Source organism: Micrasema longulum, unplaced genomic scaffold (assembly GCF_059751315.1).
Source record: "Micrasema longulum isolate JH-2025_06_02 unplaced genomic scaffold, ASM5975131v1 h1tg000963l, whole genome shotgun sequence".
Lineage (NCBI taxonomy): Eukaryota > Metazoa > Arthropoda > Insecta > Trichoptera > Brachycentridae > Micrasema > Micrasema longulum.
In genome coordinates, this window is record NW_028278154.1 from 96745 (window position 1) to 168833 (window position 72089).

General features: G+C 35.7%; 1 protein-coding gene and 1 long non-coding RNA gene across 3 annotated transcripts in view; one reads left to right on the forward strand and one right to left on the reverse strand.

The window, feature by feature from the left end:
• Nucleotides 1-1460: 1460 nt before the first annotated feature.
• Nucleotides 1461-35520, reverse strand: LOC148277876 (uncharacterized). 2 transcript variants are annotated; one of them, XR_015823344.1, is made up of 3 exons: nt 35407-35520; nt 3084-3372; nt 1461-1547 (listed from the first exon to the last, which is right to left on the reverse strand). It is a non-coding gene; the product is annotated as an uncharacterized LOC148277876 (long non-coding RNA). The 2 variants fall into 2 exon arrangements; XR_015823345.1 differs by lacking the exon at nt 35407-35520 and adding an exon at nt 3716-3819.
• A 13394-nt stretch (nt 35521-48914) lies between these two features.
• LOC148277877 (cell adhesion molecule Dscam2-like) overlaps nt 48915-72089 on the forward strand; it is a 67022-nt gene continuing 43847 nt past the window's right edge. Inside the window, exon 1 of the mRNA XM_088232258.1 lies at nt 48915-49116. Coding sequence (XP_088088384.1) covers nt 48915-49116 — 202 coding nt within the window. The remainder of the gene's footprint in view (nt 49117-72089) is intronic.

Sequence of the window (72089 nt, forward strand, 5' to 3'; positions counted from 1 at the left end):
GTGCGGCCCCGCGTGGAGGGGGCGGCGGTGCTGGAGGGCAACCTGGCCGTGCTGCGCTGCTCCGCCCCCGGGGGGCGCGCGGCCGGCTGGCTGCCCGAGCCGGGCGGGGGGCGCGCGCGGCCGGCGGCCGGCGGCTGGGAGCTGCACGTGGCGGCGGCGCGCCCCTCGGACTCCGCCACCCCGTACAGCTGCGCCGTCTGGGAGACCCTCACGGGCCAGCGCCGGCGCAGCCTCCCCGCGCGCATCACCATACTCGGTAAGCCATACGACGCGCCGTTCTGCGCGCTCCCCGAATACGCGCCTTCGGATAAACATCTTCTGATTGATTACCTCAGACCTCCGTCCGAGCCCGCCGCCGCCGCCGCCGCCGCCGCCCGACTTGTCTCGGTTGCCAACCCGACCGACCGAAAATCCGGATCAAATCGAATATTAGTTTTATTTTTTTTTATGCTCTGAATATCTCTGTATCTGGGTGGGTTACGGACTCTCCCCGGACCTGTAACTATTTGATTTTATTTATCAAAAAACAAAAAATCTTATAAGAAAAACACCGTCATAACCGCTGAATATTAATATATTTATTTTTATTTTTTTTTTTTTTTTTATTTATTTCGAATACAAACAGATGTACAGGTTAAATTAATATTTTTTTAAAAAAAAATTATATAAAATGTATACATAGTAGGGCCTGCCATCCAATTATATGTATTCACTAAATACTACTGTAATAAAGCGACGACGTGGTCGTGATTATGGTCATAACTCATAACTGCGCACAGAATCGGAACGACTTATAGACAAAAGTAAATTTACTGCGCTAAGGCTGCTGCAAGTATTTGCGATTGAAATTGATAAGTAAATGTAAATATTTTTTATTTCCATCCCACATTCACATATTTGTTATTTTATGCATTTTTTTAAAATTAGGGAACAAAAAGAGATAACTGGACATAGATAACATATAAGATATATAATATTTCTAGATCCGTCACCCTATACTCATAGTATGCAATGTGTTACAAATTATACATTAATAATAAAGTATGAAAGCTAAAGAAACATATGTTTAAGAAAATAAAATTAAAAACAGTTAAAAAAAACACTTTGAAAGAAGAAAATTTAAGTTATAGTAGATAACTCTTCATAAAAAACTAGCAAAATAAATAAAAAATACATAAAAGCAATTTCGTTTGTCATTGAAGCACGAGTTTACCTAACATTTCTCACATTCGGTAAGGAAACGGCCGGTCGAGCAATTATGTTCGAATTTTCGTCTCGCTGGAGTTTTTCTTGAATTTTTATTAGGAATTGACGAATCAGGCAAGCTGGATGGAGTGGCATCTCGACCTGATGAACTGTAACTCGGTTCGATGTCGGCGTTCCATATTCCAATACAAAAGCCGGACGACAAGGTTTATCGAATGCAACTTTTCCCGATATTCGCAAATGCTCTGAAATTGCAAGTTTGAAATCATACAGAGCCACATATTTATTTTTACTATTACGGCGTCATAGAAACCAGGCATTTACTGCCCATCGATCCATTTCTGAAAAAAAAAGAAAATAAGTTAAATGCATACGAAGCCACATCTGTTCGACAGTGTTTTAGATCGCAATGCGTACGAAGCCAAATATGGCGGATGCAAAAAATAGCTCAAAAACAAGATAAAAATAGAAAATTTCGTATATACGAAACATATTCCGTATTCTCGAGGATTCATTAAATACGTATTAAAAAAAATTATAGTCGTCGCTTATCTATAGCTATTTATTTTTCCCTGATAAATGTAACACTTTTATTTAGAACTCGTCAAGCCGGGCGCGTTGCACACACTGTTCAATTATTACTGTTACATTGGACTCGCCATAAACAAAATATTCCGTTTTAAAAAGAATCGCTTATACTGATTCAAGTTTTTTTTTAATTTGATTATTACGTTGTAAAAAAAAATTAAAACTTCAGAAGCTATATATGTATTGGTACTCGGTAAATATTTGAGTACGAAAATGTGAATATTTAAATAAAAATTTAAAGTATCTACTTCGGGTACCTGTAATTGTTCACGCATAGGAAAATAAATGTAGGTTCACCTACATATTCTGTTGTTTATACAGAAAACTTAAGTTTACTCGGTAGATAAAATTGAAGACAAATGTCAACTTCCCATTGTAATACGGGCCCGGGTATTGTGAACAACGGCGCTCCACTCTGAAGTGTGTCTCCTTATCGGCGGCCGACCGGCAGCCACTCCGCGGGGACTCGTCCTATCCCCACTCATCTTTGCGACAAAAGTTTCGGTGGAAATTTGATATATCGGATTTTTACATCCCATCGAGGGGCCCTTTTGTTTTTGTCAGGAAGTACCGGCAATATTTTATATTTATTGAATAATAATTTTACAATACCGTCTTAATCGAAAAATTGTTTTACTGTATTAATTATCCCGGGTATGAGTTCAATTTAATGCGCATCGGAGAGATTGAAAGTTTAAAAATAACAATTTGGTACGTCCGGAAACTGAAACACGCCCTAATATCTTTCTACGGAGTTTCTGATACCTAACTTCATTTCTGGAACGAGTCCGGTGGTCCGCGTGATCACCGAGAACACTCCGTTCAACCGCGGACAGAAGCGAGAGGAATTGGTCGAATAATTTTGGCCTTATCTGACAATATAAGTTTAGTTTATCCCACCCTTAACCGGCGTCGGGTCAGCTCTCGGGCGGGAAGTCCGGGGGAGGGAAGAGATTAATTACTAATTTGGGTTTAAGCGATACGCAGATCGTTACGGGATCATAATTTGCGGGTGCGGAAGGCGCCGTGTCTACATCGGATCGGCGTAGGCCGAACGCCGAATACACAAATAGCGCCATCGCCCGATCCGGTGCTTCGAGCGGAGATCTTGTCGGTTGTCGCCGCTAATGTGCTGATGAGGCGATGGCGAGTCTCAGTGCTCTGGGTAATCTCCTTAATCCTGCCCGGCCTGTCAAAAATGCCGTATTACATCTCGGAGTATTATTACAGCCCTGGTTATGTTTTAGAACTATTTATTCAATATTTTAAAGAAACAAATAATTACTTACAGTAGTGACTTCTTTTCTGCTGAATTTCTTTATTTGCTCGATGAAAGTTAGTATTCAATTTCGTACATTTCAAACACGAGCGAGCATCACAAACATCATCACACAATAATTTTCTTTACATTGTTTTAAAATCATTCAACTTCCAGAATGAGGTTTTTCTTAAAATTATGCAGGTCGCAACTCCGAGTCATCATTTGGCATTCATTGGAATCCATTTAATTTCAAAGTAGCCCGGACTAATATATCCGGATATTTTATTAATTGTTTCTTATACCCGGCTTACCGCCTTCTATAAAGTAGAAATAACATAATTAAATATACCTTCATACATACTGTTTTCTTAAAATTACGAAACGCGCTAGTACAATCATTGCCTTCTTCGGCTATTCAGTTGCGGTAAATATTATCTAATGGGGGATGATGTTTATCGACAGTCGCGAGACTATCTATTCTGGGGATTCAGTTACTCGCGACAAATTTAAGAACAAGATCGGGAGTTGCCCGATTACAATTTTTCCTGAAATTAAATTGTTTTACCGTTTTAATATATACTACGCATAATATTCGCAATTGCATTTGCGCGATATTTTGTTTGTTCTAGGGATCTTAATTAATTTAATATTTTACCGAACTTTATCTTTATGTGCATCCTCCGAATACATTTTTAAAAACGATGCGTGTCACCCAAATATCTCGGCGTGTCTCGGCGTGACACGAGCTACCTCACGAGTCTCTGTCCTGTCGTAAACTGGGGCCGTGCTGAGCTCGTTATCCTCCTGTAGGTACCGACAGTAAGACCGATAGGAAGATCCGCGAGTATGTGGAGGGAGTGCTTTCGACGCAGGTACCGACTGTCGGCTGTCGACCTGACGTCGCGCGTCGGGTAGCCGCGCCGCGTACCATTCCGGCGGAGGGATTCCGTCACTCCAGCACCGGCGTCCGAGTCTAGATTTATATGCCTGAACAAAGATTATACAAAGTAATGACTCCGTGCACAGAAAATACATATACATATTTAGAATACGAGTATCACTGAATTCAGTTTTGTATTTATTTCTTAAAGTATAATAAAATGTGACGCGCTTCGTCTTCTTGGGATATTTTCAAAGAAGAAGACGAAACTCTTGTATATAATATATTGAGTTTTTCTACTGACTTTTCTTGGTGGAACTGCATTTTAATTATAATAATAAAAACACTGTATAGTTTTATTCCACTTTTAATGATATTATTTTTTTTATTTTTTTTTACCAGTGGGTTTCGTCGTGACCGACATCGTCACACTGGTGGGAGACTAAACAAATTTCTATGCTATTTATATACAAGTGCAAGCAGGGGTTGTCAATCATGATTTTATATAATTATGTAAATAAAAGAATTTAAATTAAAATCATTTAAGGATAAGGTAATAACAATTATATGAACATAAGTTTTGTTTGAATGTATAATAATTGTATATAAATAAACACGTGTAGAATTAAATCGAGTGAATTGTTATTTTGGATACCTTACCGACTAACTGCATTCACTACAAACAAAATATTATTGCAAATTTAGATATCAGGAAATTTAACAAAATTAACTGGTTTTTATTTTTTTAAAAAGACAACTCAATATTTATAAAATACAGAGCAAGCGACTGGCACTAGCTCTCGGGCACCTCCACACCCCGCCGACCGACTTCCGACAGCCCGATTTTACAACGTCGGCCATAAGTCCTGTAATTCCCTTCTCTAAAATGTTATCCACGAGTATCTCTTTCGTGATATTACGTTCGTATTTTAGATAACAAATAATGGTTCAATAATTATTGTGTTAGGAATAAACCCAATAAATGTAGACGAATAGCTATTAGGGTATGTAATGAACCGCGGTAGGCCATTAATATGCACCTATATGTAGGTTAAAGATTTTGTCGTGAAGCGATAAAGGTGGCAGAATTTAAACCCAATTATTTCTAATCGGAGATTCGATAAATTCTCTCGAGTCGGAAGCTTTAATAAACTGATAAAGGTTCGGTCCATCGGCAATGGGCGGGGGGTGAGCGGCTTCCCGCTTCTCCCGCCACGCCGTATCGGATGGAGATTTGAAGAGAATAATAAATTATCGAGTCGGCGCGACACTCTCCTCGGGGAGTGGATTCTTCCGCCGACCTGCCGCTACCGCGAGAGACTACAAAATATCTCCCCCTCCCTTTCCCGGAATGGTCCGATTCTGGTACATACACGTGTTAGCAGATACCGACGCTTATTTTAAAAGGTTGGAATATTTATTTTTGATCCTCGAATGATTTATTTGAAATTGGGATCCGGAGAATTACGTTCCATAAATTTGGTATTACGTCCGGAGGCGAGGAGTGTAAACACGCGAGTAATTGTATAAAGCGTGTCGGGATTGCCTTCCCGTGTCGGGGCGCGGGGGTGTGATCGGAAGCGCACCAGTATGAGACTTCGGTAAACGACCCCTCCGGCTCTGGTCTCCGGTGCAGAGGTAGGAGAGGTTAGAGAAGAATATGTAACAAAACGACCCATCTAAAATTAGACGACGAGTAACACGACTGTCTCCCCACCGCGCTCTACCGGCTCGACACGAAGCGGTTACTTTTCCTAAAATAGGAAGTGAAATGTGTTAACTGTTGTCGGAAGCTCAGGACACGTCCACTTCTTACTTTGTCTCTACATTTGAACCCATACGAGTGTTCACGCTTTGCAGCCACAGTGTACACGATACCGTACGGTGTTGCCCACAACTGGGCACCTCGGTTTACATTTCTACGTAAAATGTATTAATGCTCACAACGAATGTACAATAATATGTATTAGACTAACAACATATGTAATAATACCATTAGATATGTTGTCAGGCTAGGGATTTCTTATCTTTCTTCACGTGCCATATCGAGTCCCTCTCTGACATTGACGACCACTCGGGAGAAAGTTCTCCGTGGTGATATCTTCGAGAATTTTGACCAAAGTGGTTGGCCGTTGCTTTCTTCGGTGTAATTTTCTGCCAGGGTTACCTACTCTCAGCCGGAGCGGTCCCGTCTTACGACGCCGGAGACTCTCCCTATATGCTATGGCGCCAGCGGCCACATTACCCGGGGCTCGCGGGCTCCGGGAGGCCGCTTTTCGTTTCCGATGGAATGCGACTGCGGCGTTACGCGCCATTTTATCGGTACATATTTTCCAGCAAGGTGTGCACTACGTCCAAATATTTTTAAATGTTACTAGAACACGTTATCTCTTAGGCATTGAAAAGTAAAGCATTATTCCATCTCGGGACCCGAATAACCAATATTTTACATACATTGGCAATTAAGACTACTAAATAAAAATAACCATTATTGATATTAAAAGCATTAACTTTGTGGTCAAACATTTTTACTAAATTTTATAAAATATTTGTATTTAACCATTAATCGACTTTTCTATGTCAACCGTTTTAAGAGGTACCGGTCTCTTCGTCAGGACACCAATTAAACTAACATGCAAAACCCACCCCACACTTTCACCATAGTTGTTGCACAAAAATACAAAACCGACGGCGACGTGTCGATTTGAAACCACATGCTTTAAGTAGGCAACCTTTACATGCACTGAATAGGTTATAAAAATATTTGATGTTATGGGAGAAATGGTTGAAAAAAAGGGAGGGGAAGAAGGGAGGGCCGTGAGTTTAGTAGGTATAGGGTGACCATTACAATGGAACATAATAGTAGTTTTTGCATGTTAGCCAAATCGGCCTCCTAACAAAGAGAGAGGTACGTCTCGAAACCGGTAGACATAGAAAAGTCGGTAAGTGATTGTATCCGAATATTAAATAACATTAAGTACAAATAACCATATTTATATTGCTTGCGTCGATACAAATGAACATTTTTCGGCTAAAAAGAACCCGACGTACTTGCCGATGGAATAAAACTAAGTAAAAGAATTAGGACGATTCTGGCTGTTAATGTAGAAACATTATGGAGATGGCGCTATCTAAAATGATAGTAAATACGTACCCACCCCATTACCGGCTTTGCCGGGAGTACCCCCCGCAGCACTCCACCCTCTCCCGCGCTGTACCCTTTCTTGTCGCGTGATTCTCCGACTCACAAAAGACGTTTATTTTCCGTATGAATGGCACATTTAGAGCGAAGCTATCATTTCATAAAAGAGATTTTAAACTAGGGAGGCCTCTCCCCCTCCCTATACCTTATACCCTATACGCGGTGGTACATGGTATTCCTTGGGTGTGGTGCCAACTTTAATTTTCACTTTTCATTTCGATTCGCCATCTATGATATGACCAATGCGTAATCTGAGACGGGCGTAGTTCAGTGGCAGTGCCACAAAAGAATCATTTTATCAAATATGATGATTTCGTTTAGAATAACTTGTTTTATCTGGCTTTTTTTACGAAACCAATTTTTTGTTTTGTCGAAAACGTAGTTTAACTTTTTTTGACTTCATTTTTGTCGGCGCAACACGCCCTCATGAGGTCCAAGGTTTAACCCCGCTCTACAACCTATTTTTCTTTTTCTATCGTGGTTATTCGTCCATATAACTATACATATAGGTCTAAAAAAGTAATTTCGCCTGAGTTCGATAGGGATCATGTTAGGATCTGTGTTAGGATTTTGCCGGTAGTGCCTTAATAATTTGATGTTCTTCTGTGATTTGCTATAGATACGTATTGTTTTTCTTCTGTTGATTGAGTGCATGTTGTATAGGGCAATTATTCTAATGTTTCCTATATGTATTTGGGTTTCGTGTCGTTGATTGATTTGTTTGTATTACTACGTTCTTTTTCCTTTCCGATGCGGTATCTGGAGCGTGCGGCCGCGGTCTCAATTTGGAACTAACACTGTATTCCTCCACTGTTATACTGGGAAATTAGAAAAAGGTGATTGTGCTGACCATGTGTATTTGATTGATCGCAAACTGACAATACTGCAGTGAGGGGTACAATCAAAGTTTTTAAAGTTTATTTATTTTGTTATTTTCGTGGTTTGGTTGTAAAGAAATATTAAATTTTCGCTTAATTAGTTTTGAAAAAAAAATGATATTGATATGCAAAACTGAAGAAAGACTCAAGTTTTTATGAACAGTTTCGGGAAAGGGGTGGATGCTTTCATTGTATACATATAGGTCAAACACCGTCCCATATTCTGTGGGACTGCCCACTCCTGGACACGGAGAGGAACATGATGGTTTGTAGTCTGAGCAATGTGCCGAGACTTGTTTGGTGTACTGATCTAGTGGCAAATAGGAGCAACTTGAGGGCATTTTCTGCGTTTGTGGAGGGGTAGGTTCAAAGGTGGGACCTGTTGGGGACCCCTCGATCTCGACCGAGATAACCCCCGGGCCTACTGCACCTGTAGATAACACATATATTGGAGGAATGGATCCGTGCTGGTCGAGGTGCGAAACTCATGTCTGTGCCGTCTTTGTCCCGATCTAAGGGAAGGTGAGAGTAATTAACTTTTACTAAACAGGAGTCACCGTATGTGTCTAAGGCCTGAGGTTTTTGATTGCGGGTGCCCCTGTCAGTGGACATCTTTTGCTGAGGACTTCCCTGATCACGGAATTAACGCCTCCTTTATTGCTTTCGCTTGATGAGGTAAAATTCGCTTGAGTGATGGCAAAAGTTGGTTTGCAACCAGCAGTCTTTTGATAAGTCTGCCGCTTTTGAGTGCGATGCCGGTGGCTAGCCTCGAGTGTCACCTGTGGGCGTTCTGGTATTCCAGAGTGTAGTAACTAACGTTTCCTATCACTGTCGACATAAAAGGGTTTGAAATGGGTGAAGGGTTTATTTATTTATTTTATTTATACTTTTCCTTGTCTCTACCTTGTAGACGATGAAGGGGGGTTTTAGAGCGACTGTGAAAGGAACATCGAAAGTTGTAGATATAAATATTTTTTCGCTCTTTTCCTTACCGAATTCGTACGGTAATGGATTCGGGTATGTGATGGATGCTTTCAATATACATATAGGTGACAATAAATGGTCTCAAAATTAAAATTTTATCGTCTCCTCGGTTTCCTGTATCCCATAATGATGAAAGTTTCTAGGTTTGCGATTGTTTGCGTTATCTTCCTATCTCTTATCGAAACCCATTTCTTGGTTTTAATAGATAAATTAATTATGTTATTGCGTTACATATTTAATCGGAAATTATTAATATTTATTTACATTAACTGTCGATCCTAAATATTTTACAAGAACTAGTTTGATTAGTTTTTCTCCGTAATTATAATTTCCTCTTCGTATTTCGACAACAATACAATGTGTCAGCGCATCTCGTACGCGGCACACGGTACGATATACCATATTAATATACTCGTATCACCCATCAAAAGGCCTGAATAATAGATAGCGACTGCTTTTATAACATACTTCCACCGCGTTTTACCTCCCTGCGGCATTTTATTTTGAAGTTCCATCTTCCATTATTAAAATGTCTAAAAATCGTCTCATTTACAAACGGTTTTCACTTTGACTAAAAAATTAGCCGACGCGCGACGTTTGATGAAAATTGTTTTTTTTTTAATGTGATGAATGTATGGGATTAAATAATAAGAACTCGTACATTTCTTTTTTTAAAAAAACGGGCCATTTCTATCTCGTGGTCTGGCCGCGCTTAGAAAATTGAAAAAGTTAGTAGACTGTGCCACTGATATACATAATTGTATAATACGGAGAGTCTCCACTAGAAATCTGGCGGACCCAAAATGTACTACATAAGATTTTCGGTAATTGTGTATCCGCGCTTGAAATGCGTCACTCTAATATTTCCCGTCATCGGACTTTACTAATTCGCGTGTTGAATCTCACCCGCGCTCGTCCGGTGTCCGGTGTTCGGTGTCCGGTGTCCGGCACTGTCCGGCGGCCGGCGCACTATGGAAAATATTGGATGGTTTCGGAATAAAAGTCAACAGCAGTTTTATTTTTAGAGGTATTTAAAAAAAAATTACGAAGTAAAATATTTAAAATAACATTAAAAACGTAAAAAATGGCGTTCATTTGATTATAATTTGTACACAAACTAATTATTATAATGACGATGGGTTATTATTATTATTATAAAATGATAAATACCAACCAATAAATTATTCAATTATGAATAACAAACTATTTCGAAAATATTTTTCATAAATAGTCTTCATTTGAAACCGCCATAGATAGCGGTTTTTTGTTTTCTGACTTTTATCACATTTTTTCCCAATAACTTCGTAATTGGCTAATTTTGCCTATTACGAAGTGTTTTTTTATGAATGCCTAGACTACAAAACAACATTGAATGCAAAGCATGGAAAGACGTAAGTAACTTGCAAAAGTCTCGACTAATTTATTATTATAGTATTACTATTTTTCTAGTTTGACTCCTTAACTATTTGAAAAATATATCGAAATGTATCGGTAGCAACATTGATAAAAATCACTTATGATATGCCGTTGTTCGACCATTCTCCATAGTGCGGCGCGGCGACCAGCGACCGGCGAGCGCTCCAGCCGCCGTCCTCCTCCCGGGGAGAGGGGGTATTTCTTTGGAAAGGAAGGAAGATCGGACCGGATTAGAGGATGGCGCAAGACAGAATACCTTCAGTCGAGGACTGATTGGTTTCGGGCTTACAGCTTGTGACGGATAATCGGAAATACAAAGAGGCTCGGGTGGGCTTCCGGAGATGAGCTCGTGTAAATACCCGCTTGTGAACATGTACATGTTCTTCCTACTACAAATACGTATGGTTTACCTATACGAGTTCATTTTCAATACAAAACCTTTTCCTCGTGCTTCATTTCAACCCCTTTCTCTCCCTCGTCAGATTCTAACGGCGCATAGAGCACTGAATGAATTTAGGTAAAAATCCCAGAAGCGCAGATATACGTCCGAAACACTCGATGTTTTTTTTTTATACCATCGCGTTATGGAGTAGGTACTTTAAGTATTTAAATTAACTTAGTTAAAAACGAAAATGAAAATTGCATTAGTTTAATATTTTCGTGGTAGTTGACGCTGCCGCTGCCGTCCCGATCGTCATTAAATATTAATTCATCATCCGAAAATCCGGAATCAATCTGAATCGCACTTTTAGTATAGAAGGGGACTTACAGCTCGTAATTTACTACACGAGGGTACGGCGGTCAGTCTCTCGCTTCGGGGGCAGTCTGTGATCTAGATCAATAGCGGTGGCTCGAAACCCATTCGTGGGAAAGTGGCATTTAGCAGTTCGGGGTGAGTCCCCCCTCCCTCTCCGCCCGGGATGCGCTTGCGGTTGCAGCTCCGAGCGCGTGGTACTCAAACTTTAGCCGAACTAAATCTACACTGATGTTCTGTGCATTTACAAATCGATTAATTTAAAACAGACACAATTATTATTAAAATGAGATGGGGTTGAATATTAAATTGTGCGCTTTTGCCAAAGTCGAGTTAAATTATTTTATTGCCGAATTGATTCGCAGTACCTAACTAGACCCGGTCTCTCTGTTAAAAAACCCGAAAAAAGAAATTGAGCGATGAAAAGTCCGCCTCGCAGTGTTCGCCTACCATATTTGTTCGTGTTATTTCCATGTTAGTTTCATTTGCTAGGCCGTGGGTGCGATTCTTGGGAAGTCTCACATGAAGAGTTTTATTTGTGATTTTTGCAATATTTAACTAAGCATCTTGCGCCTAAAACGTAAGGCTGATCATTTTACCTTTCCATGACATATGATCGAGAAACGCATTATGTTTTTGGATATTTCATGCTACTGCAAAATGTTTTTTTTTTTTACTCTTTTCTGTAAATCTAAATGAAGCATTTAAGGTTGTTGACCAAAAGACCAAGTTTATTATTGTTTATTTACATTAAGTTTTGGGTAAACACAGGTTTGTTTAAATTAATATTAATTACTTACATTTAATATGATCCGATAATCTCTTATTCCGCGCATATTTTTCGATTGCGCGAAGGGGCCTCAAATGTTGAAATAAGTATTCAAATATGTTAAAGTGAAAATATAACACACATTTCCATTACGCGTAGTGCAGTAACCGGCGCTCGAGCATATTCGCAGTTGTAGAACTTTCGCTGTATGAACAGGAACTAATTTCCCTAAAAGGTTCGCGAGGGAGACGACCCTATTAACTAATTAAAAATTCTTCAAACAGAAGTGAATCCCAGTTTTACTTTGTCCCGATGGCAGTGCGCGGTTCGAGTATAGACACGGACTGCGTGTACTGTGTAGCGTACTCTGTTCCAGTGATGGGTAACCTGAGACCCGCCCGTCAGAGGTGACGCGTCGTTTTCAAAAAAGAATTTCGAGTTGCTTACAAAATAAAATGGAGCCGACGAATGTAAAGTACCGATACATTGTGAACTCGTTACATAACCAGTTCGGTAAAAGATTCGATCAAATTAGATCCCTAGAAGGAACAATTGACAATATTATATATCCTGATGAAGTAGTCAATTGCACTTTGAAATTTAATATTAATTGTCATAATTTGAAGTTGCGATTCGCAGAATTTTAAGACAGCATCCGGGCTCGAAAGTTTGTCGACTCGAACTCGCGAATATACAAATAAATTGTTCGGAGAATGGATCAACCGCTATGAGCAATTAGATGTTCGGAACTGATTACCGAACACTTTTGTCTTTTTGAAAAACCTAGCGATGGTAGCTACTTTACTCGCAATATTTCCCTCGGCTTAGTTGCACTTTTGCGAGACCTTATTTATAGCTTTTAATAATATAATAAATATAAGGAAACCGACTGGCTGACGAAGTTTTTATACCTTACTTGTGTTTTAACTGTACGAAATACCAATCTTCAATGAAAGATTCAACAAATGTTCGGCGAAAAAGGGTCTGATGCGTAAATAATGATTTATTTTGCTTTTTTAATGATAATAAATAAATAGTTTAATAAACAATACTGCTTCATTTACTAGGGCTACAAAAATGATGTGACACGGCACTGTGGATGTAAAATTACGTAATATTAAATTACGTAATATTAATATTAAATAATTTTACCAAAAGGCGCGGAAAAATACCTTAATTTACGGTATTTTACGGTAATTTTTGGTATAAAACGAATATGACGTACAAAGAAAAAAAAATGGCGATTTTTAAGTTAATTTTATTTTCCGAGACTAAAAGAAATCTACAGGGCGGTAATTCACAAACAGGGTGGTCGTTCAAGGTCACAAACTCAAGATTTTACTAAGGGCCCTATGTCGATCGATCCTGATAAATTTCAATTTTGAATTATATTTATAATAACCTTTTTTATGAAAAAAGTGAAAAAGTACACACCGAATGACCTTGAACGTCCCAAATCTCGACAACCACCCGATGGATCTAACCCTGGTTATCACTGTCATGTAACGCGTCGTAAAACAAAGATATTTTTATTTGTTGTATCTTCGGAAAATGAAAATTAGTACGTCATATTCGTTTTTTACCAAAAAATAACTGTAAAATACCGTATTTTTTTTATTATTATAACTAACGGCCGTAGCCAATTAGTACCAAATAAAATTTAAATACAAATTCATATAATATAACGAAAACATAGTTAATTGTTATGGTTAAACTCGGTAAAAGTAATGTATAGCAAAAAAAAGAATAAAAGATTTACAATAAAAGAGTGCAGTTTAGAAGAAAAGTAGAAAAAAAGACATACATTTTATGTTTGTAAATCTTACATAGGCACACATTGTTAGGCACTAAAATTCAGCAAAAATAAAAATAAATAAACATTTATATGAGTTTATTATACAAACAGACTGAATCTCCGGCTCGTCGGTTATTGTTGCAAAGTCGGCAGTACTTACTTCCTAGGTACAACCGAATGAGCATGAACCCATCTAGGTAGCAAATATGACTACTTGTATATATAATGTTTCAGTGGTCTCAAATTAATCATTTTATTTATTCTATCTTAAAATTCAAGAAAATACATATTAAAAATTAACTAAAAATGTTGCATGGAAAAACTAAAAACAAATATAAATATTATATATATATATATATATATACACATACATACATAAATACATATGTATATATACATTTATGTATATATATATATATATATATATACATACATTCATACATGTACACATATACACGCATATTTTCACATATATACACACACACACATGCAAACATACATACACGCATTATACCTAATATATCAAACTAAGGGTGTACAAGATATAAAATATTATGCAGAAATATTGCAACCATCGTCTCCTTATACTCGGGAAGCGACATGTTCCAGATTTCGAGATGTTCTGCAAATTCATTGCCGAGATTTTGCATTCGATTTAGAGGAGTGTTGAATCTGGACTCTGGACACTGTCCGGCTGGTAGTGCAATCAAACATTTGATGGTTTCTTGTGTTTCGGGTTGGGGCATAAAGATTGATAATTTGTTACAACGAGGTACAATCTAAAATATTATTTGGGATTTTGTATAAATTGATTAGATCAAACAGTATTTTACCAAAATCTGGTAAAATTCCCGTAAAATACCGTGGTAATTTTACCGCCTTGCATCTCTACACGGCGCGGCACCCGGTTCTAGTCGGGTTTTTGTAGAATTTAGATACGTCGAGTAAAGAACGTTACCCATCACTGCTCAGCGTGCTCAGCTCCATACCGACGCTGGCGCTGTGCGACGCGACGCGACGCGACGTACGACGTACGACCAACGAAGCATTATAATAATTATCCGCTAGTTGTTTCAACACATCCACCTCGTTATTATTTCTTAAACCACTCAGCTAATTGTGTTTTTCTTGCGACGGTTACATCATGTTTCATTTATTTATTATGTGGTTTTCGTTTGCAATATTTTACCTCAAATCAAAAAATTCTAAAATCTTACTTAAAACTTTTTTGACATTCAAATAATAAATAATTCGTTTACATTACGCATTACTCGGCTTATGGGAAGTATACTCTATAATACTGTTTTTAGTTAGTAACCGAGTTGAAAAATCGTTTACTAAAAAAGAAAATAAAAATATCACCAAATCCAATACCCTCTCCTTATGTATATATATTGTAAACGGTAAGCGCTCAGTGTAGGTTGAAATAAATTATTTGGTCCCAGGTGGGCGACATTATAGAGATAGATTATCAAAAATCAATAAGCAAATTTTTAAGATTAAAAAGAATAATGCAGATAACCAAAGAAAGTACCTACAAACACTTACCTTTTCACCAGTTCCAGTTTACAATGGAATTACAAACGAACGACTCTCTTCCATTCTTGGATGTAGAAGTAAAAAGAAAACCAAACGGCAGTCTTGGGCATACGGTATATAGAAAACCAACACATACGAATCGATACTTACACGCTGATTCACATCATCATCCAGCCCAAAAACGAGGATTAATAAATACACTTCTAACAAGAGCGACTCGAATATGCGAAGATTCCGAAAAGGGCGAAGAGTTCAACAAAATTTCACATGCATTGGAGCATAATGGATATAAGAAGAAACAAATTGACAACATTATTGAATCGCAAGGGACAAAGAAGAACAAGGAAGAAGATATTACCAGAGGGACTGCATACCTGCCATATGTACAGAATGTAACTGACAGGATAGCCAAAGTGCTGAAGAAACAAAATATTGCAACAACGTTTGGGACTGTGGGAAAAATAAAAGACCATTTAGTAAACCCAAAAGATAAAAATCCTCTAGAAACTGAAGCCGTGTACAAACTAATTGCCAAGGATGTGATAAAGTGTATATTGGACAAACAGGGCGCACAGCAAAGAAGAGAATTGACGAACACAAAAGAGCGTGTAAACCAGACAAATCCGCAATAGCGGAACACTTTATAGACACAGGACATTTTTTCGCCTTTGAACCAAAAATTCTACATAAACCTAGTAATTATAGTGCACGAATAATAAAAGAGGCAATTGAAATACACAGACATCCAGATAATATAAACAATGACGACGGGCTTAAATTAAATTCAACATGGTTCCCAGCACTACATATGACAAAAACGAATAGATATGTGCCTACTGCCGGCTGCAATACAGTACAAATTACTAGTACATAAACATAATTATTCTTTCCTACAAAACTAGAAATGTGCCTACTGCTGACTGTGACACGGTACAAATTACTAGTACATAAACACATACATTTCTTTATAAAACACACAGTTTTCCCTGAAGATGGCTCCTGCAATGGTAGCCGAAACGTCGGATCAAATCCAACATACACGGTATCACCCAAAAAAGATACATAATATTGATCGTCTGCTTCTTTGCATTTGTAAATTTGTGTCTCATGATCTTGAAGAAAACTTTAAAATGCTGACATCGACTTTTCTTGGTATTTACGAATAAACTTCGTAATAATTAGTGATCCATTCAAATCATGGAGTAAATATACTACATTGTAAAATCTTTATCATCGGACAAGGTAGATTAAAGATGGAGTAAATAAAATAGAATAAGGTGAAAAAATTGAAAAAGATAGAAAAAGGTAAAAAAAGGTAGAGAAAAAGGGAACCTGTATAAAATACAATCTCATTAGAATATGATATCTCTCTATACAAGAATTTTGGTAATAAATTTAAAACAAATAGGCTTACGTTACGTTGAACGTTCCCTTTCTTGAAGGACTACATTTTTGAAATGTGCGATCGCCTCTCTTTGAGTCTTTGCGCGATAACTGGACTCTTCGTCTCGAGTTTTCAAATGGAAAGGAATCTACTTCTAATGCACGGATATCGTATGGATGAGTTACTACCGCGGCCGTCAGATGGCGCTAAATCAGGCAATTTAGAATATAATCCAGTACTAAAATGCTTTCAAAACGGGCTACGTTGGACTTGTTTTTTACAACGTTACAATATATATATATAGTTGGATAATTTATACAGCGCCATTTTTGTGAAAATAACCTCAAAGGCGCTGTACAATTAATAAATATCCCAGTACGTCTTGCAGCTACAGAGCGCATGGACGGTTGGGATTCTAGTTCCTCGTTTTCAATTAAGATCAATCAAAAATTATAACAGATAGGAGCTAGATTACAGGACGTCTTGCAGCTACTAAGCGCATTGACTATTGGAATTCTAGACCCCATTTACAAAATTAAGGTATTTCAAAGTTGATATATGAAAGCTAGATAACCAATCGCCAATGTGCCTACCTGTAATTTCGTTTCTGAGAATCTGTGGCCTGCACGAAAAACGCTGAACACATTTTAGCAGATGATGACTTTTAGGAATCTGCCAGTAGGCTAAGTATAGATCTAAATTTGTTGCAACAGAGAGGGAAAACATTTTCGAGAAGGGGATATGGAAGTCTAGGCATTTACATGGCTTCTGACCTGTCATTGGCTTTAGCCACTTTACAAACACTGTGTAACATTTACCATTCTGCCAATGTTCAAGCAATCACATTTCCTCAACTCTTACATCTGTTGAGTTTTGTGAAGTGAAAAAACTGATAAATTTCGATCTAAATAACTCCCTAGGGGGGAAATCCTGCCTGTTTGCAGACATATGGATATACTGTGATGCTTTTTTTAAAATAATATACAAAAGAAGTAAAACAAAGTTTTCAAAAAAATAAAGGATAATTACATGGCAATGAAATACATATTACATTTATTATATTATTATAAACAGATAAATCCCACAAAGACATGGCCGGGTATACAAGAAATGTTTATGAATTTTTGCTCCTATAATAAATAGACACATAGATAGGTATAATAGTTTTGTGTAACATAAGAAAGAGAAAATAAAATATTGAACTGGGAGTGGGAGAATCCACGATAAGTCATTTCATGAATGCTCCGATTCGAATTGAATTTTAAAAATCAAAGTTGACTTATCGAGTCTCTCGCGCCTCCCTCTCGAGATGCAGCCACCAGCCAACTCAATCATCGGAGAATATAATTCTATAAAAAGTGTATTCCCCATTCACGGGATCTCTCGCAGATTCAACCAGGGACTCGATTATGATCGGAAGGTAAAGACATCATACCTTTACTTTGACGGTATAGTTGAAGATAAATTCTCTCTAGCGATTACAAAGATATACTACCGACTTCCCACCTTTAAATTTTGGGTAGGTACATCGATATGAATCAAGGGGAAGCGTACGTCATGGTACACATATCTACGCTTTAAAATGACATAGCTTCAGTATGAACGTCATAGTCAAAGATAAAATTCTCCCAACCGACTACAAATATATACTACCGATCCCCCCATCATGAAGTTTTGATGTAAATACGTCGGTTTATACCGACGGGTCTAGAACCTCTCGATACGTTTATCTACGCATCAAAGGTGATAAAAATTTTGTTCCATCGGGTAATTTTTTCTTTAATTACGATTCATTTGAATTTTTTATCGTTTTGAGATTTGCACTTTTTTTCTTAAAGGCCTACTAAAAGATGAGAAAGGAATAAGTTAATTTTGAAGTTGAATTAAATTCCGACATGACTGTCAGTTTAATAAAACGAACGCCTAGATGGAAAAAATAATGTCGCTAGGTTTTGCCTTATTAACATATTAGAGTGTCTAGGCGTTAGAAAGTTACCACTGTAAAAAGTCAATTTGGTTATTATATTTTTTCCATCCGTTTAACTATCTTTTCGAGTGTATGTATCGAGACGTCAAAGGAGCCGGCTTTGTATTTAATCGGTTGATACACACAGACGATCATTAAGCGTACCGTCTAGGTAATTTTCAAAAGTCTTACAAAATTCATGTTCAAGCGAGCATTTTTTGCTTGAATTTGGATTTATTGGAGTTTATAATCGCTTTGAAATGGGCACTTCTCATTACAGAAGATATTTAGAGAACTATTTTAAATGACAATGACGTAAGGAACGCGGACTATTTTTTTGCCGTCATTCATTGACTTGTTGCGATCATATGATGTCGATATGACAAGTAGGTAGAACATACCGAGATAAGATACAGATAGTACAGAAGTTAAGTATACCGTCTCGATATAAACAGATGGAGATAGCGTTCATATTTGAGGACCAGGAGAACAGTGTGGAAGTTGAAATTACTAACGCTCGAATGGTGTTAGCAAAATGTATTTGTATACAATTCACATACGATACGTCTACCTATTTAAACTTACAATAGCCCTAAATGTGGAGTATACTTTGTTACAATACAATTAAGTCCGCTTCATTAAACTTATAATAACGCGATATCTGTATTAATCAACCGTTACATTTTCTGAATAAATTATCACGATTGATGAGAGAAATAAATGATACGTTACAATAAAAAAATTGATGAGACTAGAATTTTACATTATTTAATTTCAAAAATATCAACCGAAGAAATCCAAGAAGAAAACTGCCACGAGGTTTGGTTATAATTATATATTGTCATCATAGAATTTAAAAAAACTGTGTTTTAGTACGAGTCGTCTAACTTAAAAGCAATTGTTTTGCCGCATTTCCATTATTGTTCTAGTGTTCTCTTTCTGAACACTGAAAATCAATATAATGTCATGCAGAAAGCTCAGAAGCTCAGAATAGGGGAATGAGGACAATATTGAGATGTGTTGGATAAACAAAATTTCAACATATTATGTTGACGGTACTGAACATGCTTTCGGTAAAACAAAAAGTCATTAAAAATAATTAAGTGTTAATATTTAAATTTAAAAATAAATTATTGCAGGAATACATGTTTTGTGATGTTCAGCGTAATAACGAAATTCATCGCTATCCTACGAGGGGAGGCGAAGGTTTCAGACTCCCCAAAACAAGAATCTAGGGCATCTAGGCTACTCGTAACAATATGTATTATAAAGGACTTAAGGTGTTTAATGAGTTGCTAAAAGATATATATCATAGTTTCGTGGGATAACGATGATTTTTGTTAAAAACAAACATCCATATAGGTAGATAGAGTGTCATCGGAAAGCGTCTGGATTTTATAACAATGTTTATCTATTGTTTATTAGTTAAGGCGCTAGGTGTTCAAAATTTAATTGTACAACAATCCAAATAAATGCATTATCAATATATTTGAAACGAGTTATTATTGAAATTTATATTTGAAATTTCCGAATTCCGAAAAATAGTATTTAAGGTTATGACGTTATTTGGGTGGATTGATTAGCCAAAGAGAACCCTATTAGAAATTAAACAAGATAATCAGATATCGTGTTTACGAACTTGTTTACGATATAAAAAATATTTAACTAACGATTTTGGATCATTGGAGCCTTTCCCGGATCTTATCCGTCTCGTGGTCAGCGAAATCGCAAATAATACATAATTTTTTTTAGACTAGATAATATACAAAGCACAATTCAAATATACGTACATTCAGTGTAAGTCTCTCCGAGCACAAGAGCTTGTCTCTTTGTTAAAAGGAACAGTAGTAAAAAAAATGCACATCATATTTAATTTTTACATATTACAACAGAGGTGAAGAACATTTTAAAGAAGGCAATATAAGTCTAGGCATCTACAGGGCTTATGATATGTCATTGGCTGGTTTAAGTGACCACTTTACGCACTGTGTAACATTCACCATTCTGCCCATATTTGAACATCTATATTACTTCAATTCTTTCATCTCTTGACGGTTGTGAAGTTAAAAGCTGAAACCTTTATTTATGCGAGTGAGATTTATCTAATTGAATCATTAACCTACATACTAGACTAGGCAACGCCTGAAATTTTTATTTGTTCAATTTCTATACTTCTTCATGGACCCGGTGGATTTAACAATATTTTGAATTAGTCCAAATTTTTGCAGACAAAGACCGGATTAAGCTCCCTTAGGAGCTGATAATATTAACATATTTCAACAGAGATGAATAACATTTTAGAGAAGGTTTTTCATGTCTGTTTTAATATTTTAATGTAAACAGCTCCCCAGGGACTTGAATTTTTTGAGTTTGTCCAAATTTCTGTAGACAAGGACTGGATTCAATTCCCTGGGGAGCTGTTAACATTAACATATTTCATTTGTTCATTAAATATTGAAACTGTAACGAAATGTTTCTTAAATGTTTTATATTAATGAAATAATAAATAAAAGTACATCTTTGATTGTCAAGTCCCTAATAATTTTAAATAGGAATTAAAACAATGATAAGGAACGATATTCTGGAAACAAATGACATTAAATAAAAATTCCTCTTGAAAAAACTGAAAGATTGAAAATGTTCATGAAAAATTACACTATTTTCGTAATTGGATTTTGCGTATGTAGGCACCAACTGAACCTTTAAACTCCGGGAGAACCTACAGCCTAGATGTTTTCTCAATAATTACGATAGAAACTAAGTATCTTATGACGAAACAGTTTTTTCCACATTTTAATTTAAAGCTACTGAGGAAGGACAACCGTACGGGAAATTGGGTATAAAAAATGTTTTCTTACGCTTCATATAAATTACAGCTTTGTACGGCAAAGTTTCTTGAAAATGTATAATATTTTTTATTTATTTTATTTTTTAAAAGAACTACTTCGAACGACCTCACTAGCACAAAAATATAAAACCAACGCGACATGCATTTCAATAAGCACATTACACACTGATTAGGACAAACATGCACTGTTCACAAGAAGGTTCTATAAATAAATTTAAAAACTAATTAAAAACAATAATTATTGCTATTTTCTTATTAATATTTCTTTGACTTCTATATTCCTTTTTATGAAAAGTTCTCCATCTCTGTTGTGATATATTTTTTGAAAAAATATTCAAAATATAAATATTCGCGTTTTCATAATTTAAATTGGTTGTTTGTTTGTTTGTTGTTTTTTACTTTTAGGATTTTTGTTTTGATTTTATTTGAATAAAATGTTTCGATGAGAAATGTACGATCCCTTATCTAGAGTACACTGTGTGCCCACTACCTCTGGAAGTTACATTAAGATAAAACATCCAAACGCCATTCTCATTAAGAAACCTAATTATTAGTTTTTTATTCCTTCCTATTAAATAATTCCATTTCTCAGTCTTTGTTGAAATCTGTCATCAATTCAATTTACTTTCGCCCAAGTTAATTCAAAAGGAAAGCCATTTCTCCTTTGATTAGACTAAAATGATATTGAATAGAGTTCGGGACAGAATTCGACACATACAGCCTTCCGGGGACGCTCCCTCGCGGTCCGCTACCCTCGCCCCCCCCGCCTCATGTGTGCCGCGCCGCGACGCCGACGCCCGTACTCGGCTCTTCCGGGAAACTCTTTGTATTATACTACGCTATATGCCCTTTAATAGGCTTAGAAAATTCTGAAGAAACCCATTTTCGTCACCAGACCCTGCGACACCGCGGGGTTAGCGAGGGGGACGGGAGGGGGTGGACGAAAGCTTTCAAAGGAAATAGAAAAGAGAATCTTTTCTGCCGGAGAAAATAAAAGGAATAGTTGGCTATGGTGTGTATTATATTTTACCGACGAAGTAAAATACTATCTCAGATTTCTTTTGTTAATGTTATTAATAACAATACTCTGCGGAAGCGGGAAACTGTCACAGAACACTCCGACTGCGTCTCCGTCACCCTGGAGGGTGGACCCTCCATCCTCCATCATCCATCATCCATCCTCCATCATCACTCCATCTTCACTTCATCTCGCCTAGCTCTGCTGGCGAATGGCGCTAATTCGTATGCGACTAGTGCAGGCCGTCCACTCGCATTGCGCCCTCTGCTTGCGCACTAACCGAGGTCCCATTATCTATAGTGCCACGCAACTCGACAAAGTTACGGTATTTAAAAAAGCTTTTATGGTATTTAGTGTTCATCGACGTGTTCATTCGAACAACTTGATTATTAATGTTCGGCGCACATTTCTTTCAAATTTTCAAGAGTGTTTTTTAACATTTTTGTGTTTTATAATAATTAAATGTTTCTATATTGTAAATGAATATTTGGAAGATGCAATTGAATTAACTTAAATGTATTAAATGTAAATACTGTAAGCAATAGACACCATAACGAATGCAATGTTTTTTACTGTTTGTATTTTCTTCACTTTTTACGAATTATTTACCTTAATAATTATTTTTATTATTTATTTTGGTCAGACTATAAAGAAATGCTCATGCAATAAGCCCCCCATTGAACCGCGCACGGCTTTGTTTTATTAAAGAATTGCATTTATCACATTGTTATATCACATACGAGTATATTATGGTTAATCAAGTTTATTTATTATTATAATTAAAAGTCTCGCAAAAATATTCTTCGGAATCGTTCAATATTTAGACTGTTGAAAATGAGGGTCAGTGAGAATTCATCCGAATAACATTCAGCGACGTCGACAGAAAGGTTCCAGTTCGAAGCGGAATATGTGTCTCTATCTGGAGTAGCGATGTAGTACCACGTGGGAGGGCGGCGGGGAGGCGGGGAGGCGGGGAGGCGGGGAGCTGAGGACTTCCGCTGGTCGAGATCCAAATTGTTTCCTCTCTGCAGTGTGGAGGGGTAGTAAAGGCGAGGAGCGGGGGGGAAGGAAGCACTCGGCCCATTGTTCCCTTCCATACGGCGGAGGGCGGAGGGCGCAGCGCCCTCGCGCGCTGCAGGGGAGGGCGCAGCGCCCTCTCCACTCCGCCGACACTCGACGAAGACTATCTTACAGAGAACACCGAGGATTTCTATCACACTAAGAGTAACTGTTTTAATTTTTGTACACTGGAACCTCTTTCTATACGGGGTTTACGTCGCATACAGTTTCGCTTAATAAAATAACTGTACTTAAAAACGAACAATACTAGATAGGTTTCCTCGTATAAAATCAATTCGAAATTTTAAAAATTAAATTGTTTACTGTTTACTGTAGCTTACATTATTTTCTTAAATTTATCGTTTTGTATTATTCTTGTTGTCACATATTTTTGTTGTCTATTGCTTGTGTTCATATTGTTATTCCTTTCTATTTGTGTTGTTTTTATGTTTATTTTAATTTACTAATCCATGTTTGTGTTGTTTTTATGTTTATTGTAATTTACTAATCCATGTTTGTGTTGTTTTTATGTTTATGATAATTTCTATCCACTTAGTTTTGGCCGATGATACCTTGTTTCGGTAGAAAGCCTTAATTATTTATTTCTGTTAAATAGGCGCCATCGGGTTTTTGGTGGGCTTTTTGTTATTACCTATTTTAATTTTTGTTGGAATTTTTTTAGTAATATGTTCATTAGTTCATTTATTATTTTATGTTATTCTTGTACTTATATTATTGTTTGTATCTATATTGTTATTCGTGTGGTTCTTATGTTACTTGTTTTTGGCCAAGATTATCATGTTTAGGTAGAAAGTATGAAGGAAGAAAAAAAACCAATTAAGGAGAAAGAACATGTCAGCAAAATACTTTAAAGAATCGTTACAAGGATTAATCAGTATCTTATAAAACTTTTAAGTTTGTAAGGGAAAATTCTTGATGGAAGTTCATTGTAATTTTTTATAGAAAAAAAAGACAAGTGATACTTTAATCCCCAAATTAGGAATATCCAGTGACTGGTTTTATCGCTTTCGCGACATCTTCGAGACTGGTATCTTTATTAAGGAGTTCAATGTATTCATACAAAACAGAAGTAAAAATAGAGGATTCAAAATAATATTGAAATTAATTTAATTGAATTACACTTAAGACAAAAATAATTTTAAAAATTTACTTTCATACTCTGCTTTCTATAAATACATTGAATTCCTTAATTAAGATACCAATTTTGAAGATGTCGCGAAAGCGATGAAACCGGTCACTGGATATTCCAAATTTGTGGATTAAAGTTTCACTCGTCTTTTATTTCTATAATAAATCAGTATCTTTTAAGTTTTAAATTTAAATTATTTAAACTTGCAACTAATACAAAGCTACATCCTTCCTAATTTAAATTGTTGCTGTCCTACCGTCCTGTGAGCGAGTCACATTTTGTCAAGTAACCCGATAAGTTTTGTCACGCATCATTTATCCCCATCTGCCTAGTTTCGGACAAAGTGAAAATGGACGTTCCAGAAACTGCTTCTAATACGCATTTTATCAAACAGTACAGTAAACATTATGATCAATAGTCAAATGGAAGTTCTTCATAAAACAAACGAATGTATTTAAAAATGAATACAAATTTTATACATCATTACGGCGAATCATTTCAGTTCCGCTTTCGCACCTTATTTGTTTATTTAAACGTGTTGTAGGCTTTTACATGTTTTACATATATTTATATATAAAGAACAGACATATTTTACACAAAAGTAGCACAAAATTTAAAATGAAGTAATAAGAAAAAGAAAAGAAAAATATATAAAACTAATCTTTCATATATAGTACATACATACATATATTCCAGTAGAGAGAACAGAAGTTCATCTTTTCCTATCGGTTATATTAAAAGAATATTTAAATTAAATGAATGCAGAAAAATAATAATTAAGAATACAGATATAAATAAAAGGTATACAGTATAAAACAACTTAGTATTATTTAAGTATTTAAATTTGGAGATAATAAATTGATACACGGCCTTTTAAAATTCAAGAGTTTTGTATTAAATATATCTATATCATTTGCATATTCGTTTGCAAACACATGAATTATCCTCAAAGGCGAGTGTGCACTGTAGTTAGTTGTAGATACATTTATATAGAAGAGTTTATTAAATCGAGTAATCCGGCCGGGCAATCGCAAGTTTATTAGTTTTAACAGTTCGGAACAGTCAAATATTGAATTTAATATTTTAAATAAAAATAACAAATCATTTTATTTTCTTCTAGTTCCTGATGTGTGTAAATTTAAATATTTATTTAAATATATTTGATTAATATGTTCAACTGGAATTCCTAATTTAAAATTAACGAAACGTAAAAATTTATGTTGAATTCTTTCGATATTATTTATATGCACTTTATAATAATATATGGTGACCATATAATCGAGTTGTATTCAAGTTGGCTACGTACTAAAGCAACATATAAAATTTTCATTACATAGACTGAGTCAAAGTCTCTAATCGTTCGCAACAGAAATTCGAGAGTTGTCATGCTTTCATTAGTTATGCTCTGTATATGTTTTATGAAGTTTAATTGCTCACCAAATATAATACCAAGATCAGTCATTTCGGTCACTCGTTCTAAATTTATAGAATTTATAGAGTAGTTGAAAGCAATTGGGTTCTTATTTCGGCAAAAAGTCAAAACATTGCATTCGTCAACATTAAGGAATAAATTGTTCTTTTCACAACATACATTCAAACACTTTAAGTTAGATTGCAGATTTTCGCAATGACCTATGTTTGTTACCTCTCTATAAATTTTAATATCATCAGCAAACAGCAAAACTTCAGCATCTCGGAAACATGATGTTATGTCGTTTACGAAAATCAAAAACAATATAGGACCCAGATGACTGTTTTGCGGAAGACCGCTGGTTGCACAGAAGCAATAAGAAAAATAATTTTTAATTTTAACATACAACAATCTATGTGACAGGTAGGCCCGAAACCATTTGAAAAACGTTCCACGGAATCCCAAACCAAATAATTACTAAGCATCACCTTATCAAACGCCTTGCTAAAGTCAGTATTATATACTGTCAACCTGGTGATTCTTGGTAAGAGCTTCACCAATAAAATTCTGATAAAGCATTAAGTTTGTGGCAGTTGATCTTCCTTTAACGAAGCCATGCTATTTACAATCAATTATTTCTAAGATTTGCGGTTGAATTCGATCGAGAATACGTGACTTAAACAATTTGGGAACGAAATACTGAAAGCAAATAGGACGGTAGTTTTTTACATTGGTATCATCGCCCTTTTTGAAAATAGGCGTGACAAAGCAGGACTTCCACTTAGAAGGATAGTGACTTAGAGATAATAATTTGTTAAATAACAAAGTTATAGGTTCAGCCAGTTCTGAGGCACAATGTTTAAGAAAAATAGGAGGGACTTTATCAAGACCAGCTGATTTATTGATATCCAACGAAAGAAAGGCCTTTCTGTAAAATATGGTAGTAAATTTACAGTTAGATAATGCAATGGTCTTGTCAAAATTATAGGTAGGAACTTTGCGGTCTGGAAGAGGTTCATCATAAACTTCCTTTAAAAAACTTGCAAAAAGGTTTACACTCTCTTCTGTCGAACTCGCTATTTTACCGTTAAAATGCATATTCGTGGGAAAATGGACATGTACATTGTTTATTTTTTTAATGTAATTCCAAAGATTATTAGATTGCAAAGCTGAGTTTTCGATGTTCTTAATATAAGATTTATAACAAATTTTAGTAAGTATTTTACATTCTTTCCTTGTTTTGGCTTATAGTGCATAAAGCACTGCATTAGTACACCAATGGTCAGTCTTACGCTTCAGAAGCCAGTCCACGGACTATGAAAATATTCAAGTGTTTTTAGGCCTTTTTAAATAATGTTTCATTTCAACAATGTCGAGAATCGTACCCGAGACCTATTGCGTGGTGGGTAAACGCGTCGACCACTACACCACAAGGCCGAATTTCTTTACAGTCCACTCCATTATGCTCACATTTCTCTTATCTTATCAGTGTACAAAATCTTAAAGATTGCGTCTGAGCTGAACAAACACTGTCACTATCATATATTATATTATATTACCCGCCGAGTAAGTAAAGGAGCGACGTAGAGCGTTGTAATAACGAATAGTATAATTATTCTGTGAATATTACGCATTGTTCAATTAATGTTCAAAATTGTTTGAATTCCATTTTTTGACCGCGTTATTTCGAAACCGCGTAAAACAAGATTCCGGTGCATTTTATTCTGAAACTTGAAATACCTATAAAGGCAATGATAATAATGACGACAACATAGTTTTTAACACCATTCTTTATTTTTGCAAATCTTTTATGTAATTCACCACTGTAATTGGGCCTCCTGGCCTGTTGCGGTGCAAAAATAAATAAATATTTAAATTTGGATAATGTATATAGCGCCATTTTTGTGAAATCACCTTAAGGGCCATATATAATAATATCCCTGCACGCCTTGCAGCTACAGAGCGCCTAGACGATTGGGATTCTAGTTCCTGCTTTCCAATTATGATATATTTCAAACTTATAGGAGCTAGGTAACAGCACCGTTTTCATTCGACAATGAAGTAAAGAACTCCATCGTGAACTGCTAGTTTGGCCGCCCGCGATAAACATTTGTATGCCAAAGTAGATTTCAGTGCACCGTTTACCCTGTTCTCGACACTTACCCTCCTTTCAATATCTCGTCTTTCCATCCCTAGTAAACACACTTCCCAGATACGCTAATTCTTCTACCTGATTCAGAATATCTCCGTTCACACTGATCTAACATTTAGTTATATTTTCATCCCTTTCAAAAACCATCACTTTCGATTTATCACCATTCATAAGCAAATCGCTTTTCTTGCATACATATTTTGATTAAGCCGGCTGTATCCGAATAAGTTCAGACATCATTAAATGTTTTCGCATTTAGATGCCCTAAATCAATCAGATTGATTAATTATACACAAATTATTCACCAAAAGTTAACAGGGCAGAGGGGACTCCCCCCCCTCACCGCCCGGCAATAGACACACTCTCGGCAAGTGCCGCGCTGATTTATCCGAGCGATGCGATGCGCCCCCTCCCCCCTCCCCACTCCCGCGGCAACCCAACCCGCCACCACGCGGGGTTGTAAAAGCGCTGAAAACGTATCACGGCAATTTTCATTCTATTTTCTTCTTACAGTTTAAACTGTAAAAGAAGAAGAAGAAAAAAACCCTCCACCGGAGAAAAACTACAATTATTTTGAGTCGAAATGCATCCTCTTAATTTTTTTGAATATAAATTTATCTCCGTAATAACTGTCTCGTTATGCAAGGAAACTGCCTCCTAAATTTTCAATTTAAAGGGACTATATCCTTGTGTCACATACGGCAATTTTTTGTATTTTTTTGTATTTATTTTTATTTAAGAAGGTAAACACGAACAGAAAAATATAAAAGTAAAAATAAGGAAACCCACTAAACCGCGAAACCGACTTGTCAGCGGGTTTCTTATTTATCCTTTACAAAGAAAAACGTAAGAGAAATAATATAAATTACGTATTTTTTACACAAAATTTATGTACAAAAAATTAAATAGATGACCGTTAACATAAAATTATAATCAATATAAAGCCTCGTTACATATAAACCATTTAATTATTTTTTTGAAAGTTTTAGCAATTATATAATGAAGTGTTCTTTGGCCATACTCGTTTACAAACTTCGGTACTGACAAGTCTTCATTTTGTGCTAGTCTTGTATTATGTATTTTTTTTATTTTATTGGTTGGTTGGAAGAAATTGCCATTTGGCAATAAGCCCGCCAATGTACAAATAACATTATGTACAAAAAGTTAAATAAATATAAATTATGTGTATTTTTACACCTTTGCTGGTAGTTACTATGAAATCGATATCTAGTAACAAATTTAAGCCATACAATAGCATTTACGGACAGGCACCCTCGCTTTTTAAAAAGTTCGGGTAGGTACATCTTCTTAATTAATTCTAGCTAATCTGTTAATTAATTTAAGAGCCAAGTTTTGTAAATATTGAATTTTTTAATGTTGGTTTTACAAGAAAGGCCCCAACTGGTAATACCATACCTAATAGTTGATTCCGTTAATAATTGATAAATAAGTCTAAATGTTTTTATTGGTACAAAATATTTTATTCTAAACATACTGCCTACGACTGTCCTTAATCTTTTACATTATTTATCACTATTCATTTTTTAATGAACGAATTTATGAAAACATGAATTTCTACATTTTTTTTTTTACAGCAATTCACATTTTTTGTTATAATACACACTAGGTTAATGTATAAATAGAATACCTTCATTGTGCGTAGGTTTTTTACGGTTACTGTTATCAATATGTATATTTTTTAGTAATCCCGTGTAAGCTGAGTTAGTTCTGACGTTCGGCTACCATTGCAGGAGTCATCTTCTGGTAAACTGTTTACCCATACCTCCATACTACCCACGTACCTATATTTTGTGGTTTTTGCGGAAAGTCACCTAAGCTGCCTAACGAGGGCGAGGGTCACCTTCCCAGTTCTTGGACAGTACGTACAACTTTTTTTTTAAATCCACTTAAAAAAAATAATTATTTAGCCCATAACAACATTATAAAAATAACGAGCCATAATCATCATCATCCCATGTCCGCTCCCTTGTTGGAGCGTAGGCTATCCACAAAGAGCCTCCATGTATTTCTATCGGTTGCAGACTCCTATGCGTCCTCTCAAGTCAGGTTCTGACATAAACTGCCGACGAACAGTGAGCAGTGGACGTCCAGGACGTAGAGAACCTGATGCCTCGCGAAGTAGGCAAGCGCGGTTAAGGCTCTCGGGAGGCATCCGCAGTATACGGCCTAGCCAACCGTATCGCCTCCGCTTGACGACAGTTATCACCGGAGTTTGCTGCGTCCGTTCTCTTATTACTTCATTCTAATAAAAACAAAAGAACTAAAAATCGAATGAAAATAAATCAACGCTTAAGAAAAAAAAAATATAAAAAAAAACAGGAAATGAAAGAATTCCCAACTTCTGTTAATTAATTGTTAATAATTCTTAACATACCGAGTTGCGGTCTCGCGGAACGGAGGTCCTAAATTCGAACCCCAATCTGCCCCAACTTTATTCCCATTATGAAAAAGTGGGTTATTTACGACTCGTTGAAAAGATCCCAAAAATTAAACTACACGAGTAAATCCTATGAGCGCAAATATTTTTTTAAAATTATTTTTTTAAACCTTTAAAAGTACGACGCAACCAATTTGCAACGGTTTCGAGAGATGAAGATGCGTCTGCACATGAAAACTACTAGTCTGCACAATAAAGGATAAATGACAGAGAGCAATAGGAGAGCCTGACAGAGCGGCTGATTGCGGGCTGGTGAAGGGCGCTATCTAGTCTAGCGGTGTATTCAGTGTTCAGGCGACGGATCACTCCTCGCCGCACAATGGCTCGAGGTGGGGCGCCACGCGCCACGCGCCGCGCGAGTAGGCGCCCGCGCGGAGCGGGTCTCCACTCCACTCCACTCTGCGCTCTATGGCAGGTGGGAAGGGTGGTGCTCTTATCTCCTCGATTCTTGACAAAAGCTTCCCATTCATCCCAGTTTTATGAGAAAATTTATTTGAGTACTTTTTACTACTTTTTTCCTACTGAATAATTAATTGAATACAATTGAATTGTTCATTCTAGCGTATTTTCATGTTACACACTTCTTCTATAATACGTCTGTCTTTATGTTATTGGCCTCTCCGAGTTTCTATTTGTTATAATAATAATGGGGTTCCATATTCTTATTTGTATTTATTTATTTGGTTAGAAAAAATTACACAATGAAAATTCTAATGTGGCGCAGTTGGTTGGACGGCTAACTTTTAGACTGGAATCGCGGGTTAGATTCCCGCCAGTTGCAAGAAAAAATCAAAGAATTTTTTTTTTCTCAATCGGTCTGAGTGTTGTGGTGTATTTTTCATTACCTCCTTCCATATCCCATCTATCCCACCTGCTGACGAGCCTCTGAATGGAGACTTATCGGGTTATTCTTTTATAAAAAATAAAAAAAACGTTTCTAATAAATAAATATTTTCTTTAAAACTAAAAATTTTAAAAATATATACATACCCGTGCATGTATAATAAGCTCCGTTAAGTGTAAATAGTAACTTTTTAATCTTATTATACTTCATTAATGCGATGCGTTTAATGTTCACGGGCCAGCAGCTTCGTACAAACGACAATCATTTCCCGTCAAAAAAAGATACAGAAAACTGACCTCAGAATGTCCTGAGGCGTCCCCGATGATCTTTCGGTAGGCACTTCACTGGGGTGATTTACATCATTTGATGAGCGCCAGGCCACGCGATGGACCTTCAAGAAGAAAGCTGACTCGGAAACACGCAAGTCTGAATGAGCGAAAAAAAAATCTGCCGCGTTTTTTAAACAGTTTCAACACGCCGAATGTTCATCGGCCGCGAACGTGCTTCCATTATCGACCGAACTAAAAGTGATCCCGCCATCTCTGGGCGAAGAATACACAAGAACACATTTAATTCGAATTCAATTAAATATGCAGTCAATGAATCGATTTAATTTATCTTTCTCGACAGGAACAATCATCGTGTTCACCGAACCTATGGCCCCAACGATACATATTACGAAATTTTTTTTTATTTAAGTAATTATTAAAAGAAAACAACAGCCATTGTAACAAAAATATATTTTATTTATAAATAAACCAAAATTGTGGGCTAATAATAGTTTTCAATTTATAAGTCAATACAATGCAAAAAAATGTATTAAAAAAAAGGTACTCGTGAAAAGCCATTATAATTCCACATTATAATTCCACTTAAAAAAATTAAATACGACAGTAATAATAAAAAGGTCATATGAATTTATTTGTTTTTTAATTGTTGACTGTCTTAAAAAATCTTTTCCCCGACGGATCCATACGGAGTAACTCCAGATAAGCCTTCCCTCCTTTTTTGCTTTCAAACAAGAGAAAATAAACATAATATAATATGTAAGGATAGAGATAATACATAATATCGACTTCAGTAAACTATTCGTGATAATATTAGATGAATCAGAAGTGAAATGGAATACTAAGCGGACCGTGCGTAATTCCGTCTTGACTGTTGTCAGTTCCACCATATTCCTACTAGAGATGAAATATTTCTCTGTGGCGAGCGTAATATTGTAATAATGGTTAGGGAGGTGAGTATCGCTTAGTCACAATATGATAAAGTACATTATCTCTACGAGTGTGTGTGTAGATTGCGTATATTATTTGGAAATCAACAAAACGAGAGTCGCCTGGAGCCAGGAGCAATGAGAAATACAAAATTGTCTCGAGTGAAGAGTTATTTTATTTATTTCAAATACAAACAAATGTCCAGGTTAAATTAATAGGAATAAAAACTATTGAAAAATGTATACATAGTTGCGCCTGCCATCCAATTATATGTATTCACTAAATTATACTGCAATAAAGCGACGACGGTTTAAATAATATAGATAAAACTATATATCAACGTGAAATAAATAAAGACAAAACAAGGAGATAGTGGAGAGGAAAAGAAGGAAATTGAGAAGGACTGGTGAAGGATGATTGGAGGAAAGTAGGAGTGAAAAATTGCATTCGATTTAATGATGCCGAGCAAGAAAAGAGACAAAACGTCTATTCTCTTTTATTCCGAATCAAACCTATTAGTTCTCTTTTGTACTTATTATATGGAGTGTTAAATATATCTAGACTATTGAAATTCTTGTTGAACGCTTCACATGTGCGAATTGTCATTTGGGCATTTTGGGGGATCGAACCATTAATTTAAATAAATAATAATAAATAAATAAATAATATTGACTCCTAAGGTTTCTTATTTTCGTGGCAGATTTATTTGTTACATAAAGCGTGAATACGTTAATAAGTTATGCTTTATAAATAATAATAACAATTATATAATAACAAATAATATGGTAATTAGATAGTTCCAAAAACTATAAAGAAAGCTATTATCACCCCACTTAAAAAAAAATTAGAACTCTAAGTGGAAGATTTTTCTGATTTTCTCATCGTATCAATAATACTAGTTTCTCATGAGCCCGCAAATAATTACAGCGATCATCATTTTGTTTTCGGTAAGGTACGGTAAACCGACGTTTTCGTTTTCAAGTAGCAGATACTGGAAAATATAAATCGAATTGTAGCGGAGAACCTCTCAGGCGGAGCTCGAAACCGCCAGCTCTGGTCTACATAATAAACTCGTAAGGCCGAGGCGCCGGCCGATACGTTCGCCAATCCGTCGGCAAATACGTATTGGCGAACGTGTATAGGGGACTATTTATGGCTGGCAGAGCTGGCAGAGCTGGCAGAGCTGGCAGGCGCGTGGTCACATGCGCCGGCGCGCGATCCGCCTATTGTCGGTTTTTCAACACATATCAAAAGGCATGAAAAAAAATGCAATATTATCCATTTTGAATCTAAAAAAAATGTCACAAAGTAGAAGCTTACATAAATAATGAACGACTAACTGAAATTGAACATGTTAAATACTTAGGACTAACAATAGACAGACAATTGACATGGACAATTCATATCAACAATTTAATTAGCAAAGTGGCAACTTTATAGAGTCTATTTTTTAAAATCAAAAACTTTGTTCCAATAAAGGAAAAAAAAATGTATCAAGCCTATGTAAAAACTAAAATATGTTATATGCAACTACTATGGGGAACAGGAAATCAAAATGACATAAGCAGACTACAAAGACAGCAAAATAAAATATTAAAGTTAGTATATGACCTTCCCTATCTAACAGCAACTAAAGAACTTTTTGAACAAACTAAACAATGAAATGTTACTGAATTCTTTAAACTAGAATCTTTAAAATTTATTCATAAATTAGCCACTGATGTAATTGTAGACGAAGAATTAAAACTTGAAAAAAAACTGTAGTAAACATGAACACAACACGAGAATATCAGAAAAATATCGTACACAATCTTTCAAAACGAGAAAAGGACAATCGAGACTAATAAACCATGGACTGAAATTATACAATAAACTACCAGACAAAACTAAACAAAAGACTCAGACAACCTTTACAAAAGATGTTAAAAATATTATTATTAACAGTAGAATGTGAACTTTAAATGTGAAAATATTTTATTAAATGTATGTAACCCGTAAGGGTTTATCATTGAAATTTAAATAATAAAAAAAAAAAATTTAAAAAAATAATAATTTTTTTTTTTTTTAATTTTAAAAATCAAAATAATGTGTGTAATTGTTACAACTCAACATAATTCCCATGGATTTGGGACTAGTGACTCCATAAATAAAAAATAAAATAAAACTAATGTATATTTTATTTATAAAATAAATATTTGGGTTTTTATGATTTACCAAAATATTTCAATTTTGGTAGTCATTTTCAACGGGTTATAGTGCATGGTATACTGGACTTGTGTGTATTTATGTACTTTTTGGGTACGTACGTGCATATTGCTTCCCTAACCGAAAATCTCACCGCACGCCCCTGGTACACGTACATACATTCATATGCATAAGATTGGCACAGTACGGCGTTAAGGAAATGTGATATAAATAGATACATTTGTTCTAGTTACTACTGATTGAGAAAGGCCTTTTAGAGGAGCGAATTCCTTTTTGTTCCGACATTAAACCAAACTTAAGTTTCGAGGAAACTTATTTAAATTAAATTACCTGTCTGGAGTATTACCGGAAGGCTGGGAGGGGGGGGGGGAGAGTAATAGAACGTTATGAATTAAATTAAGCAATAAAGCCATTATATTTACTGTCTGTATAGAAATATCTCTCTCGGGGGGAGGTGTCACTCCAATCGGCAGTGCTTTGGAGAATCAATTGCCTTCAGCGCTGAAGCTCCGTGAATGCAGCGAGCTACGTGTCCCGGCTCCCGGCGGCAGGGGTACTCAGCGCCTCCACCCGCCCTACCCCCGTCCCCGGTGCGCAGTGGCGGGTATTGTAATGGCACAAATTAAACAATAAATTATTTTTAATTTTGTGATCGAACATTTAATTAAACATGAATAAATAATACATACATTGTATATAGCCACGTTCGCGTACGCCTTGAAACCGGTAGACATATAAAGGTCATGTGCAAGGAGAAAAATACATTTTGAAATATGCATACGAGTACAGTCGATTCAAATATTACTTCATAACCCTCGCTTTATGTGTTCGTAACAATAAATCATTCGAGTGTGCCGTGCCTACTAGAACCATCGAAATTTGTATCGACAAGGTTTGAGTAGAGTTGTTAATAACAACATATTACAACAGACATGGAGAACATTTCAGAGAAGGGAATGTAGAATTCTAGGCATCTACGGGACTTATGACCTGTCATCGGCTGGTTTAAGTGGCAACTTTACACACTGTGTAATTCTGCCTGTATTTGAACATCCGTGTTCTACAATATAAAAATTGAAAAATATTTTCAGGCCTTGCCTAGTATGCGGGTAAAATAATTAAATCAGATGAATCTCACACACATCAATAAAGGTTTCAGCTCTTTAACTTTACAAACATAGACGGATGGAAGAGTTGAAGGAACTTAGATGTTAAAATATAGGCAGAATGGTGAATGTTACACAGTGTGTAAAGTGGCCACTTAAACCATCAAATGACAGGTCATAACTCCTGTAGATGCCGGGACTTACATATTCCCTTCTCTAAAACGTTCTCCATCTCTGTTGAAATTTGAATGTCAACTCGGTTCACCGACAAGCACTAACACACATTAACACGCGGTTATTTAACAATCGAACTCTGTCTTATTTGTAATTATTTTTTTCATATCTAACGAGCAAAGGATAATCATTTGCTTAAATTTGAATTACGAAATAAAATAATTACCGATACACCCGGGTACTCGTGTGCGGGCGTGACGCGTGACACGGACAACCCGCCACTGCTCCCGCCGCCGAATGATACGTTCACCGCGCCGCGACGCGCCGCGCCGCGCCGGAGCTCGCGTAGTCCGTTACGTGATCAGGATTGTGTATGCGGTGGCAGTTGGCGTCTTCCTCCGGGTTGTGTCAACAAGGTGACGTCTCGGTGGAGCCTCGCAGCGCCGGCTGGCTGCAGTCGAGGTGCGGTCAGATGTTACATCGACAACGCTCACTCTTCGTGTGACGGGAGACGGGAGAAGGAACATGAATAAACGACAGCTAAAATCGTGTCTGTTCTCGGTCCGCGGCGTGGCGTGGGAGAGTTCACCCTGTCTGTGTTTAGGGATGTTTACTTATTTATTTAAACGCCTTGTAGGCTTTTACATGTTTTACATATATTTATATATATATAGTTTTAATTAAATTTAAATACATGTAATTCAAATACATTTTCATTATAAAACTTTATAAAATATTATATATTTTACACCAGTTTTTATTATATACATTCAAACAAACTTATATTCTTATTTATTTATTTATTATATATATACGGCCTAAGCCAATTACAACAGTTACATGAAGAAACATAAATGCAAGAAACTGAACAAAAAGAACATAAAACTATTAGGCAAAGACAAACAAGGGCAAACCAATAATTGTATACAATATATTCAAAAAAACGAAAGACCAAAAACTTTGAGCTAAACCATGCCAATCCAACTTCATCCCACACTGTTTAGTCGCGAAGAGATCTGCGAAAAGCCGGAAGATCTATCCCAAAAAATTCCAAGTCGTGTGATGAATTGACTAATCTACACATCCTGGACATTGGGGCATAAAAACCAAAGTTGCTCTTAGAAGATTTTATAAATAGCAGATTTTGACTTTTGGTGACACGGTTGGGAACATGAAATATTAAAAGAATCTTAAAATTAGAAGAATGCAGAAAAATAATAATTAAGAATACAGATGTAAGTTTAAAAAAGTTATACAATATTAAACAACATAGAATTATTTAAATTTGGAGATAATAAATTGATTCACTACCTTTTAAAATTCAAAAGTGTTGTATTAAATATATCTATATCATTTGCGTATTCGTTTGCAAACACATGAATTCTCCTTATAGGCGAGTGTGCACTGTAGTTAGTTGTAGATACATTTATGTAGAAGAGTTTATTGAATCGAGTAATCCGGCCGGCCACTCGCAAGTTAATTAGTTTTAACAGTTTGAAACAGTCAAATATTTAAATTAATATTTTATGTTGCGATTATAAAGAGGTAGTTTTTACTCGTTTCAAACTCAGTTAGATTCGACATATGAGGGGTTCAGAGAGGGAGAGCACGAATTGATCACGTCGACTTGAGGTAGTGACGACATGATTGCCGTTTTGTTGTCAATTACTGAAATCAAATCTGTGGAGAAAACGTAGGTATATGTTTTTCATGTATTTATATCAAATAAAAAATAATGTTTTAATAGTAAAAAAAATTGTAGGTATACATTTTTTCAACTACTAAAATTACTTTTTTTTTGACAGGGCAGTTACTTATTCAACTTGTGTCCTGAAATATTTTTTTCTGGACACAAGTTGACATATTTATTTATTTGTTCATTCAAAATTACACTCATTTTAATATTAATGAACTTATTACGGGCTTTTAGTCTGTGCCCGTGTCAAGCCATAATAATTAACAATAAAAAATACGTAGTAAAATTAATTAGATTAATTTAATTGACATGTGATGCAATAGAATAACAAACCAGAAAAACAAGGTATAAGTAATAAATAATAAAATTCCAATAAATACAATCTAAAAAAGATAAACAAATATAAATATCAAAATATAAAATATAAAATATACATATTTTGATTCATACATATTATATTATAATGACATGTGATGCAATAGAAGAACAATCTAGAAAAACAAAGTATGAATTATAAAATTCCAAAGAATACAATGTAAAAAAAATTAATCAGAAATAAATATTAAAATATAAATTAAACATATTTAGATTCATACATAATCAAATATACAAAAAAGAGTATCATTGAAATAAACAAAATAATAGTATAATATATTAGTATTGAAAAAAACATACGAATAGTATCATTGAAATCAATAGAAATCAATAGAAAAATAATTTATATATACTTTTGTACAAGTTGTATTGCAAAGTTTCCTGAAAATGTACGAAAAAATAATAAAAAAACATTGTAATAAAAATGGATTACTTCGAATAACGTCGCTGGTTCATATGAATCAACCTATCATATGAGAGCTGTGGAAGATTTCCGGTTTGCTTGCCACGGATAGACCAATTGGATGAATTGTACGAGAATAAGCGGAAACGAACCTCTGACGTCACACGCGGAGTTATTTCAGAAATGCCAAACTTTACAAAATCGTAGCGCTGATAATACGAAAAATTTTAATATTTTTTTTGGCGTAGTTTAATAGTCTTTTAACAAATAAAAAATCCACTGAACTTCCACATTGAAATGATAATTGAGATATGATTTCTAGAAACTCACTCTATACGTCTATACTATAGCGAGATATAGGAAATAGAAGTAATAAATTAATAATATGCCAAATAAAAGTGAGTACTAAATTAAATTAAAATACGTGATGAAACTAAAACGGGGATGGAAAACATGTTCGATACGATAATATAGAAGACTACGAATTTACATGGTTTGTGACCTGTCTTTGGCGGGTTTGAGTGGCTACTTTACACACCATGTAACATTCACCATTCATCATTTTGCCTATTTTTCGGACACCCAAGATCCATGTTTCTTCAATTCATCCATCTGTTGATTCTTGTAAAGTAAAAGAACTGAAACATTTACTGATATGGGTAAGGTTACTAATAAGCAACGCCGACGCCGACGCCTGAAAACATTACGCGGAACAATTTTATAATAATATTACTTATAAATTTGCATTGATTTTTTAAATAATTTAATTGTGACAAATTACCTGAACTATCCGACAGCTATATGTTTGACTACAAAGCTTTAAATATGAATTAAATTTCATTATTTCTCAGTTGATAAACGATGACTATTTATTAACTGAGAAATATGGAATTCCCTCATTTTTTATTCATTATTCACGTTTTACTGATCAAACTCGAATCAAATCTGTCGCATATGGGGCTTGTTCATGCTGTGAACTGAAAAGTCTCCATTTCGTTCAAATCACCAAACTGTTATTTCTATATATTTACATAATATAATTGGGCTAGGAAGAAAGTTGTCTTGTGTCCCGAATAAAACGTTATTTTGACTATACCGTGGCACACTCTGGCAGGTTAAAATTTGCAAAAATGTGGACTTGATCAATTATTATTGTGGACTTGATCAATTATATAAATTCGAATAAATAAATAACTATGACAGTTTAAGTCACTCTCCAAGCGCAAGAGCTAGTCTCTTTCCTTACGTACGAGTACGACGAGGTCTCTTAGCCAATCTCTTAGACAATGAGGAGATTATTACGAATATATCAATAGCTCAAAAAAGTCGAAAAAATGTTCGTTCAACCAGCTAATAGCAGGAAAGCCAACGTTTCGGCAAGACAACGTCTGTCGGGTCCGCCAGTGTTTTTTCTCCCTAGGGAGTTGTTCATATTTAAATTTGTTGCTGTTGCTGAGAAGGGAATGTGGGCAGCCAATTACAGGTCATAAGCCCTGTAAATGTTTAGATTCTCGTATTTCTCAAAATTCCTCAAGATTCTCAAAAATGTTTTCCCTCTCTGTTATAACAAATTTTAATATTTATCGGGACTATTATTATTATATTACCGAAAAAGATGACAGCGGCCGCCGCTCCGGCACATCCTCGGGGGGACTCTGCGCCTCCGCCGGGGAGGAGAGGGCCCCGGGGGTCCCGTTTTATGATGTGTAAAGTATCAGCAGCGCGAGCTTCCACCTCCATCCCATGCAGTTCCGAGAGCGATCGTAACAAAGGCTCGAGCGCTTCCTTCGTCCCCGCGCCCGTTCACCGCTCGGTGCCTGCCGCCCCTCCGCCCCTCGCGCGCGCAGCCGGAGGGAAGAGTTCATTGCAAAACGCACTTAAGTCGTCTCCGCGGGAAAACTAGAATGTACCCGGACTCCGACAACGCGCGCAGAGCACACCCGCGTGTGCGTAACCTCAATACTCGACACACTCGGGTGGCTCGTCGAACGTCCGAGTGTCGCGCTTTATATTCTCGGTGATTTCCGTTCAGCGCATAATGCGAGTAGAAACATCAGACTATTCATTCGTATTCACTTATTTAGTTATCAGTTATTAGTCATGCTAACTCTCGACGCTTTCATCATATCTAAGCAAAAGCATAGCGTTAGCAATATTGAAGCATATCTAATTCCTTTTTTTTTATTGTGGTTGACAAACAAAAAACTTTTTTTATAGAGTCTTTGGTCAATAAAATATACAAATAATTACAATATTGATACATTATAAAGAAAACAAAGTATTAAAATATATTTTATACCGATAAACTATTCGTTAATATTTTGTCGTCGGGTGCTCAGACATTAGTTTTAATTAATAATCAAATAAAAAGAGTACAGACATAATACTGTATAAGTATAAAATAATCAACATGTATAATTTTGTTTGGATGCTTTGAAAAATATTATTAAAAAGAAAAAAACTCAACAGGAAAATTAAAAGTACCTATTAAAATTAAAATTTTAAAAATGTAAATAAAATAAGAACGAAATAAAAAAGGTTAACCTAAGAAAATAACAAAAATGTATTCAATGAGAGATATAAAAATGCTTTGCATAAATAATAAATCAATAAAGGAACGTTCTGTATACTAACCACCTTCGTAATAAAAACATAATTTTATTTTTATTATGACATGTTTTCATGTCAAGTGCAAACATATTAAATATTTTTGGAACAATATAATCCAACGTACGTTGTCCATATTTATTTTTAAATTTTGGTACAACTAGGCCATCAATAGATGTAAATCTTGTTAGATAGCTGTGTGGTAATTTTTTTTAATATATCGAGCTGAACATCTGTTGGATAATAATTTTGCTCCATAAAATACCCTTAACTGGTAAAACATTTAATTTATTATACATGAATGTAGTATTATTTCTTTGATTGTATACATAATTGGGTGCAATCAATTCGACAAGTGCATTTTGAACATTTTGTACATATTTAATATTTGTTGCACAAGAATGTCCCCAAGCGGTGATCCCGTATCTCATTATGGATTCTCCCAGAGACAAATGTACTAATCTAAGTGAGGAGAAAGGAACTAAAAACAATAATTTGTCCATATGACATATGACATTGGTAAAATAATAATAATAAATTGTTATTTTAGATATTGTTCATCAATTATATGTGAACACAGCATGCACAAATAAAGATAAAAAAGTTAAAAATATTATTATTTTTTTAATTGGCAAGCTTAATTGAATTCAAAGATTGTTATAAAAGGTTATTACAAATTATTTTACCTAACTAACATCAGGGACTATTTGATTTTATAAATTGCGATACAGTTTTCCTATAATTATTTTTTTATCATTAAAGATATCAATATCAGCATTACTTTCTACGTTATTATACAATCTTAACATACGTAATAATACATTAAGTGCGCCATATTAATATTGAAGGTTGGAAGAAAAAATGTTGTAAACGATCTCAATCGCCGACTGGGGACATTCAGGGGTACATTCTCTAAACAAAATGTAAAATCAACATTACAATTAATTATTTTCTAAAGATATATCAAGTCTAAAATCTGTCCCCTAAGTTCCAACTTATCTAGACCAAAATGTTCTAGGCGCTGATCATAAGACTGAAGGGTACTGCCCAGGTTACATTTAAATGTTAGGATACGAGGATTTTTTTTGCACAGATTAAATTAAATGAATGTGAGTTGTGTAATGTGCTGACTGGTGACCAGACTACAGATCCAAATTCCAAATTACTACGAACTAGTGAATTGTAGAAACAAATTGTCCGCGGTTTATGTTTTTTTTTTTTTTTTTTATACGCCTCCACTCAAATGGATTATGGATTTATCTACAATATTATTTATTTCGTACTGACTGTGCGCAGAGTTTTCCCATGATTCGTCTTACTCGGAAACATAATTTATTTTTGGAAATGATTGAAATATTAAATTGTAGTAAATCTACGAGTTCTCAACAAATTATTGGAAAAAAAATCTGTTTCTCTCTTTATCAATTTCTTATTTATTCGCTCATATCAAACACACGCACACATTCAGACCCACCCCACACCCATACACCCTCACACGCGCTCACACTCACCCTGACCGAACCCCAGTCCCACACTCGCATAATTATTTTTTGAATATTTTAATGTTTTTTTTTCAAACTTCATTGGATTTTTTCAAATTGTATTTTTGCGAAATACTTTACTGGCTTTATATATTTAAAATGTTATATAAAATAAATATTATGTAATGAGGTTGTTTTCCCTAATAAACAAAATAAAATATAGAAAAGTAAAAATAGCGCCCTCCCCACTCTCGAATGCGAATAGGGAAATCACGGAGAAGGTAGCTTACAAAGCCTCCGCTTTACACAAATATCCCTCCTTGTGGCCTTATAATATATCCCCGGACGGCGCACGATGGTGAATAGGACGCTACATTGGCTTATTATTTTGTGACGTAACGTGAAAGCGAAATGACAAGTCAAAGGCCTTAGGTAGCAGCCCAATTTTATTTATTCGTTCAAAATTATACTCGTTTTCATATTCACTTACTTATTAAAGCTTCTAGGTCTGTGCCCTTGTTAAGCCATAATAATCAACTATAAAAAATACATAGTAGATTGATGTGATGATTGCGTAGAATAACAATCCAGAAAATAAATGTATAAATAGTAAAATTACATTCACAGGTCATAAGCCCTGTAGACGCCTAGACTTCTATATTACCTTCTCTTAAATGTTCTTCATCTCTGTTGTAATATGTAAATAATAAAATTAGTTAAGAACATACATAATGCATAATCAATTTTTTTTTTAAATTATCATTAAAATGAAAAAACCTATTCAATTTAACTACGAACTAAAAAATACTTCCTTTTTAATGGTTTCGTCAATAAAGGATCTCGGCATTACTTAAGATAGTAAACTCTCTTATCGTGAACACGTTGATAATGTTGTTAACAAATCTCTCAAACTTCTGGTTGGACTTCAAAAATATTAATACCATTAAAACTCTTTATTGCTCACTAGTTCGACTCCATCTAGAATACGCTTCTCCTATTTAGTCTCTATTCTACAGGACTTATATTGACCATATTGAGTCTGTCCAACACCGTTTCCTAAGAAAAGTGGCATGGTTGCTCGGATTACAAGGGGGTAATTATTCCTATTTTGAAATAGAGCAATCTTAATCTGTCTTCATTGGAGAGACCTCGAACTGAGATGGACTTGATATGCATTTTCTAAATACTTAATGCTATAAGTGATGTCCCATCTCTGTTGCAATTAATTTCTTTTCATGTCCCAACCATGTCACCCGAAGTCAAAATCTGCTATTTATAAAATCTTCTAAGAGCAACTTTGGTTTTTATGCCCCAATGTCCAGAATGTGTAGATTAGTCAATTCTTCACACGAAGTGAAATTCTTTGGGATAGATCTTCCGGCCTTTCGTAGATCTCTTCGCGACTAAACAGTGTGGGATGAAGTTGGATTGGCATGGTTTAGCTCGAAGTCTTATGTCTTTCGTTTTTATGAATACATTGTATACTATTATTGTTTTGCCCTTGTTTGTCTTTGCTAAATAGTTTTATGTTCTTTTTGTTTAGTTTCTTGCATTTATGTTTCTTCATGTAACTGTTGTAATTGTCTTAGGCCGTATATATAATAAATAAATAAAATCAATAGAAAATAGTAAAAAAGCATAATATGAAATGATAAGTGAGATGGTTTCTATAAACTACTCTATGGTAAGAAATTAAAGTTATTAATAATATAGTACTGAATAAAATAATACAAAAATAAAAAATGAAAAAACATTAAAATATCAAGATATAAATACTTATATACAATACTTACATACAAATTATTATACAATAAAGAAGTAAAAGTTTACAATCGGTAAGTAAAGGAAAGCAGATTAGTACATTTTCACTAGTCGCAAACTTTAAATTACACTAGTAAAACACAATTTCAAATTAATGTTTCATGTCAACCTTATCAGTAATCGAGCCCACACTCTGTAGGCAAATACCGTTAGACCACAAACCTGAATACATAGTACCTAAATAATACTCATAAGTTTCAGTGCCGTGTAATCCTGGAATATTTTATTTTATTTTATTTATATATTTAAAAATCACATAAGCCAAATTACAAACAAATATTCTACTTAAACACTAAGGATAAATCTAGCGAGCGAAGGAGTGCAGTATAGCGGAATACTTGAGAGGATCTATCAGTTCCCATATAGGCAATGCCGTTCCAAGGAACCGATATGTTGCGGCAAAAATATGTAAATATAGGGTCGTATTTGCAAGTGTTCACGGATATAATAAGTATGAATGTAATATATAAGCATGTATTTAATCAAATAAGTATGTATTTAATTTAATAATTATGTACATAATATATAAGTATGTACATAACATATAGGTACAAATTAAGTTATAATTGTCAACACATTTTCAGACTCTTCGCTTCCCATGTCTATCAACCATTTGTCATTTTTTTCCCAAAACATGTTGTGCTCTCGTTTTTCCAGATGTAAGGCATATATAGCTTCGGTCCCGTGAAAATAAAAGATGTTTGAAACACCGCTACACGCGCTCTGGGCATCATTAAGTCATTCCTCGGGGAACTTCGTGTTCCGTGTGCACGGTGTATCAAAAATGTTCTTATATAAGATTGCCTTACAACAAGAACTAAGAGAGTTTTAAACAAAATACGTATAAAATATATTACGCTGTTTTATATATTTAGTTATTAAGTTTGATTAAGGTTAACATTTTTTTTACCTATACAACGTAAATTAGTAAGGAACTTTCGAAACCTGTAAATTGACTTATGAAAACAAAAATCTTAAAATATTTCTCAAGCGCATTTACAGAAAATAAACGGAATTAGTTTTATAGAAAAGAAAATACTTACTAAGCCGAAGCCGGTAGGAGTACAACTGTAACTATTATCGTACAGTTTATTTGAACGTGCAAATTTAGGAAAGAAGTTCAGGACAATAATAATATAACGGAGAGCCCTCGAACAGAACGATTCTCTTCAATTTACTCGACAAAACTTATTCATTTGTTGCCTCGGAGAAGTTATGTATCGCAAACTGCTAGCAGAACTCGACCCTAGCTAGGGTCGGAAGTCTGAAAACAACCGGACGAATAAGACGCAAAATTTCAAGATAAAGGACTGCCCCGTTACTTAGGAAAATAAAGTATAATCATCATCATCATCAGCATTCCTTTCCACACCCAATGGCGCATAGGACACTGCATTGGTACACCAATGGCAGCGTATCTTGATCACTTTTGTTACATGAAGGTAAGATGATCAGTCTTACGCCTCAGGTACCAGTCCAGGGTCTATGAAATGTTCTAGTGTAAAAACTCCCTTTTAAATAAATATTTCATGTCAACCACGTACGAAATCGAACCCGAGACATCATGCGTAGTAGGCAAATGCGATGAACATTACACCACGTGGGTGACGACATAATATATAACGAGACAAATATAGAATATAATATATGAAATGTAAATATTTATTTATTTGGGAAAAAAACATACGAGTATATTGCATACAGAAAATAAGTATATATATAAACGAAATTTGTGAAAACAGTCAAAATAAATTTTCCACAGTGATGTAAGCTTTTGATTTAGTATATTATCGGCATCAAAATAAAAGCAATTTGACAATTGAGAAATGTTACGCACTTAGAAGTTGCAGATAAAATAAAAATACAAATATGTAATAAAAATAAAGTAAATAGAAATAAAATAATTTTAAATTGAAAGAATGGGATAAGTAAACAGTTATATAAAAGTAATGTAAAAGGTCCAAAATATAATAAAGAACATACATACATAATTACTGACATCGTATAACTAAACAGGTTGTATATAAGGAATCAGAAGATTCCTTATAGACAACCTGTATAGAAATATTTCATATAGGAGAGACGACAAATGTCTTCGTGACCGGAGAGAACGGTATTATAATAATGACATGCTCTAAAGTAAAAATCGTTTTTCCTCGAGTTAGACCCAGGTATCGGCAAATTTAATGGAATATGGAGTCCAGTCAAATATATGTAAACGGAAATACAACCATCCATTACTTACAACTGCATAAGTTTCTACAGTTTTGTACTACCATTTTGTACGAGTTCATGTTTTACTGTGCGAGTATTTACCTAAAAAACGTAAAATTACTGAAACGACAGACTTCTTACCAAATTAAAGAAAAAAATCCTATCATTGTGATCGGTATGATTTCCATGTAGAAACACAGACCGATGCAGCAGGCTTATTATATCACAATTTCGTTTCTTAAGTTTGTCCGTTCGTCATATATCCATCTCAACCTAACGCAATTAAAATCATATTTCGCTCTCGTTCCCTCTCATACGATACGAATGAATTTACGAAACGAATCAGTTACAGAATAAGGCCCCAGATCGACGAGGGAGAAGTATCGGACGCGAGAGCGTGGATCCTCTGTGGGGTGTCGTCATAATGTTTCTCGCGTGCTGCGGAAAAGGTTTAACGCGAGTTTTCGACTTTCATTAATTTTAAGTTAAATATTCCCATGTAAGAGCTAAACTATGTTGATGCAGTTAAAATGATTACCTACATATCAGTTATAGAAGGTTAATTTCAAATTTACGTCTGCAATTCAAAATATCAAATAATGTTTTGACAACCTCGAACTTTTGAATTTGATGTTTTGTGTGAGACAGCGCGGAACGTGGAACGTGGAACGAGGCCTCGCGAGGATCGGATCGCCTTATCTGTTGATTCGCGCAGTTCGAACTACGCTGAGAACTACTCGCCTTCCCCGCGGCTTTACGTGTAATTAGCGAGAAAGTTGAAATGACGACGATTTTAAACATTTTCTCGTTATTGAAATTAAAATCGTTTCCTTTCCATCTAAGCATTTCCTTTCCAAATTGTAATTTTTAATATGTGTAATACTGTCTCTGGCGTTGATTACCTTATAAAGCAATAAATTAAGATGCATTCCCCCATAAATTACTTTGTTTTGTAGGCTTCAGTAATGCTTTTGAGTTTTTTTTTTTTTCTGTTTAGTATTTTAAAAAATTGTTTCGTGTTTTTTTAAACACGAACTTTCTGCATTTTGTTTTTAAAATAATTATTTATTATACTTTGTTAAAGCAAATCTTAATATACGAACTTACAATCAACATTTTCAGGAAAAAAAGGAACCGGAGCAGCTCTAGTAAATTCAATGAATTTTATTCAAACCAACATGGATACTGGGATCTCTGTGATGTAATTCACCACTGTAATTAGGCCTCCTGGCCTGTTGTGGTGCAAAAAAAAAATATATAAATATTTTATACATTAATGATTTGTCACTGTACAATTTCAAACTAAGCAATTAAATATCACTGAACTCTTTCAACTAGAATCATTAAAATTTATCCATAAATTAGCCACTGATGTAATTGTAGACGAAGAACTAAAACTTGTAAAACTTTGTAGTCAACATGGACATAATACGAGAAAATCTGAAAAATATCATAGACAACTTTCTAAAACAAGACAAAGACAATCAAGACTAATAAACCAGAGACTGAAATTAAACAATAAACTACCAGACAAAACTAAACAAAAGACTCGGACAAACTTTTCAAAAGATGTAAAAAATATTATTTTGAACAACAGAGTATGAATGAAAAATGTAAATATTATTTTTGTAAAATGAATGTAATAATCCGTAAGGGTTTATAAATAAATAAATTTTCAAATTAAAAAAAAAATAATGCGCGCTTTACGGTAGGTGGGTTTTATTTATTTATTTATTTACGGACATTGTCCTTTTACTATAAAGTGTCGTCCAACATCACCCATGTAAACTCACCGCTTGTTACTACAGTAGTCAAGTCTTCCGGTAAAACGGTGTTCGTGTTGTCATTCTTTATGTACCACGTACATTACTACTTTATTAGTCCCCGTAAAACGATGAATCACATTGGCACATTTTATGGTAGGTAATAATGGCAAGATCGCCGCTTCGGGGGACTCGCGGCTCATATTGTCCCACCGGTACCTGTGCGTGCGTGCGTGCGTGCGTGCGTGTGTGCGTGCAGAGCGTAGGCCGCTGGCGGTCTCCACCGGGAGATGCGGATCCGTTACAGTGACAGCTCGGCGGCATCACGCGTGTGCGAGGAGGACGCCGCACTGCCCCCGTACGTTCGTCCCCCTCGCTCTCGTGCGGCGTCAATCATCTCCCGACGGGAAAAGGCCGACCCGAGCTGCAGCCCGGGGCGGGGGCGAGCGGAGGGCGGCGGGAGGAGGGGGATGAAAGGGAAATCTTACGAATGTTTGTCACTCGAGATGGATCTAAAGTGTGAAAATGTACGGGAATAAAGCGGGCCTAGGCGGGCGCGGGGGGCGGTGCGGGGGGGCTCATCCGGTCCTCGGGGGGAGGGGAAGACTTCTGAGAGAAATCATAATATTTTATCGAGCCATTATTGCGAGACGGAGATTTCCGTGGCCATAAATAGTCGGGTTTTCTATTAAAACCATTCGACAGCAAACTGGCGATTATCCCCCGTCGCCCGTCGCCCGTCGCCCGTCATACGCTCCGTCGACATCAGCGCGGATTCACTTCATCGCCCCAAATGATTTAATTTTTTTCATTAAAAAAAAAATATAAGCGTAAAAAAACAAAACATGCAGTAAAAAAATGTAACAGTTCAGCTTGAACTTACCAAAAAGAGTCTGGCTCTTGTGTTTGGCAAGTTTACGAAATATTATAAAAAAGAAACAAAAAAAATGCAAAACAAAATAATAAAATAAATAAAAAATTGAGAAAACTTAATACTAATAACAAGTAAAAAAAATTAATAAAAACACAAAATTTATAAATTGAAATACACAGGCACATACGCGTACATTATACATACATTTTTATTTTCAAAATACGGTTAGTGTTAATTATGTCAGGAAGCTTGTCTACTATCAATAATAATTAATAAAATGTCTGTTTCTTTAATCGCTCCGTTCGTGCGCGTCTTCTTCTTCTCCTCGTGCCGCTCCGCTCCTATCGGAGGTCGGCTCCGTCACTCGAAACTGCTCTCGATCCCGGGCCATTTGGGTGAGCATTTTCGTCCCGTACCCCGTCTACCCCCTGTCTTCCCTTCCACGATGGGCCGCAGCTCGCGGAACATATTTCACTCCGCGGAATGTGCGGCCTTCGTCTTTCGACAGCGGTTAGCGGCTAACTCGTCGGACACGACCAGCGCAGCACTCTCCTCGGTGGGTGTAGGCGTCGTTCGCACTGTAGAGTGTTCGGCGGCCCCTGCGGCGAGGGAGGCGGCGCGGAGTGGCGCGTGACGCGTGACGCGCACGCGGATTTACGCGATGTGTTTTTAAGAAAGATAAATATCCTCTACCCGCGAGTTCACCTACCCACCTACCCGCTCCGAGTACATTAGCAGCGGGTAGTGGAGGCCGTACACCTGTACACTGGCGTACACTAGCGTACACTAGTGTACAGTGTACAGGTACAGGTACAGATACAGGCAGAGAGGAGTGTGATATAAAAATTCAGGACGCTAAAAGCACTATAGAACGCGGGAACATAAAACATTCAGCGCCGCCCCCCACCCCACTTCGGCCGTAGTGTAGGGGGACAGGGGTAGGAGGTAGGATAGACCACTTCCGAGTGGAGCACCTCCCCCGCACCCCACACCCCGCCCCCGCGCGCAACATTAAGGGAGAACTTTTAAAGATGTTCTTTTTTATTATTTTCTTCGTCTCCCGACTCACTTAGCACTTCACTTTAGTAAATTGTGACACATAAGTTTTTATCGTACAGCGAATGTGCCGAGAATCCGCATTACCCTTTTTAATTAAATTTGAGCTAATCCGGGGGGAAAGTTGAAACCGACGCTAAGACTCCGACATTCTAATTGTACGTGTTCAGGTAGGCGAAGAATACAGCCCTTTCTGTTAAAAAGAGCCGGAACCCTGGACGGGTGTTTTCGACTCGATGACTTTCCTCGGGTAAAAATCCTGTAAAAGGAAATCGAGTAGAAATACATAATTCCGGTAATGTATTTATTATTTTATTTATTTATTAGAAGAAAACAACAGCCATTATAACAAAAAAAAATATTTACAAATAAACCAAAATTATAGGCCAATGAAAAAATATCACAATAATAATGAAATAATAAAAAACAAAAGAAAAAGTTTTTTGTTTACTCGGACTTTAGAATCCTTTCGCCGGCGGATCCATGCGGAGCAACCCCAGATCAGCCTTCCCTCCTTTCTCCTTTCTCCTTTCACACGAGAGAAAGTAATTACAATATCAAAGTGTACAGAACAGTAAAATATTAGGTAGGTACAGTTAGATTAAATTATAATGATTTTTATTTATTTTCAATTAAGGTTCTAGCATTTTCTTTAAATTTGTTTTATATCTATATCCATCTATATCCATATTTATCTCATTTTAATATATAGTATATTTATTATTTATATAGTTTAAACTTCAAGCCTTCGTCGCTTTATTACAGTATTATTTAGTGAATACATTTAATTGGATGGCAGGCCCTACTATGAATACATTTTATGTAGTTTTTTTTAAATATTCATTTAACCTGTACATCTGTTTGTATTCGAAATAAAATATTAAAAAAATATTTAAAAAGTGAGGAAATACATACATATCGATTTCAATAATCTCAATAATCTCCGCGTCGTGGTACAGTGGTTGGCGAGTTCGCCATCATGCTTCAGTCGTGAAATATCGCTTTTAAGGTTGGTTCTACAGTCTACACTGCAGTTTTTAATATTTTAAAAGATTGATCATCTTACGCTCATGTAACAGGCGTATCTGTACTGCCAGTTCGGTGCCCTATGCACCACTGGATGCGGATGTATCTGAGGATACATTCATACATGTGGCGCACAGGGCACTGCGTTAAATTGTATAATCAATACCGGGTTGGGTCAGTCGCAGGTTGCCGGTGCCAGCGTGTTACCGTATTTTTCAAAAATATTTATAAAAATATTCTTGAGCTTGAAATTCCTTCCGAATTGCAAGCACGCGATTCGTCGACGGATTATTATATATTTTTTTTTATATTTTGTACTTGGCCTACATTAGTAACTTTAGATATTTTTTAAAGTTTTTTTTTTAAATACACCATATTTTATTTAAAACAACTTTCATAATATGTAATTGTGCAGCAGGATTATACGTCGCGAAACGTAAATATTTTGACATTTAATATTAGGTGTTTATGGATGTTCCATTGTGATCACGAATACGATAAACAACCATGCTGAGAAATTGTCATTACGTCGCTTATTAGCACGTCGATAGTTATTTTTGATCGAGCTACTGAATTAAATAATCGCTTGGGGGAAAGACCGCCTCGTTGTTTAATGGTTGGCGCATTTTCCTACCGTTCTCGAGGTCCCGGGTCGATTCCCGTCTAGGTGAATGTGAAATGATTTTTAAATTTGAAAAAAAAAAAATTGATAAACCCTTGCAGGTTACATACATTTAACAAAATATTTTTACTATTAAACTTCATATTCTACTGCTAATGATAATATTTTTAACATCTTTGTAAAGGTTGTCTAAGTCTTTTGCATAGTTTTGTCTAGTAGTTTATTGTATAATTTTAGTCCATGGTTTATTAGTCTCGACTGTCCTTTTTTCAAATTTTATTTATTCGTCTACAATTACATCGGTGGCAAATTTATGAATAAATTTTAAGGATTCTAGTTTAAAGAGTTCATTTGTATTTTACTGTTTAGTTTATTTTAAAAAGTTCTTTAGTTGCTGTTAGATAGGGTGGGTCATATGCTAACTTTATCGGTTGATTTTAAAGGTATTTCGAACTGTATTTTATTTCGTTCCTGGACTGGCCACCTGCTGCGTGAGACCGATCACCTTACCTTCGTGAGACGGATGATCAAACTGCGCTTCATTCGGTTCAGCGATGCAGCGCCTTACGCGGGAGGGGGGTGCTAGAAAGAGGGAATCACATGAGTTGTAAAAGAGCGGGGTTCAAAACACGGACCTCCGATCCGTCGATGCGCGACGCTACCGCGGGACCGCGGCCCGGTAAAGGTACTGCTGTCGTCCGTCGTCCGTCGTCCGTCGTCCGTCGTCCGTCGTCCGTCGTCCGTCGTCCGTCGTCCGTCGTCGCCCACGCACGTGAAATAAACAACAAATGAGATCTGACTTTCAGCATTATTATCTGTTTACCTGAAGTTCCTCGCTTTACGCGCCATGCGTCGGTGGAGTTAGAAGATAAAATATTTAGGTAAAGCCGAGTCTTCGCACTTCACTTCCCGCGTGCGAAGACTTGCCGTAAACAGCTTACTTCCGCGCCCGCTCCCCGCCATAAAGCACCGCCATATTTCTTTTTTAGATACTTGATTATGCGCTCTTCAAAACCTTACATTCAAAAATAAACTCGATTGTTATTTTCATAAATGCTTTAGTTCTACATTTTTCGCCATTAATTTTACGAATATAAAAAAAAGCATTTAAACTTTTTAAAATTTATTTCAAGTTATTTACGATTAGAAGAGCAATCAGGCAGCTGAGCACTATCCCTTCGGAGATCGACATCTTTCACATGAGTGAAATTGTGTTTAAGGGGCGAATTTTATTTATTTATTGGTATAAACAGTGATACTATTACAAAACAAACATAAATTTTTATTTTATTTCTCCAATCTTTAAGAGTGGAGATAAACACGACGTCACTAACTATCGACCGATAGCTAAATTGCCAATATTAAGCAAAGTTCTAGAAAGGATCGTCTACGACCAATTATACTCAGTTACAAGTTCACTAATTGTCCCTTACCAGCACGGTTTTGTTCGTTGTAGATCAACAACATCAAATCTTGCAGTATTTACTGACTTCCTGCATAAACATATGGATAAAAGACAGCAAATCGACACAATTTACACTGATTATTCAAAAGCATTTGACCGCGTTAATCATAACATCCTGATCAATAAACTTTCTTCGTTGGGAATACACGGTGACTTGAAAAGATGGATAAAATCTTACATAAGTAACCGCAACCAAATTACTATTGTAAATGGTGTTAAGTCTAACCCTGTCGAGGTAATTTCAGGAGTGCCACAAGGATCCCATCTGGGCCCTTTACTGTTTATTTATTATATCAATGATATTTCCAAATGCTTTCTTCACTGTAAATTTAGTGTATATGCCGATGATATGAAAATATACTGTTCTATTAATTCTATTTCTGATTGTGATGCCATGCAAAACGATTTAAACCGGTTTTCAACTTACTGCCAAGAGAACGACCTAGCTTTAAACGTTTCGAAATGCCATAAAATGACATTTACTAGAAACAAAAAAACAATAACTTTTCCCTATAATTTTAACAATATTAATATCCAAAAAAAAAACAGCTGCAGGGATTTGGGAGTAATTTTGGACACAAAACTTAATTTTAATACTCATATAGAGGCTATTCTATCTAAATCATATAAAATGTTAGGCTTCCTAATGAGAGTTTGTAAACCATTCAAAAATCCAAGCACGACCTTGGTACTATACACCTCATTAGTCAGAAGTCACTTAGAATACGCTTCCTGCATTTGGAATCCCCAATACAACATTTATATAAATTTAATAGACAAAGTACAAAATAAATTTCATAAGTACATCCAATGTAAATTCCCTAATGTCAGTAATTTAAAGTTACCTTGTCTTCATAAACGGCGTATGATTGCGGATCAATTATTTATTTATAATTTGCTAAATAATCGGATTGATTGTGCCGATTTGCTGTCTGAAATAAACATTAATACTCCTATTCGTCGCACTCGACATACTGTATTACTGAGCTACAACAAATGTAACACCAGAGCAGCTCAAAATTCGCTCTTAGGAAGAGCAGTTTGTAATTTTTCTAAAATTGAGAAGATGTACAATTTAGACATCTTTAACGACTCAGCTCTCTGCTACAAACGGAAACTGAGTCTTATAGACTTTAATGTTTAGTATCACTAATATTATTATTGTTATTATTATTATTATTATTATTATTATTATTATTGTTATTATTGGAGCACATAAGGGAATTTGCTTATGTGTGCCCTACTTCAAAATTTAAAGTTACACAAATTCTTCTTACATCTTGTTGTATTGTTAGATAGTTATTTCATATATTGTGTTGTGTACGTAATTGGTGCTGTGTTAGGTTTAGTTTTTGTTTGTAATATTGTCTAGATTTATATTAACATAGCACTGTGTGCACAACATTAAATTTAAACAAATAAAAAAATAAATAAACAAATAAACAAATAAACCTAACACAGCTCCAATTACAAACGTAAACGTCGTTTTACGCCGGGGTTCCGTTCCGAGAGACGCCGTCGTAAAATGAACCCAAAATAATGGAAGATAAATATAAGGTTAGGTTCCGTGTCAAAATTCTAAGAACAATCTAATATGTTTGTTTAATACATATCTTATAAAATTCAAAACAAATTCAAAATAGATTATAAATGTATTTAATAAATACAGTTTAAATTCGTTTACAAAATAAATAATAATCTCTTGATTTAAAAAAATATTTTCTTATATTAAGTACTAACTCATCAGTTCGTCGGTACTAAATTAAATTCTCACATTTTTTTAAAAATGCGTCTAATTTTATTTGCTTTGATTGTTGCTTCCTTTCTTGCAGAATCATAGCATAAACTACAAATATTTCAATATTCTTCTGATTTTAATAATATCAAAAATATAATCATACCTTTATTATTTTTCTTAAAACTAAACTATAACTAACAATTTCACACACACGATAGGCTTCTCGCGTACATGGTAATATAATAAAACAACGTGTAAAAGTGTGTCTGCTATTAGAATCGCGGCGCCTACTGTCGTCTAGTGTCGGCCGAATCGGGGAATCCCCTGCCGGCACCAACCGACGTAATTGTAAATCGGCGTAAATCGAATCAGCGTAAAACGACGTTTACCTGCACATCAAATGTTATAATTTCTGACAGGACAAGAAAATGTGACGAGAATATGTATAACACGTGACTCCATTCGTGTTGGTATTTCCATAGTTTGAATAAGGAGTGTGGTTTATGAAGTGATGTGTACAGTACCTATCGAGTCATGGTAAATTTAATGACACATTATTGGTGTTAATACAGTTGATTCCCCTTCGTGCTGCTGCAGATATCCTAATCGATCTTCTGAACACACCCTGCGATCTTGTCCCTTTTTTCCTCTCTATGATCACCGAGTGGAGCTTCTCGCCACTATCCGCGGCCTTGTTATAGGTCCTGTCGGATATACAGATCCGGTGGCTTCCAAAAAGAATTTCGAGACTTTTAAAAAGTTTTGTGATCATTTCGGCGAATCGATCATGTCCTTTCAATTTAATCCCAGTCAGTAAAAAAAATGCTTCCCTCTTTTTTTAATCCAATAAAGTGCGTATTATGTATTATTATTACCTGCCTTCAGCACAAAGATGATAAAGCTACCAGATTACAGAGAGCTCCTTCGGGCGGCTATTCTCGTTCGGCAACGAGCAACTTTTCCGTGTATGTGGGCACCGTCCAGGAGACTTATGTCCTCGGGTGTGGTGTGCGGTATGCGGTGGACAAGCCGCTATCGGAGAGTATTTTGCATTTTGCTCAATAATGGAGAACTATCGCTCGAGGGTTCCTGGTTTGATATCTTGTCCCAATATAACGTCTTGTTTTGTTATTTGTAATGTTATTTTTGTAAAATACCGGTCCACTTTTTGGTCCATTTTTGTTAAAATTCCTTAAAATCATATTTCATTTTAATATCGAAAATAGTTCGTTTTGGAAAAAACTGATTTTCAAACAACAAAATAACTGGGTTTTACCGAAAATTAAATACATGAACACGCTATGCGTCCCCAAATCTATAAAATATGTACGAGTATGATATAATATTTATATAAAACTCGATTTTTCGTATTTCGGAAATAATCAAATTCGGAAAATGGTACGGTAAACCGTCCAGTGAATGAACGATTAAGGATTTTTTCAATTTTAAAAAATATTTTCGGTATGATGGAATGACTGGTATACTCTAAGACACGTAATGTCATCCTCAGTAATGGTAAAAGAAAACTTTATTATTATTTTGAGGTATTCTGTCTAGATTTTGATTAATTAATCAACATATCAGAAATGATTCAAATCGCCAGTGAATGAACACTATTTTTCGTGAATGAACCCAATAAAACCCGGTCAATGAACAGTTAAATTATTTTATTTCATCAATTTAGAAACCCGAATATTATTCGTAATTAATTGTTTATATAGTATTATTATAATTAAGTTATTTCAAAAAAAATTATAAGCATATAAAAAATAAATAGATAATAAACAATACTGTAATTCCTTCTATGGTGAAAATAAATAAAAAACGTGAATTTTGTCATAATTTTGCAATAAAAAGAGTAAATCAATAAATACCTTTACATAACTCTAAGCATATAATTATAATGGCACTTTTCAGATCACAAAAAAGACGTAACGACAAAAATGAAGGCACAACTGACAAATCTATGTAGCTCGTGTCGCTAGAAAGCTACGAGGAACTACTACAAACGTTAAATATTCGGAAGGTATTACCATGGACTTCAGATAAAGCATCAAATCATAATGGTACTTTCAGATTGGGATGATTTCATTTCACGCACAATGCTTTATTTAATAGGAATCGGCTGAATTGATGCCATTAAACGTGGGACGTGGGTAGTGGGTAGTTCATACTAGTTCATTCGCTGGAATAGAAAAACCATCAATTGATTGTTCATTTTAAGTCAATAATTTCTAATACACTTCCGTTCATTAACTGGGTTTTTCAAAATTTACAAAGGTACTGGCGAATGGATCATCCGTTCATCGATTGGATTAAGACACTTTCGTGGGCCAGCAAAGGAACACTCGGTTATTTCATAAATATCGCCAAAACCTGAGTAAAATTAATTGAAATCAAAGAATTAAGGCATGTTCTACAAAAATAATAATTCATTTGATTATTTTAGTGTCAGAGTAGTAGAACGGTAGCCACGGAGTTATCGACAAAAACACATTGTTCTTATCTGAAATCTAATTTGTCTGAGCAAACTACACCTTGTGATTTTCACAACGCGGCCATGCTGTAACTGTAACTGGTCTATGGCAGATACAGATAATTACCAATAAACAACAAAATAATGTTGTCAATCAAAAAAAAAAAAACACACGGTTCGGTATAAATGTACCGTTTTCTTATTTTATAAAAAAATATGCGTTTTGTTCATTTACTGTGGGGTGTTCATTCACTGGACGGCTAACCCTAAATGATCAATTGGAACAATTAGGTGTAGTACTTTATACGTGAAACGCGAGTCTGGGTATTTTACCATTTTGAAACGAATAATGGTCGAGGTCGCTGTTTTTAGTATACCAATTTGGTGTTCACTCTGCGCTCCATAAATGTAAGTAGTCCGGCCGCTCCTTCCGGGTGAGCTCGCCGGAGCCGGCGCTCCCGGGAGCACTTCGCGCCCTCGCCCCGCGCCCCGCCGAGAGGACCTCGTGTTTACAGTACAAATTGGATTTTCTTAAAACAACTTTCGTCGGAATAAATTTGTCTATTGATTACTCCAATATTTATTTTGGGAAAATCAATTTCTATATTGATTTACACCCCCCGAGGGGACTCCCGAACCCGCGTACACCCCCCATAGATGGAACGTGCTCCACGGGAGGACCGGGAAGAGCCCGTAAATTGGACGTAAAACGTAGATCATCACGCGGTAAACATCTCGGAATATATCGGCAGATCCGTTCTCGTGCAGCTAGTTACAGGTGCGCCGTGTCGCGTGCCGTGCGCCCACGCGCCGATACATCGCGCGGAGTGATGTCAGCCCATTAACTTCGGGCGAAAAGAGTCCGCGAAGTCTGCTTCTGAATAATTTAAGTGCGAAAATGTTTCACTCCCACCCTCCCCCTCGGTGAGGTAAGGAAGGGCTCGTGAAATATTAAGATAATGAAATGGCCTAGTAGGTTCGAGTGAGCTACTCGTGTATCGTCGCTATTTTTTAATTTTATCTTTATCGAGAATATAAAATACAAAAGATTGTACATATGGTTACGCCACATTAACTCTATGTGTATACACCCATATACATAGCACCATTACTAGGACGAGGCGTTCAAATTTATTAGCTACCTACGGGGCCCTGCTTAAGGTGTTGCATTTGCCTACCGCGGGTACCGATATTTTCCCTACCCCAGAATAACAACTGAACTGATCGTGTGTACAAGTGCTTTTTTTATTCTCACCGCGATCGAAAAGAACATATTTTGCGATCAATAACTTAATTTATTAATCCACCGCGTTGTGTAATCGTCAAGTGCCTCTCGTTTCGGACCACAGGATCTGATCTGATCCTGACTGCGGCGGCAGAAGTTCCAGACAATAAAGGTGCCTGAACACAGAATAAGGTAGGTAATTGCAGTCGTTGTATTTAGGGTTCCGTGGCAAAGCAAATAAAGGATAACGCATTCAGCGAACCAGCATTTCGAGCGTTCATCCGCTAACAAGCGAGCGGCGCGATCAACATACATCCATTTTAAGTTAATCACAAATATAATGAGAGAATATGTTACACAGTAAAGAGATAAATATAATATAATAAAAGTACAACTAAAGTAAGAAGGTTAAGTTAAGTTAGGTTAAGGGATGAAGAAATAGTGTAGGAGTGAAGGAGGGGGATTTTTATAATATAGTTGACCGATTCAAAATATTAATATGATAATAACATGAACATTCTTAAACATAAACTTATCACACACTGACAAATGTTTCATTTCACAGTGTTTCAAAAAGTTTTTTTTTTTATGTCACAAAATTTCGTAATAAAAATATCTAAAAATTGTTAAAATTCGGTTTACTAATGAAATCCTGTAATCGCATTGTTGCCTAGGTTATAGATACTGAGAAAAATCTATTTGAATGTCTGGCTCGACCGAAGTCTTTTCGACATATTTTGGACACGATACACGGCCATATCCGAATGTTTATAGACCGGCGGGATTTCGCTCACTGGGGAGTTATCGAGATCTAAGTTTATTGCGACAGAGAGGAAAGGCAATTTTGAGAAGGAAATATCGTCGGTTATACCGCGTAACCTGTTTTTTTTACGAAAATGTTTTACTGTATTAAATTCGTTGTAAAGACTGAGAGCCGTTAGTTTAGATCTTCGTTTATTGCGCTTCTTAAAATAGCTATAACTTTGTAATTAGTTCATTCTCTCGAATCTCTGTCGTTACCTTCAGTTTATTTATTTTATTTTATTAACATAAACGGCAAATCTGCCTTTTACAAAAATTTATAATACTAACAAATTTGCCTTTTTTTATAAATCATAAATTTCCTTATGTTTAAGATTTTTTTTAAATTCAACCTAAAAATTATGAGATTTATAAAAAAAAATTAACCCAAAAATTATACAACATATTCAGTAGAAAGTTTAAACAATTTAAGAATAAATGTAAAAAACAAATTAAATAATAAAATATTTTAAAGTAATATAACGAGAAAATTGTAAGTACTTTTTCATACAGCTGGGCAAAGTGAATAAAAAATTGTATACATTTATAATGAAATGTATAAATAAATCAATATAGTTACCATTCACCATCTTTGAAAAAGTTCTAAAGGTTTGTTCTGTTGAACAATACCCTACACTAAATATATCCGATACGCGGGAATAACTATTGCCGAGTTCATGAAGTCTGTTCAATACGGCATTACAAGTATACACTGTCCGTAAATTTTTGCTACGAAACGGTGGCACATGTCTAGTCATTCTTCCAGACACCCTGATGAGAGAAAACCGTCCAGGGCAATCCCATATTGAATTTATATTTTTTTATAAATTTAAAAGATCTATAATTTTTCTTCTATCTTTAAGTTTTAACAAATTTAATGTTTTTGGTGAAAAGTTTAGAGTGACATAAAACAGAAGTGACAGTAATTTTATGTAGTGTTTTTTGTACTTCATTATATAATCGTTTCTCAGTGCGATATCTGCGCAGGCACCTTGCACCGTGCACCGTGCACCGTGTACTGTAAATCATTATGGAATCACGAAATTACAGTCTTCTCATTACTCGTTTAGAAATGTTTCAATATCAGCCTTGTTTCACGCGGCCATAATATGCCAATATTTTTAGGAACGCTTTTTTTTCTATATTCTAACACTAACCGTGATATTTTCGACTCTAGTAATAAAAATGATTAGGTTATATTAATAACGCGTGGCTCCCGTCGAATCGCGGAGCGTTCTTAATTTCATTTATACCTGCGTATGAACATCATAAAGTTGAATATTTTGTATTTTACAACTTGTAAACATCTCACCTGCCGACCAGCCGACCCTTATAATATCATTCAAACAGAGAGAGAGAAAATTGCGAATATCTCCACAGTTAAGATAAATTAAGAAGGATAAGTATTTTATTATTCCAGTCCATTGTTTTAAATGTCCGCCGCTTCCGACAAATTGCTGATAATACTTGGCTTAATTGAAAAATTTAAATATTCACGAGTTTAATAATTAGAAGGGATGATAAAGGCTTTTTTTACATCATCCCGTGTTATACACTCTCTCGGACTAAATTATTCATCCCCTTAATCCCCACCCCCGACACCTGCCACCCCCTACCCGACACAATTGTCTAATTAGACCAGATGATAATATTTCGGCCGGATTCCATTCGAAGGCGATCGCTTCTCTGGCCGCTCTGCACGTCGGCGTCGGCGCTGGCGCGGCACGCCGCGGGCGGCGTGGCCCGTCGACGCGCCATAAATTACCCGCCGCGGACCGCGCGGAATAAAGTGAACTGATAGAGCGCGATAGTGACGCGCGCGAGTGTGTAGCGATAGCGGGGAGGGAGGTTCACCGCCCACCCCGGCGGGCGGGCGGTGTCCTAACTACTGCGGCGGATTAAATTTCAAAGTATAATTTAATTAACACGAGAGAACACTGTCCCGGCGGGCGGACAGTGATGCGCGCGATCCTGTATAATGTAGCCTACATGTTTAGCTACCGACGCAAGTACGTACTCGTATGTACCGTCCCAGTCGTTACGCGAGAGTACCGCGCGGTGTGTAAAGCAAAGAGTTAGATATCGAATATCGCTCTACGGAGGGGGAGGACGCCGGACGCGGGGCGCTCCGATAGCGGGACACGGGGCCTCGTCCGACGTCCCCGGCCCCGAGGGCCCGCTGGCGATAATGAGTGACGAGTCTCGTGTCTCGTCGCCAGTCGGGACCCCCTGCCCGCTCCGCCCTCCACACGTCGAGCTTCGGTAGCCCCCTGACAAAGTAAACGCCGAACTAAGATCGAGGAACCGAAGCGCTCTGAGAGTGTTTTCCTTTTATCGCAGAAAATGATTCGACTTTAATTAAAGATCGCCGACGACTTTACGAGAGAGACCCTTTTTATGGATTTTTTATCTCGCGTTGAGTCACCCGAGGGAAACGGGAGGCTATTTCCGGATAACTAAATAGTTAGCGGAATAGCTAATTAAATGTCAAGTTACTTTTCTCGGGAAGTGTATTTTCTTTATCCTTTTCCCTTACGCTAACGTGTAATACAATTACTTGCCAAAGTTGATTAAGTCGGCAGTGAAAAATCAACCTCTCGTAGTTACTCTCTTAGTTTTTTTTTAAATTTTTTTATTTGAGAATATATTTATAAACCCTTACGGATTATTACATTCGTTTTACATAAAATAATATATACATTTTTCATTCATACTCTGTTGTTCAAAATAATATTTTTTACATGTTTTGAAAAAAAGAGTCTTTTGTTTAGTTTTGTCTGGTAGTTTATTGTATAATTTTAGTCCCTGGTTCATTAGTCTTTATTGTCCTTGTATTGTTTAAACCAATCGACAGGTTGTTCAATGAACCCTTATGGATTGGTATGTAAACAGTTCATTACAATTAATACAAAAAAAGTGTGATCAAAACAACGTAAGTTACATATTATAAACACTTTGTTTTAATATACAAAGATATAGTTATTATTTACTATCTCGAGAGAGATAAGCGACAAAACATTATTGCCCTGTCGGTGAAACTTATTTCATCTTCCGAAAAGTGAGCTAATTATTTCTCTCGTATACTCGTGTAATATATATTTATTTTATTTTTTTCATAAATTTCATAAAAAGTACATGTTTTTGTAAAATTCTAAACTTATCTACTTTTACACATCTAGTAAATGTATTCACTGTAACTCTCCAAAAAAGGAGACTAACTCTTGTGCTTAGAGAGTGACTTACACTGTTTTAGTTGTTTATTTATAAGAGTTTATATAATTTTTAATACGAGTACATGAAAAGAAAAATAAAAACATAGGATATATTAAGAAAAAACATAAAACAATAAAACATGCATACTAATTAAAAGTTAATGTTGTTTTTACACGAGTTCAAAAAATTTCTTTAGATTAACTTTAAATTTATTGATTGATATATTAGTTTTTAATTCATTAGGAAGATTATTATAATTTTTTTCACCTTCGAGGACAAAGCTTTTTTGACCATGACTTGTATTCAATTTAGGAATTTTAATATTATGTTGGTATTTGAGTGATTTATTCATTTCAAATTCTTTTTTTTTTCATTTTTATATATTTGTATAATAGAATTTATTTTATAAAGAGTGTCTACTGTATGAACCTTAAATATTTTAGATAGACTTTCCGTATTGAATTTTGAGGGTTTCTTTAAAATTACTTGAATAATTAATCTTTGTACTATTTTAAGAGGGTTTAATATATTGGCATATGCACCACCGCATCCTACAATACCATATTGTAACAAAGATTGTACAATTGAGTAAAAAGCTATTTTTAAATGATTGATTTTAAAAATATTCCTTAATCTAATGAATATGTAAATACATTTATATGTATACATTTATATGTTTATATGTTATAAACAATATATTATGGTAATTCTCTCGGCCGTGGGAACACACCGACCGAGCTGTCTTCGGACACTTCATTGTAAAGCCTGAGCATTCTTGCCATCGGTGAAAAGAAGCCATTGTTGGTTCTGTAATATCACACAGCAAATAAAGTGTCAGTACTATTGGCGCCATTTGGACCATTGATGTTCATTAAACATTCAAATAAAAAACCCTAAATTAACATCTATGTTACAAATCGCAAAGTTATCATTCAAGTCAAAGTAAGGAGCGAAAGCGCACCCACAAATTTTTACCTCGTCAATTTTACTAAAAACAATATAACATAAGTAATGAAAGTATAAAAAAATCATAGTACATTATTATTTTTATAACTGTAATTATTAATTAGGTGTTGATAATTATTCAAAGTGTAATACAAATTAGTTTTATTCTTTGTGTGACCAAAAAGTACAACTCTACCTACTACAATTCAAGCGAGTACAATACCGTAATTATGACTCGCGCAAATTCAGAAATGATTTTAAATTTAAATGATCGTATTATAGCGCTTAGTGGGGAAGTAAATCAATTAAAGGATTTGATAGTTGAACAAGGCAAAATGATTCAGCTTTTACTAACTGCGAATACTTCAAAACAAGGGACAAATCACTCATACGTTGACGCTGTCAAAAAAGTAAACAACATACCGAGGCATACTATCATTGTTACTTCGAATGATTCTAAAATAGATAGCGAAGAAGTAGCCAAAAAAAATAAGTCAAATATTAATGTGTGCGATCTAGGTATTGGTATTGGTGTTAAGGAATTTCGGAAAGCAGCAAACCGAAAAGTAATAATTAGCTGCGAAAACAATGAAGAAAAAGACTTACTGAAGAATGCCATTAACAGATCATCGGCGGACTTAAAGCGGAAGAAGCCGTTATCAGGAAGCCACTTGTTATTTTTAAATATGTGTTAACAATGTATGTATAAACTAATAAATAAAATAAAAAAAATTAAAAAAAAGGTGGTTCAATTTTATAACTAACATTGAAGTCCGAGAACGGACGCAGCAGCCTCCTATAACGAGCGTCTCGAGGATGTACACTGCTTGGACACGTGCTGCGCATGCCTCAGGAGAGCCTTAACCCAAGTAGCCTCTTCTTTAAACCTGCGGGCCCGCGCCGTCTCGGAAGGCCGTCGACTTTATCCGGCGGAACTAAGGGGCGTTGGATTGACGTGGGAGGAGGCGAGAGTGCTTGCTGGCGATAGTCTCCTGGAGGCAACTGGTGATGTTTACATGCTCCACTTGGGAGCGGATGTAGAAAAGACGAAGAAATTTGATGAAGTCAAGGTGAAAGTTTCAAGTTAAGTGTTAGTTCAAAATTGAGACCGCGGCCATACTTCCCAGATCGATAATGAGGAAGTTCGGTGCCACGGGAAATCGGATATTAAAAATGGTTTCTTACACGCTCTTAAAATTAGAGCTTTATATTGTAACGCGAAATTTCTTGAAAATGTATGAAAAAAATAATAGACACGAAAACAATCTATCCTGAACGACTCTTCCGAATCAACCAATTATAGAGTGTTGTGATAGATTTCCAGTTTACGGGAAGGCGATTCACCAATCAACAGAACTCACCAGAAGATAACTTATGACGTCACATGCGAAGTAATTTCAAACTTCCAAAACATAAATAAAATCATAGCGCCGATAATACGAAGCATAAAAATATTTTTAAAACTTTCTGTTAACAAATAAAAAATTAAAAAATAAACCACTGAACCTCCTCATTATTGTAAGGAACCCCTGTCGTTGTTAGGAATTAGGTATTCGGCTGTTTCTGTTCACCGTTTAGTGCATCCCTAGTTGCCTGGTTTCCCGGAGCGGAGCATCCTCGCCTCGCCGTGAACATCAGCTAGTTACGTCAGCTGTTTCTCCCCCTCCCCACTACTGACTTCTCCCGGTCCCGGCCACCCTCCGGCCCATACCCACGCAGGCTCGGGTAGCACCCGCGGGTACCGAGTAGCGGTAGTGAGTAGTGACCGGCCGAAACAAGATTTTCAGCCGAAACCGAAACTTATTTAAATAAATAAAACCACTTCGAAACGCCGAAAACTGGGCATTTTTATTGTTTAACCTGACGAGTTCATGAATATAAGTGTTGAAAAAAGTACGCAATGAAATAAAGGGCATAAATTAAATGAGTAAATTATATTATTTTTAGCGCTTTTTGGTTCATTTTGTTATAACGTTTATTTATTACATTTGATGTTTATTTATTATATGGCGAATAAATAGTGAACGACGTTGATGAGTTGAAGAGACTGCACTCGAACTACACGCTGGAACTGAGTGACTTCGTCGAGCTGGACTGACTGACTGAACTGAACTTGTTGGGCCGACTGACTGGCATTGCCACATCCTGTAGTCTCTTTATAGGCGACGTTCCTTTGTACTCGTAATTTATTTCTTCATGGTAGGTTCTATGTGAATGTACTGCAGAACGATGCCCCCGATTTTATGTGCAATACTGTTGGAGTTTTTGTATTGGATTCTATAGAAAATTATGACATTGCTTTTTTCGATAAAACGTTTTAACACGTGTATGTCATCGATTATAGACTATGAACCCCACATATATAAATTGTACGTAACCGTTCTTCAATGTAAGCTATAGGAACTTTCGCTTATTAACTATGAAGGAATTACAAAAATATAAATATTTGGAACTACTAACTTTCATCATCATTATTCCCTTTCCGCACCTAATGGTGCATCGGGCTCAGCATTGGTACACCAATCGCAGTGTATCTTGATTTTTTTGTTACATGAAGATAAGATGATTAGTCTTACGCTTCAGGTACCAGTCCAGGGACTATGAAATATTCCGGTGTGAAAACACCCCTTTAAATAAATATTTCACATCAACCATGTCGGGAATCGAACCCGAGACCTCTTGCTCGGTAGGCAAACGCGCAGACCATTATACCACGAGGCCGACAACTCCTAACTATAGTCAACAAATTTCAAAATCTGTCTGGTTTTTAATTTTTGTTAGAAAATCGCAATTCAATAAATATTTTTTTTTAATGGACAACAATCCAATATCTGTAATAATAAGGAAGTTCAGTGGTTTTAAAAAATAAATATATTTCTTAATGGACTATAAAACTATTTTTTTTTTAAATTTTTATGTATCGTATTAAAAGCGCTATGATTTTTTAAAGTTTTGTATTTCTGAAACTACTCCGCGTGTGACGTCTCAAGTTTTCTTCCGTTTCTTCTCAGTCAGTTCTGCCGATTGGTATGTTGATGGAAAGTAAACCAAAAATCTCCCACGACTTTCTCGTTCGACGTCGTTCAAAGTAGTCCGTTTTTTTATTTTTAATTCGTACATTTTCAAGAAACTCTGTCGTATAATTGAATGCTCTAAATATTACCGCGCTTGAAAAAAATGTATCCAATTTTCCGTAGAGCTGAAGTTCCTCATTATTGAACTTTTGTTCAATACTTTAGGTTTTTCAGATTTTTAAACTCAAGGAGTCCGGTTATATAGTTTAGGTCTAGGAACTTCACTACTTTTAGCGCCCCTTTCACTGTTTATTTGGCAAATTATATGAAAGGCATTCGTCGGGTATTGTCATTTCTCCTCATGACCATATTGCAAACACGAATGGTAGCAAAAACTGTATTAACTCAATCACAATAGTCTATGTTTGTCCATTATAGCAATTTAATAAATTTAATAACGTTAGATTGGATTATATATTTTTTTATTTTAACATCCTGACTCTGACGCCCTTCCCTGCATATAAGTCACCGAAAGATAAATCCCAAGCACGCATGTAGCACCGCTTATTTAAAGGTTATTAACTAAATCAATTTAATTGCGTCGTAGTGAAAGGATTGTTAGTAGGCGGGTACTACGTTTGACAATTTCAACAACGAGATTTAGCAAGACTACTTATTTTACTAACTGCCTGTCTTGTTTTAAAATGTCGGAGCAAGATGGCAATAAAATACGATTTCCTCTGTACACCGCTCTTGTTCTCCGGGAATAGTATGATGTAGTGATAAACTTTTCTGCTAAATGTCCTCATAAATACGATTTTACGTACGCCGAGGATTGTTCACGGGGACCGTAGGGACCGCCTCGCGCTTCTTCACTCCACACGCCGAGTAGCCGGCACGCGGCACGCGGCACGCGGCACGCGGCACGCGGCGCCCGTCGCGTGCGGCCCTCGCCCTCCTTCCCCGTTCCGTAAACGCATCCCCGTATATGTAAAGTGAATTGGCCGGGACGCGCGGTTCGGAAACACCGTCCCGCGAACAGAGAGAGGGTAGGCAGCGCAATGTCCCGCGAGAGAACCTAGGGAATGATCGCGCTGCGCGTAATATGCGACGAATAGCCTTCGCCGGATGATCGACTGTTCGCCTCCCTCGCGCTACATTAGGCAAAGTAGAAGGTTTGATTTAGTCGAAGGCGCGGAGAGCGCGAGCCGAGCGGGGAGTGCGGACCTCCAGATCCCGAGATAAGTGGGGGCCGTAATCTCACGGCGAAGTAAATCCCTTTGAAGAAGCGTCTCGCATTAAGTGCTCTTCCCGATCCTGTTTATTTCTTATTTCCTTTATGCTCTTCCCTTTGTACTGTAAACTTCGCTCTCACACCCCCACCCCCCATTCTCCCTCCGCCCCCTCTCGACCCCCGCCGCCGCCGATAGATTCACTTTCCTCGGCGAATAAAAGACGCTCCCGTTTATATTTTCGGTAATGTTTTTTTAAGAAAAAAATTGAATCTACCTTTTACGGATCCTTCGAGCAAAATATAAACATACCTTCGCTTATATTTCCAAATCGAATATCTTCCTTATTTTGTTAGTTTAATTAAATCGAAGACTTCTCCGTTGTATTGATGTATTGTTGTATTTCAACAACAATAATATTGTAATATCCGCCGAAGTTCGAGTGATTCAGTTACGATAGCGCGAGAAATGTCAAGTTGAATGGAAATGCCAATCTGAAAAGTTTACGATTCGTTCTCGACAATTCTGTTATCTCGAATTACGAAATTCAGCCACAATTTTAGCGTCATACGACGGTTCCACCGTATCCGCGACATAAAGTAGCCTAAAATGTAATAATATGTAACTGGATGGATATCGGGAAACGGAGAAAATAGCCTATAATAATGTCTAGAGAAGTTAGAATGCGCAGTTGGAAGATATTATTTTAATGTGCGGAAAATAGACGCATAACATAGAAAGTATTTCCTTCTGGAACAAGGTCAATAGTAAGTACTGTGGGAAATCTAATACAAACAACATTTAAAATTCTATGGCTCTTCACTCATTTGTATACCTCAATTTTCTCCAAATTTTTTCGTAGGACTTTTTCAATGTACAATACAAAATTTAAAAATATAGATTACACAAACATCACTCTGTCAGATTTAAAATTTACACTAAAAATGTATTATGTAACTTAGTAGACATAATAATAATAAATATGTGCATCTCCCCTCCCCTCCTTATCCTCTCTTCAAGCATTCTTGTCCTTATCCCGCCCAATTTACGGTAACTTAATGATCTTAAAATAAATATTTAAAAAATCTTTAATTATTGAGTACATGAAAATAAAAATTTTATATGTATAAATTGTATGTATTTATTTGATATGTAATAAATTTTCTTTACTAACTTTGTATACTATGTGGAAATCTGTTAATAGTTCTTCGTTTATACACTATATATGTTTGTTTACTAAAAATATGTATGTAGAACTGTTGATTTCCCAAATAAAATAAAATAAAATAATTTATATATTTGTTAAAGAAACGAGCACCTATATTTTATTTGGTCGCCTTTTGAGTCTTGAGTCTTTCTAATTTTGTTATAATAATTTTCTATGCATAAATGTGTCCATACAAATGCCCATTAGGCGTGTATATAAATAAATAAATAAATATCGGAATAAAGTATTTTCGTCGGTATTTTATGGTTCGGATAGAAAACCGTTTTCCTATGAATTTAATTGGAAAGATTCTCGTACTTTAGAATGCGCTTCCGCCCCATTCTCGGTCGGTTGTCGAAGGAGCCCGATGTGTCTGGGTATGAACTGAACCAATATGTTGCGCCATCGAAGGGAAGTGGCGTTGCCTTTCTGACCCCGAGCCTCGGTGTTGTAATTATTGTCAAACTTCGTACTAACGATCTTTTCACTGTGGCTTAATTCAATTGAAGTACTCAGTGACCTTAGAATAAACTGTGTTAAGTGCGTAATTATGTAAATAATATTTTTGTGGTTTCTACGAAAGGCGTCGGGCTTAAGCATTTTGAGAAAATAATGATATTTATGTATAATGTTATGTCATTCACAAGCTATACATATTTCTTGTTTTGCAGTTTCGATTCGTAAATAACAATCAAAGTTAATTTATATAATAATGGCCAACAGTTCGAACCCAACCGACAGGTAATCCGTCAAAGAAAATTGAATACAACTGACCTGGGCAATCCCGAAGTCCTGGTCTGCATCTAATTCGTCTTCCTGGTCACTTCCTAGGAGCTGGATTAACTGTTGACTCTTCTTTTGAATTTGAATTTAAATTTTAACACCTTCGCGATTATTTCGAAGATTTTTAAGGAGATTACAAAAACTCAGTGGCGTGCCCAATATGGCGAAATTTGCAACGATAATTTTTAATTTATTTCCGCCCGTGTGCAGTGACGGAAGACCAGGCGAGCCATCTATCGACGCCCATTAAAACTACGTATTTGATTAACTAATCAAATGCGTTGTCCTTTTCGGTTGACTTCATCTTTTCTCAACAGATGTCACTGCCGTGACGAATTCGAACCGATGGCCATTACAGACGTCATTCAATTTATAAAGAAAGATCATTGTGGAAATAAATTTTTCTAACTGAATTTAATACAATACGTAAAATTATATTTTTAATTTTACATCGTTTCTTATCAGACTGTCGGCGGAGTTTCCATTCAATCTATTGAAATAATAATTCGCTCAGTAAATACCTACCTTCCTACTGCCTACTGCCTACTTCCTTCGTAGTAACAACATTTAAGAGTATTTTGGCTATATTCAACATGATTTATTAGAACTTCGTTGATAAACGAAAAATAAATTTATTTATTTATTCATTCAAAATAACACTCGTTTAAATATTAATAAACTTATTAAGACTGTTATAGCTTTGCCCGTGTCAAGCCATAATAATTCACAATAAAAATTACATAGAATTTTTTTAAATTTAATTTGAATGACATGTGATGCAATCCAGAAAAACAATGTATAAATAATATAATTCCAAAGAAGACAGTAAAAAAATAAAAAAAACAGATATAATTACTTAAATACAAATTATACAAATTTAGATTCATTCATAATCAAATACACAAAATAAATAGTCTCATTAAAATCACGACTGTGGAATCATCTTCCATCCACCATCAAAGATGTTACTACATTATCTCTGTTTAAATCACGTCTGAAGAAACATCTCCTTTCTCTTCCTTAATCTCTCCTCCTTTCCTTTTTCCTCTTCCCTCTTTTTTCCTTTTTCCCATTGAGTAATAGTTTTGACTTAAGGTAATTTATAAACAAATACGTTTATTTCTATTTTTATATTATTAACTTATTAATCTTTTTTTTCTATTAGAATATGTTCTGTAACTTGAATTATAAAAATAAAACTTTTATTTTATAGGTTGGTTGGAAGAAATTGCCATTTGGCAATAAGCCCGCCAATGTCCAAATAACATTATGTACAAAAAGTTAAATAAATAAATAAAAATTTAAAAAATCAATAGAAAAAAATATATAACAACATTTGTTTGCAAACAAAATTTGTCAAACAAAATGTTGATGTGCACCGTATTATATGTACCGTATGATATACACCGTATTATATGTACCGTATGATATACACCGTATTATATGTACCGTATGATATACACCGTATTATATGTACCGTATGATATACACCGTATTATATGTACCGTATGATATACACCGTATTATATGTACCGTATGATATACACCGTATTATATGTACCGTATGATATACACCGTATTATATGTACCGTATGATATACACCGTATTATATGTACCGTATGATATACACCGTCTATATTTTTAAAGTACAGTACGATGTCCTTCAAAATATAAACAATAGAATCATTAAAAAAATAGTATCAAATTTAGTTTCCAAAACATACGTATGCCTATTATTTACTATTAAAGTTTTACTAAATGATTGCATCCATTAAAATACAAACAAA